At 36.4% G+C, this 72089-nt stretch overlaps 3 protein-coding genes and 1 non-coding gene across 4 annotated transcripts; all 4 read right to left on the minus strand.

Annotated features, from left to right (window-relative positions):
* Window positions 1-2551: 2551 nt before the first annotated feature.
* PDS3 (phytoene desaturase 3) lies at window positions 2552-6179 on the minus strand. The gene is made up of 12 exons (XM_078991235.1): window positions 5969-6179; window positions 5096-5381; window positions 4878-5010; window positions 4689-4777; window positions 4555-4612; window positions 4299-4454; window positions 4062-4210; window positions 3847-3966; window positions 3524-3737; window positions 3332-3434; window positions 2819-3263; window positions 2552-2745 (listed from the first exon to the last, which is right to left on the minus strand). Exons 2-12 carry the CDS (start codon window positions 5315-5317, stop codon window positions 2689-2691), a joined length of 1746 nt encoding a protein of 581 aa, XP_078847361.1. The 5' UTR covers window positions 5318-5381; window positions 5969-6179; the 3' UTR covers window positions 2552-2688.
* A 16317-nt stretch (window positions 6180-22496) lies between these two features.
* On the minus strand, window positions 22497-22603 carry LOC145044521 (small nucleolar RNA R71). Its single transcript, XR_013681468.1, has one exon. It is a non-coding gene; the product is annotated as a small nucleolar RNA R71 (small nucleolar RNA).
* Window positions 22604-44106: 21503 nt separating this feature from the next.
* Window positions 44107-46392, minus strand: LOC145042761 (alpha/beta-Hydrolases superfamily protein). The gene is made up of 5 exons (XM_078991236.1): window positions 45919-46392; window positions 45582-45796; window positions 45446-45479; window positions 44682-45355; window positions 44107-44582 (listed from the first exon to the last, which is right to left on the minus strand). The coding sequence occupies exons 1-5, from the start codon at window positions 46265-46267 to the stop codon at window positions 44325-44327; spliced, it is 1530 nt and encodes a 509-aa protein (XP_078847362.1). The 5' UTR covers window positions 46268-46392; the 3' UTR covers window positions 44107-44324.
* Window positions 46393-47466: 1074 nt separating this feature from the next.
* On the minus strand, window positions 47467-48443 carry LOC145040115 (uncharacterized). Its single transcript, XM_078988093.1, has 2 exons — window positions 47999-48443; window positions 47467-47930 (listed from the first exon to the last, which is right to left on the minus strand). The coding sequence occupies exons 1-2, from the start codon at window positions 48441-48443 to the stop codon at window positions 47467-47469; spliced, it is 909 nt and encodes a 302-aa protein (XP_078844219.1).
* Window positions 48444-72089: the final 23646 nt, after the last annotated feature.

Genomic DNA, 72089 nt, shown 5'->3' on the forward strand with positions numbered 1-72089 from the left:
CAACCTTACGATAGCTAGAGTCCTTCATGTCGGCCATGTCCGCCGTTTCCGGTCACTGTCAAAACCTCAAATTTTCCTCCGATCAAATGCCCAAAAAACTCAAATGGAAGCGCTCCATTTGTGTCAAAAAAGAGATAAAAAGGGCAAATAAAGAGAGGTCAACATGAACAAGACGAAACCAGGAAATCAGAAGATGTAGTGAGAGAACTGAGAAAGGGTTTTTTTTGTAGTCATAATACCAACAGTCTTTCCTTCCAATTCCAACTGTTGGTGCTAAAAAGGACGGGATTAGCACTTAATTTACCATATGCCAACGAAAAAAGAGACGTGGGAAAAAGGGGTTTGAGACATTGAGACATTGAGACATTGAGATTTGAGAGAGATTTTTAAGGATTATATGCATAGGACATCTGTTTGATAAGAACTAATCATCGCCCTGAATATACCAACAAAGCAACATGGTGGCGCAACGACGAAGGATGTAAATACGAGCGCGTTGTTTCTTCACCAAAGTAGCACACTTTCTTGTGATTCCATTACCTTTTCTTTTTGTTTCCATTTTTTGAGTGTTTTCGAAAGAAGATTTGGGGAAAAAAAAGCCACACAGAAGTGAAGCTGGACCCTGAGATGTAAAGTGTACGAGGGAAAGATGTATTTATAGATGGGTTATCATCGAAAACCGTTGGCTGATTTGCATGGAAAAGAGATGAGGAGTTTAAGTTCAGCATTGATTGTTTTTTGTTTTTTATGTTAAACAGGGAAGAAAACAAGGCGAAAGGGGGGTGAATCAGCGAATGCATTCATGCGGGCTTAATAGTTTAATCACTTTATTCAGACGCCGTGAAAGAGAGAAGAGATTGGAAGCTGTGATGGGTTGTACTGTACAAGTGAAATGAGAGAGATGTGGGGTTTTTGAGTAAAGTGGAAGGAAGTGAAATGGGAAGGATGTTGTGATGGAATTTGGGATGCGTAGTGGGAACATGGTGTCGGCTTATTTGCCTTCACAAGTTATTACTTTATATCTATTTCCATTTCCAAGGCCATCTGTCATCACAAACACAATCTTTGGATTGGTGAAACTAAAATCCCACAAAATGTTGCTACTAAAAGTAAAACACATACATTTTTTCTCTTATTTCCACTACATAAAAAAAGTTTGAAAGAAAATCCATAGTCCCACAAGCATATCCATCTAAAGTTTATTTAGCACCATGAAGAGTAAACTTAAATGAACCTCCATATCTTTCATATGGTGGTGGTTCCCCACACACATATGTTCCATCTATAGGGGTTCATTTAGCATCATCATTCACAAAAAGACGTGGGTTGGAGGGTGGTTAATTATAGTGTAAGAGTTTTTTTTTTTTTTTTTTTTTTCCTTTAATTGTAGTTTCTGAAGCTCATTGTTAACCAATTAGTTTTAGTATTTTAACAAACGCTTAAGCACCTATGTAATTAGATAATAGATTGTGGTTTAGTAGGAACCATAGGATATAACCTTTTGTGGTTTGGGATATCGGTGTTTATTGAAGAACTTTTTAAATGGTTTTTTGTATATAATAATGAATTACCTTATTCAAACTTGTTAAGTTTGTTTGTTTTATAATTTTTTCACTTTTTCTTATTTTTTCAGGAAAAAATAGATTCCAAGTTCGGACAATCTATTTTTTAATTCTCAAATGGCTACAACTAGATCATCTTGGTGGTAGTTATTATTTTTCTTTTAATTTATAAAAAGATTTAAATAAATTATAATAATATAATTGAAGTATGAACTCTAATATGACTTAAAACAATACAAAATAAAGATTTAGGTAAACCTAAATAAAAATATAAATTTTCTAATAGATAATGTAAATAAAATATAGATGTTAAACTAATAAATCATTGTTATTTCGGTTATTACAATCAAGTATTGTTTAGTACATATTAAATAGGTTTTGTTTTTTTGTATAATAAAACTTGTTTATAATATATAGTTGTTGTTAATAAATTAGTAGATATATTACTCAATGTGCTTAAACTTACAATATATATAATGCAACTAATAATACTTGTCGCTAGTATCCAATTATACATAGCTGTAATGTTTAACTTTAGTTTTAACTCAACTGAATAGAATAAAGGAAATTTGATTCTACTGGATTTTAAAAGATCCTCTAAAATTTTGACATGTAAACAATGAGATTTGCCTATTTGGTAAATCCAATTTTGACTTTTCAACACATTAGTCCTTCTGTCATAACTTCCAAAACCAAATCTTTTCTCAATATATAATCTTTACCACTTATCATCAAATACATTACTTTTTTCAAATATCCAAAAAAGACAACTGTATTTAAAAGGTCAAAACAAACACAACCCCATGCATTATGCAACTCTCAAGTATTGTTCAAATTCAATGAATCAAGAATCCATTGACAATCACCTAAACCTTACTCTTTAAGCATTCAACCTTACTTCCTATTATCACCAAAATCCCACACTTTTTCTCTATTTCACAAGCAATTAGACTTCTGTTACTTGATTAATCAATTGAATTAACACTGTATAAAGTAGAAAATAAAATTTATCATCTAAGCACATAACAATAATATGCATTTCTTCTTTTACAAATACAAGAAAAATCATGTAAACAAGTTTCACTTTGGAATCTTGAATTCCTATAAATGTTTTTTTTTTTTAATGTTAGACAAGGCTTGCCTCAGCAACCACTTCACCACGTGTAGCAAGCATCTCATAATCCTACAAAACATAATTGAGAAATCATTAAGTTTATAAAAAACAAGCTACTTTTATATATAGAATTGAAACTTACTTGTAAAATAGCTTGAGCACAAAATTTTCCAGATAAAACTGCTCCCTCCATTGAAGCCAAATACTTTTGTTTAGTATAATCACCAGATAAATAAAATCCTTGAATTGGAGATCTTTGTAGGGGTCGACATGGTTCACAATCTGGAACAGTTTTATAAACAGACCTTGGTGTTTTAACAACTTTATATTTCAAGATTTTTGCTTTACTTTGATCAGCTGCAATTTCATCAGGAAAAAGCCTTGAAAGTTCACTCATTGTTGCATCAATAATATCAGTGTCACTTCTTGAAATCCATTCCTCAGCTGGAGCAAAAACCAACTCCAACATTGACTTATTCGGATCATAATATTCCTTACATGTCACTGACATGTCAGCATACACACTCAGCAGAGGTGACCTACTGAAAAGTAAGTGATCATATGTGTTTTTCAGCTTTCTGTCAAACCTGAAAAATAGTTTCCAATTTTCATTACACAAACAGGTTATAACCAAAAGTCAAAGTCAAAAACTAACCATATATGAACGTTTATAACTGGAACACCGACTAACTTCTCCAATTTTTTGAAATATGGAATTGGTTTCCATTCTTCGGGTAAAAGAAGCTTGAGAATGTCAACTGTTTGATGCAAAATAATTAAATATAAGTGGACCCCACATTCGATCAAATACATATTATAAAGTGAAATATTTGGAAACGTATAATACCAGGGGTAGCGAAAACATAAGCATCAGCTTCTAGAACATTCCCATCACTCAATAGAAAGTTCCGGACAGTTCCATCTTTGTTTAACTCAATTTTTTTTATTCGTGAGTTGACTCTGACTTGGCCACCGAGTGACTCGATGTGGTCAACAATTGGCTTGCAAAGTCTTTCTGGTGGGCTCCCATCTAAAAATGCCATCTTGGAACCATGCTTTTCCTGTTGATTAATAATAATTAAAAAAAAAAAAAAAAAAAAAAAAGATTATTTTTTGTTTGAACTTTTAAATTACGTAATTGGTAAAGGTTTAAGATGATAATGAGTTTACCTGAAGAAAACGGTTTAGAGCAATGAGAATACATTGCATTGAAAGTTCATCTGGATTTATAAAGTTTAATGCTTTTGACATTGCAATAAACACTTCAGTAGTAACTCGATCTGGTATGCCCTAGAAAAAAAAAATCTTTCCATAAAAAAGCCTAATCTAAGGTTTAAGAACCTTAGATGTACAAAAAAAAAAAAATTACTTAAATATTTACATACTTGCTTTCTCATCCAGTCCTGAACACTAAGACCATCTTGGGCCTCAACATAAGCCTGTCCACCTAACATTGCAGGCAACAGCCCAATTGCAAACTTCACTTTCTCAGGCCACGTCAGCATTTCATTGTTCCTCAATATAGCAAAAATTCCTGAAATACCATATGTACAATTACATCTTTTAGGATCACGAAAAAAACAAAATTTGGCATTTGACTAAAATAAACACATCAAACTTACCATTCAATGGTGCAGGTAAAACATCTGGGAAGTCAAACCTACTAAATTCTCCAGGCTTATTTGGCATTGCAAATATCATAGAATGCTCCTTCCACTGTAATCTATCATTAATTCCTAGCTCTCCAAATAGATTTTGTACATTTGGGTAAGCTCCAACTTCAAGAAAATGAAGAACAAGAAAGTCACTGTGTATTAGGTATATAGTTACATATGTACAAAAATTGCTTCAAGGGTAATAAGAAAGGTTGAAACTTACAGAATATGTGTAAACCTGTTTCATACCAATCTCCATCATCATCTTTCCAAGCTGCCACCTATGTGGGAAGAAATATCAGATATGAAACATGAATTTGAGAAGAAAATGAAAATAAAGATGGGAACTTTATAGACCTTTCCACCAAGAACATCTCTTGCTTCTAGTAAAATTGGTTTGTGGCCTGCATCAGCTAAATACTTAGCAGTTGATAAACCAGCTAAACCTGTATATGCATAATGTGAAAAAGTTAGTTGGATAACAAATTACATGTTAGTAGAGATAATCATTTATAAATACATAATCTTTAGTATAAATTATATTACCTGCACCAGCAATTACAATCTTCAATGGCTTAGATGGGCGTGGGGATGTTCTGAAGGTTGAAGACAAGTAAGCAGCTTCCAAGAAATTAGATGTGTTATCAAGATCTGGTCTTGGATAATCAACACAAACTACCTATTATTGGATTATTAGAGATACATTTGTTGAGTAACTTGATGCTATGAAGAATAATGAAATTCATGTTGTTGAATAAAGGTACCTTTAGAGGGGAGGCATTCTTCTTTGATCTTGGTGTATAAGAACGAACACTTGGGAATTGCAATCTGTTACCCATAGCATCACAGCATCCAAATGACAAAACATCCTTTTGCCCTGAAGTAATCTTGAAACAATCTCTTGAAGTGATTTGTGTGCTTGAAAGATTCATTACTATACACTTTCCAGTTGAGTTAATGGCAGAGACATTTCCAAACAGAGACATATCACCTCACCAAGCACCCAATTTGGGTTCACCACAACAAGCTTTTAGGTCAACAGTAAAAGCCCTGTCATTATAAAACTTGTAAGCATCCTCAGCTTCATTTAGATAAGTATGCAGACAGGTTCTACTCTTTCGTTACTCCTTCTGATGAACTAAATAAGTATTGAAAAAGTTGAGAAAGAAGAAAAGGAATTCGGAATATTCACTTTCACTTTCAGTATCCCTACCTTTTGAATATCAATTAAGCTTCTTTCACTTCTTGAATTGAAAATAATCGTTTTTTAATAAAACTTAATAATCGGATCAGAAAGTAGAATAGGTATTACGAAAGAACTCGGTTTTAAAATACTAAAAAGGATAATGATAATTATATAATTCTGATAGCTGCAACTTTGACTTTGAAATTCGATGGATAATCAACTAATAGAGGACGAAAGGAGTGATAAAACTGCTCACCGACTTCTGATTATACAGTTTAGTTACAAAATTCGCAAACAATGGAACAAGAGATAATCCCCCTAAAATTTATGCCAACCACATACATAATTTATTACATCCTTTTAATTTGAACTAAAACACAGTAAGATTAAACGAATTTTTGGTGATGAAAACATGACAGAAGAAATGAAGATGAGCAATGAGCTACTTTACCTTTTGTTATAACCGAATGGATGTTATGGTGGGTGGGAGACTTGAGGTACAATCTGACTGTGTGGGCAAGCAGACGTGATGATTGAGACGAGAGTTGGAGGTGCTTCAATGGAAGAGAAGAAGATGGAAAGAGAGAGAATGGGGGATAAAAATAGGCGTTCAATTTTGGGATTGTTTTTGGCTTCTTTCGTTGTTGGAACTTCGTCAGCCATGGTTAGGAATATACCGTCTACAGCTTAACTGCAACGGATGTTTTAAAAACAATTTCTATGATAACAATAAATAGTAAATTACATGAATGGTCCCTAGAGTTTATGACAGTCAGTGCGTTTAGTCTATAATTATTTTCTTAACTCGGATCATTTGATTTTGTTACATCGTTTGGTTTCTACCGTGGGCGTGTTCGGCACAGAGCGTTTGGGAGCTTCTAGCTTCTAGCATTCGACAAAATGTTTCGTTTAAAACAAAAAGTCTTATTTGACACTACAAGCTTCTAGCGTTTAGTTTAATCAAAACGCTCCAAATCCAAAAGCTACTTCATGTAGAGTTTAACAAAACGCTACAAGCTACAAGCTACCCGTTACCTGCTACAAGTTACCCGCTAGGGGTGAGCAAAAACCGAACCGCAAACCAAAAAAACCGAAAAAACTGCATAAACCGAAACCGAAATGAAAACCGATGGTGCGGTTTTTAGTTTTTCAAAAACCGAAAATACTGGTGCGGTGCGGTTTCTAGTCTCGCAAAAACCGCAAAAAACCGCACCGCATATATATATATATATATATATATATATATATATATATATATATATATATATATATATATATATATATATATATATATATATATAAGTGTTGATATTTGTAAAAACAAGAACTTATGACAATTAAAATTTCTATAAATGTAAATATCTATCTAATCTATCGGATGATGATTGTATATTTTTAACCATACATTTAGTGGTATTTACAATAACAAATAATGTTTATGACATTTTTTTAACATTCAAATATAAAGAGTATTAGTGATATAGTATTATTTTTATGAATACATCAATTGATATTATCGTATGTATTTGTGAAACAAATATTATATTAAATTCATATTATATTGAAACATTGGAAATATGTTGGGTGAATGTTATGTAATTTGATTTCAAACCAAGAAGTGGTGGTATCGGTTTATCTTCAATTAATGATTAGCACTCCTCATCTGAGTCAAGGTAACTCGCTGGGTTACTTGAGTTTGAGTAAAATGGCAAAATGAAAAAAAAAAAAAAAAAAAAAAAAAAAACTAACAAAAAACCGCCAAAAAAACCGAACCGCATAAAACCGAACGGTGTGGTTTCTAAATTTCAAAAAACCGAAGTTGCGGTTTTCGGTTCGGTTTTGGCCAAAAACCGCACCGAACCGCACCATGCTCACCCCTATTACCCGCTATCAGCTAGTTTTACAGAACACGTTCCGTATCTAAAATAACTATATTCCCCGTTTATGATTATTTAAAGCTTGATTATTGTTTTGAGTTTATACCTAATATAGGGTCCACCCTTTTTATGAATCAATCTTACTCTTTTTTTCAAGTTGTGTTGTTAGAAAGACGACCAACCAATAGTCTTATGTCGTCGTTCTTTAATTCTCAACCATTTCATTGTGTCTCTCTTTACTCCGCTACCTTCTTCTATTCTAGCTTTGAAGAACCCACATAATCAAATATTTAAGTTTGATGTAAAAAAATCAATCAATAAGATTTTGTATCGATTTTGGTTAGGATAAAGGTGGAAGATTAAGGAATCAATTAGCCAAAATACAAGGAAAATCAATCAAGGAAGAACGAATCCTAGCCAATTTCTCTCATCTATGGGTACAATAGTAACCTTCACCGATATTTTTATTCTTCAACCTCCATGAATGTTTCTATGTTACAGTCTTAAGTATTGAGTTTTTATGGGTCTTATCTAAAAAAAAAACTTCCTCACAAAACAATTAGCAATGATTGCAAACAAATTTTGTTTTTTCATGACTACACAAATACAATTTCATACACATAAACCTACACTGCACATGATAGAGATACGTATTTGGGAGATAACCCTACGTTTTCTATGTTTTAGAGGGTCAGGCATTCCAATCGACTTAGTTTTCTACACCAAAATAGTGGAGATGAACGTGAACGACCAAAGCTTCAAAATAAAAAACACATTTCATATTAGATTTTATAGGGGTAGTCATTCGATAGGGGAGGCGACGGTTTTTGGTGATAAGTTTTTGGTGGTAGTCGCCATTAACATCTAGTTCCCGAGTTTAAACAAAGAAAGGAAAATAAAAAAATAAATAAATAAATAAATAAATAAAAGAGAGAAAGGAAAGTAAAAGAAAATTTTCTTTTGTGTTCCGAATTTAAGAAACATGGAATGAAATGTAATCATCTTGTTCTTTCTTTCAAAATCGGAATGAAAGTTGGGAGAGAAAGTGATCATTTCATTTCATTCCTTTATTGAAACTCGGGAACACCAATTTTTTTATTTTCTTCTCATTTCCTTTCTTTTCTCTCCTTAAGTGAAACTCGGGAAGGAGATGTAAGTGCATAAGAAATGACGATAAGGTAGGCGGTGAGTTCCGACTAGATGTAGTGGTTGCGGCGGTTTGCGAAAAATGGAGAGATGAATGAGGTACGTTGATTTATGTTTGTTTATGCCATTAGGAGTGGTAGAATCATGAAGGTGCCAAAGTGAGTGGCCACCTAATCACAACACCATACCACCAACACCAAGGATGATGTTTATGCATGAAGAATATATATATATATATATATATATATATATATATATATATATATATATATATATATATATATATATATATATATATATATATATATATATATAAATAAAAGGAGAAAGGGTTGTAAAGAAAGAGAGAAAGAGATACATTCTCTCTTTCTCTTTGTGATGGTTTGTAACCCACCTCACGCCACACCACAACTACAGGACCTTGGGATGGTGCTCACAAATAGGATTGGGTGTCGCATCAGATTTACAAAAGGTCCATAAAAATCATACTCAGCCGATGAGAGGATAACGGGTGGGACTCATAACTTTTATCAAACAATTATGTTACTAATAGTTAAATAATAAAGTGAATAGATAAAAGCAATATAGTAACTTTAGATACCATAGAGACGAAATGTATAACAAAATCAAATAACCAATTGAACCGAGTTAAAAAAAAGTTAGGGATCAAATAAACAAAGAACCCTAAATCATAAGGATCATTCGTATAATTTATTTAAGAAAAAATAAATACATCACACTATTTGTGTTGTCAAATATCATGTTAATGAATGCAACGTAATGGACAAAGTAGATTTTTTTAGTGTTACTCACAAAAATGACAAAGTATGGAACATGCAATAGTTCGTGATATTTTCAAATTTTAAGAAACGGTTTTCTATTGGTGAATCTAGACTATTGAGGTTATAGAGAATGTCACGTAAGATCATATTATTTCCCAAAAAAAATAGAGTTTTTGATTATATATTCAAGCATTTTGGGATAGGGTTATGCAAAATCTAACAAATTATCAATTTTGTTTTACTCTTCTTCAACCATATTGTTCTTTAAATAGAAAATGAATTAACAATTCATGATATTTAAAGTTTTTATTGGATCTGGATGAGTGGAATAAAGCTAATAACATTTTTGTAAGTATGTGATGATTTATTGGATTTTTGTGGTGGTGTAACCCAATATAAGTCGGCTAATTTAATGGCAAAAACAATTATGTTTAACATATCATGAGATCATTTATCTTTAGAATATCCTCAAGTCGAAAATATGCATCACGTTAGACATCGTATCGGTTGGAAATATGAAGAACATGACATTGGTGACGACATGCGTGTTACAGTGCAAGTTTGCATGGAGCTTGAAATGTATTAACCATCGTTGGCCTTGTTTTGACCAATAGGTTTTAATTACAAAAATCAAGTTTAAGATGTCATTATGTTCCAACAACACAATTAAGAGCCTTAGGTGCGATTTTCATCCCATGGGTCACCATGAAAGCATTTTTACACTAAAGGGATGTTTGAATAAATTAGATTATAGCTTATTAGTTTATTGCTTATTAGTTTATTTACGGTGAAAATAAACAATAAACAACAAGCAAGGGGTGAGAGGCTTATTAAAATCAAGTTATTTAGCTTATCTCAACCACAATATTTAAGGATTCCTATCTAAACACTTAAACTTAACTTATTATGGTGGAAATAAACAATAAACAATAAACATCATTTTTTTCTCTATCCAAACACCCCCTAAATACATGTAGAATCACAAACCAAAGCCACAATTCAATAAGTTTGTAGGTAGTATTTCATCTCTAACCTAATTTTTGGGTAAACTTGAATGAATTGGTTTGTGTAAGTTTAAAAATGCATGTTTGGTATTATTGTTCTAAGTATTACAATTATGCAATTTGATTCAAATACATGTAATTGTAGGTGTGTTTTAAGATCCTTTTACTTTGTTGACTTCGGGCCTAAGTCACAAATTTATTAGTAACTTCAAATTTCGAGCATGGAATATGTATTATATGGTGATTTGAGCTCAATGATGATATATTGCATCAATCGGTAAAAACTTACTTTAGTTGGTTTTGATGCAACTTTACAACGAGACTTAATGTTAGAAAAAGGGATGAATAGATTGCTTGGATTCTCTGAAAGTCGTGATTCACTATCAAATTGAAGTATTTCGATGGTACAGATCGAACACTCAATTGGATGAAATTCAGAGAATGAAATCTGAGAATGTATATGAAAAATGTTCTTCAACATGTACCAGAATATTGACCAAAAAACGGATATATCAATCCTGTCTGAAAACTGTCAACAGACAGTTAGAAACTGTCATAAAACTAACAAACTGTCATTAAACGGATGTCATGGAATAAAGGGTCAACTTTCTAAAATTGGATTTTTGATGCAATTTTTAATATAGCAACATAGTCCAAATAAAAAAATTTCGCGCTGACCTGGCAGCTCGATCCCAGCCAGGGGCTCTGCCCCTTGGATCCCGCTCCCAGGGGCGCTGCCCCCGGACCCCTGTTCGTTTAGGGGCTTCGCCTCTAAATAGCAATGTACTTTAAATCTTGAAAAACCTGAACAAGTGTGCACTCCTACACCATCCTAACTTGTTCAATATTCAACAAGATCACTTTTGGTCAACAAATTTAATCCTATTACACTTAAATAATATTTGATGATATAAAATCACCAACAAACCTCCCCCATTTAAGTGTAATCCTGATTAAACTTAAAAACAAAACATAAACAATAACAAACTGATGCATAAATGAAATGTCGTGACGATTGAATTTCATATTAGTATATTACTCAATCCAAATATTCGAATATCAGGGTGTCTCTAAGGATTGAACCCTTTCTATTCAAAATGAATACATGAAGATAATACACACACCAGTTTACATTCTCATAATTTCTAACTTGACACTATATTTAACTAGCTTATGTCCCATCCTTCAATAAGCATATCAAAGCCAAGTCCCAACTTTTTGAAGCAGCTAAACTTCATGCTTATATAGGTAGTTCTTTTATTCTTGCACCCGCAAATGCAATTTTTCAAAGAACTATTAAGAAATAAATTTTCAACCTCCTTAACTTGCAGTACTGAACACATACCTTGGGATGATCATAAAATGTGTTCCAATCTTCAAGTATTAAGCTTTCCACATTGAATTCAACATCTAATATTGCATTAGATGGGAATTGGGTATCTTAATATAAAAGATTTTAAGTGGACTTTAAACCCATCCCTATAGCCGCCTTGTGCACAAGATCTCTTGCTAACCCTTTGGTTAGATGATCGGCTAAATTCAACTGAGTTCTTACAAACTCCACAGATATCACACCAGTCATGATGAGCTCACGAATCATACTATGTCTAACACCTAAATGTCTAGACTTTCCATTGTACACTTGACTATAAGCCTTAGCCAAGGTTGCGGCACTATCACATCTGATAGAAATGGTAGATATCGGTTTGGGCCATAAAGGAATTTCATAAATCAAATTCCTTAACCACTCAGCTTCTTTACCAGCAGCAGACAATGCAACAAACTCAGACTCCATGGTTGAGTTAGTAATACAAGTTTGTTTCTTAGATGCCCAAGAAATGGCACCTCCTCCAAGAAGAAACACCCAACCACTTGTAGAGGAGTGATCCTCTAAGTTGTTAATCCAGCTGGCATCTGAATAACCTTCCAAAACAGAAGGATATCCACTATAAGTTAAACCATAATTAATGGTCCCTTTCAAGTACTTGAATACTCTACTCACAGCTTGCCAATGATGTGAACTAGGATTACTAGTATACCTACTAAGCCTTCCCACAACATATGCTATATCAGGCCTAGTACTAATCATGGCATACATTAAACAACCAATAGCCCTAGAATATTCAAGTTGAGACACTGGAGATCCTTTATTTGGCAAAAGCTTGAGACTAGGATCTATAGGAGTGCTAACAGGAGAACAATTCTCAAAGTTAAACTTTTTCAATATCTTCTCAATATAATGAGATTGAGAAATTGAAATCCCATTGTTTCCTTGTTTAATTCTTATACCAAGAATTACCTCAGCCTCCCCCAGGTCTTTCATTTCAAAACTGGATGATAAGAATTTCTTGGTTTTATTAACTTCTTCTAAATCAGTACCAAAAATTAACATATCATCCACATATAAACAAATCATGACTCCTTTTCCAGAAGTATCAAATTTGCTATATACACACTTGTCAGCTTGGTTTAATGCAAAACCATTAGACAAGACAACATCATCAAACTTTTGATGCCATTGTTTTGGTGCTTGTTTTAAACCATATAATGATTTCTTTAACTTGCACACTTTATGTTCATTTCCAGGCATCACAAACCCTTCAGGTTGTTTCATGTATATTTCCTCATCCAAGTCACCATTCAAGAATGCAGTTTTCACATCCATTTGGTGAATCACAAGATTATGTATAGCTGCAAGAGCTAATAATAATCTAATAGTAGAAATTCTGGCAACAGGAGCATAAGTATCAAAGAAATCAATACCTTCCTTTTGTCTAAAGCCTTGGATAACCAATCTGGCTTTATACTTATCAATTGTGCCATCCACCTTCATTTTTCTTTTGAGGATCCATTTACATCCTAATGCCTTGCAACCAGGAGGTAAATCAGCCAATACCCAAGTATTGTTATGCATAATAGAATCAATCTCATCATGAATTGCCTCTTTCCAGAAATGAACATCCCTAGAAGCCATAGCTTCATTGAAAGTCTTTGGATCCTCTTCAATATTAAAACAATATTGATGTTGAGAAATAGTTTCATTCCTTGTTCCTTCAACTAAATATAGTTGAAAATCAGATCCAAAAGACTTAGCTTTTCTAGCTCTGGTGCTTTTCCTAGGTTCAGGTACAGAAGTTGCACCACCAGAAACATCTTCAGCTTGAGTAATACTCTTGTTGGAAGATTGATGAATCATATCCCTTGGTCTAGGTATAGATGTAAATCTTTCTTCATCAAAGATAGCATCTCTTGACTCTATCACTGTGTTTATAGACACAGAGTCATTAGATTCTAAGACATAGAATCTATATGCTTTGGAATGCTCAACATATCCAATAAAGATACAATCTATACCTCTCTCACCCAATATTTTCCTTTTGGGTTCAGTGAGCCTTACAACTGCTCTAGAACCCCAAATTTTGAGATAACTCAAATTTGGTACCTTTTTACACCAAAGTTCATAAGGAGTATTCTTACTTCTTTTATTTGGAGTTCTATTCAAGATGTAACATGCAGTTAACATTGCCTCACCCCAAAACCCTTCACTTAAGCCAGAATATGACAACATGGAATTAACCATTTCTTTCAAAGTCCTATTCTTCTTTTCAGCTACACCATTTTGTTGTGGTGTATATGGAGCTGTGGTTTGATGTATTATTCCAGTTGATTCAAAATAAACTGGATCATAATACTCACCACCTCTATCAGTACGCAATACTTTTATTAATTCATTTTTATGAAGCTCAACTTGTTGTTTATAAATTTTAAATTTATCAAGTGCTTCATCCTTAGAATGTAGCAAATAGATATAACAATATCTAGATGCATCATCAATGAAAGTAACAACATACTTCTTGTTTCCAAGGGAAGGTGTTGCATGGAAATCACATAAATCACTATGTATAAGATCCAACACCTTGCTTTCCCTAACAACATCTTTGAAAGGTTGTCTAGTGATTTTAGTTAGCATGCATGTTTTACATTTTCCATTATTTTGCATATCAAAAGCAGGAATCAAACTCATTTTAGACATGTCTTTTAATCTCTTGTAATTAATGTGTCCTAGTTTAGCATGCCATAAATTAGATTTATGAAAATTATTGCTAGTACTACTAGAAGCCATGAAAATAGAATTACCACTAGAAGGATAATTAATATTAAGCCTAATCATTCCATTACATATATATCCAAATCCCATAAAAGAACCATGTCTTGACAAGATATACTTGTCACTTTCTAACACTTGTTTGTAACCAGAATTATTTAATACAATTTCAGACACGAGATTCTTACGAATCCCTGGAACATATAAAACATTGTTCAAACACAAACATTTCCCAGAAGTAAAAGTAAGTAAAACAGATCCTATGCCCTTGATTGGTTCAGTTGCAACATTTCCCATCTTAACAATAGATCCATCTTCAATTGGTTGAAAGTCCTTGAACCAATATAGATCTTTGCAAACATGACTTGTTGCTCCTGAATCAACCCACCATGCAACTTTATCATCCTGCACATAAAATGCTTCAGAAATCACAGAAATATAATTCTGAATATATTTAGAATTCTGCAATGAAACAGATATTTGACCTTGTTGCTTTTCTGGATCCTTGGATCCACTGGGTCCAGCACCATCCTTATTCACTTTGCGAAGATGACAATCTTTCTTGAAGTGACCCGGTTTGTTATAATTCCAACAAACCAACTTAGCCTTCTTGTTGGAAGACTTGTCATCCTTTCCTTTAAACTTCCTTTTTCCATTAGACTTCTTGGGATTCTTTGAACTTTCTCCCTCCACCATGTTCACAGAAGAGGAACCAACTTGGTTCTTGCCTTTAGGATTGTTATCAAGTTCTTGAGTCCTTAAGGACTCTTCAATCCGTAAATGACTTCCAAGTTGAGTCAAAGTTAATTCCTCTTTGTTATGTTTTAGATTATGTTTGAAATCTTTCCAGGAAGGGGGCAGTTTGTCAATTATCACAGCCACAACAATGGCTTCATCCATTTTCAGATTGTGTTGAACAAACTGTCCCAAGATCCTTAACATTTCATGGAATTGTTCCATAACAGGCCTGGAGTCAGTCATCTTGTAACCCATAAAATTACTGACAAGAAACTTCTTGCTAGAAGCATCTTCAGCCATGTATTTGGATTCAAGAGAATCCCAAAGTTCTTTTGCAGATTCGAAATTTTGATAGATATCAAAAAGAGAGTCAGACATACCATTGAGAATATGACCACGACATATGTAATCATCATTTTCCCACTTTGATCTCCTTCTTGTTGCCTCCAAAGGTTCATCTTCAACAGATTCTGGTAAGACTGGCATGGGTGTACTAAGAACATACACCACTTTCAGAGTGGTAAGGAGAAAGTGCATCTTCTTCTGCCATCTACGAAAATCTTGCCCTTCAAACTTGTTCAATTTGTTAAACTTGCTTGTCATATCCTTCACAGAATCACCACTTGCCATGATTACAGAATACTTCAATTTTTGTTAGAAAAAGGGATGAATAGATTGCTTGGATTCTCTGAAAGTCGTGATTCACTATCAAATTGAAGTATTTCGATGGTACAGATCGAACACTCAATTGGATGAAATTCAGAGAATGAAATCTGAGAATGTATATGAAAAATGTTCTTCAACATGTACCAGAATATTGACCAAAAAACGGATATATCAATCATGTCTGAAAACTGTCAACAGACAGTTAGAAACTGTCATAAAACTAACAAACTATCATTAAACGGATGTCATGGAATAAAGGGTCAACTTTCTAAAATTGGATTTTTGATGCAGCTCGATCCCAGCCAGGGGCTCTGCCCCTTGGACCCCGCCAGGGGCTGCCGCCCCTGGGACCCCGCTCCCAGGGGCGCTGCCCCCGGACCCCCGTTCGTTTAGGGGCTTCGCCCCTAAATAGCAATGTACTTTAAATCTTGAAAAACTTGAACAAGTGTGCACTCCTACACCATCCTAACTTGTTCAATATTCAACATGATCACTTTTGGTCAACAAATTTAATCCTATTACACTTAAATAATATTTGATGATATAAAATCACCAACACTTAATCTATAGATTTTGTCTCCAACGAGACTTGAACACTCAACCTTTGGTTGAGAGACCTTTTCATCAACTTTTGGCACCGCTAAGCTATAAACTCTTTGGTTGAATTTAATTTACTTAGTACTAATGTTATGTAATACTAAACTCTAAATTCATGATCTATGGTAGAATTGGATGAAAAATGGGTGATTTGAAAAGTACATTATGTTGTTTAGGTGTCTAAGGTAATAATTAAATTGACATATACTTAAATTATTAGCAAAGTTTTTTTTTATTACCCTCAAAACTAGAAATTAACTAGAATGAATTTTAGAGAGAGAGAGAGAGATTTATTATATGATTAATAAATGACAATAAATGATTCATTAGTATATTATGAGATAAATATATTAATTAGAAATATTATTATTTAATTAAGATTTAATCATAAATTAATTAGAATTAATTTTTAAATTAATTGGATTAATTGAAAGTGCAAAGACTAAAGTTGTAATTGTTCAATAGTTTGACAAAGAAGAATTCTAGAATATTCTAGGGTTGGGAGAATTTTTTAAAGGCTCCTAGGGTTTTTAGATTATTCCATATGGATAATTAGTAAGCTGGATAATTCCGGATTTGAAATGATAGTATTTTATTTCAAATTAAGGTTATCTAGGGTTTTCTATCAATTATAAATAGGGGTTCCTTAGACTCCCCATTTTTGTCCAACCATTCCTAAAAGAAAAAATAGTCGAAATTCAGCCTCCCTATATTCTCTCCTTAAATTTTTCTTAGTTGCTAAGGTTTTGGTATGAACCATCAGATACACGAGATTTTTGGAGCTAGCTTCCAAGTCGATTCAAGAAGGATTCATTTGATTATTTATTAAAATAATCAATAAGGTATGTAAACCCTAAACCTTTTATAATTTTCGATTTTACTAAGTGTGTATTAGGGTTCTTGATGTTCAATAGACTATAACATCCAATAGTGAAAACATAGATCCAATTAGGTTGCATGTGAACTTAAGAGTTAATTATTTTCCGCCTCATGAATTTTGTAACCTATAAAACCTATAAGTGGTATTAGAGTCCAATGTTTTAAATTGAATATGCATAATAGTTGAATAGATCAAATTAGGATTTATAGAAATTAAACCCTAAGGCTATGGTTCTTGAAACCCTAGCCTCCTCCCTTAACTTCGAAAATAATTAGGTTTTATTAAGGTTTCGTTATTTAATAATTATTGTTTTAATTGTCTTAAAATAGAATAATTAAAATTGGATAACCCAATATCCTTAATTTTCGAAACTTAGTAAGGATTGAATTAGGATTAAATTTATATTATTTGATTAATTGTTTAATAGTAAATAATTATTTAATCCTCATATGATTTAAATTAATTTAATTAATAGTTAATTAAAATATAAAGATTAAATCATAACTGGTTTAATTTTAAATTAAATTAATTTTTAATTAATTACAAAAAATTAATATTAAACCTAGTATTTTAAGAAAGTTTTAAAATACACATTATATGTATACTATTAAAAGTTTAATATAGTATATGTATAAGACAAGTCAATCAAATCGTTAGTATGCCTCATTCACGAAGTCATACTATAAGGGGGTATAAGGAAGCGACCTATAAAATGACCGTCATTGGATGTCCACTCTCACTCACTGCTCCCTTATATGGTAGAGGGTCGTTAGCCGAACGAATTTGATAGGATATAATCTCATTAAAAGTATAATTATATAAAAGTACTAGAACCTTCTTTTAAAAAGGTCACTCTTGTTACTTTAGGAAAAATGTGAAAACTATGATAATCCATGAAATTGCACATTATGCTTTATATGTAGTTAGTGGAGCGTGTGTGGTTAACCAGCACACTAATAGTGACTATAAAGATTAGTAATGGGCATCTCGAGAATTATCATTGTTTATGGAGCGTGTGTCGTTAACCAACACATCAATTAGAGATGATAAATAACATTGAGGTTGCCAAGCATATTTACATGGTTATGCACATCTTGTTTGTGATCCTCGGTATCCCAGTCACAAATAGGAGAACATAATCTAAGATTAAACATGTCATTGATAAGATTCAATGAATCTCGAAAGATCTATGAATTTCATTTTGATTGCAATTAGTAAATTTTTACCTACGTTTATAAAATTTACAATTAGATTATTGCATCCTCTTATAGATTGTGAATGGCATATGTTGGTCCTAGCCTTAAATATTAATTATGGGTTAAAATATTAAGGATTATTGTCATCTAACTAAAACTACCTTTTTCTTTATAGATGTCTACTCCTGGTGATGCTTCTACTCCTCAAACTTTCACTCACAACTCGAACTTCTCGCTACGTTCGATCGTATACAAGGTGACATTGGATGACACTAACTACAATGATTGGATGCGCAACATTAAGATGAATCTTTGATTTTATTACAAAGAGTATGTCCTTGAAAAACAACTTATTAAGATCGATAAGTCCAATGTTACTCTTGAATATATCATCTCCTACAATAAACATTATGACGACGCAACAAAGGTTGCCACCATTGTTCCTGAGTTGCAAAGGTTCTATGAGGACTGTTGGCCATATAAGATGAACTTGGATCTTGTGGAAAAGTTTCATAAGAGAGCTCTTCAAGAAAAGTATGAGGTCGTCAAAGCATTAATGGCTTGCAAGTTGAAGGAATGAGAGTAGATCTACAATCATGTGAAAAGAATGAAGAGATATGTGGAGTGCCTTGAGAGGCTAAATGTGAATTTCAACAAGGAGTTGGCTATTGACATGGTCCTTAACTCCTTGCCACCTATTATGATCATTTCATTTTGGCTTATCATTTGAACAATACTAAAACCATATTGGCCCAACTCCACAACTTATTATAGACAACAGATTCGGTTATGAAAAAAAATCAAACCCCTACTCCTACTAGTGCTCATATCCTTTTCATTGGGAAAAACAAAGGAAATAAGAGGAAAAGTTCTCCAAAGTCGAATTAGAAGGGAAAGGCTCATGTTGGGTCGTCTAGCAATGGCCCAAAAGCAAGGCCTAATTCTGACATTCCTTCTGTTAGTGATCCAAAAGAGGCCACTTGCTTCTATTTTTACTCTAATAACTACTTTTACTCTGACATACTTTTGAATGGTTGATAAGAATAAATGGTGTTTATGGGTTGAATTAAAAATGAATTTTTTACCTTATAATTTTAGGATGTTACATATGTGTTGTATGTGTTATTTTGGGGAACTCACTAAGCTTTGTGCTTAATGTTTATGTTTAAAATGTTTTTAGGTACTACTAGTTTCAAAAGGAATGGCCAAAATTGATTGCACTACATCCCCTAGAGGCTTATTATGCATTGACTATTTATTATTTTTCTCTGATGTTTTGAGACTACTTTTATTATGATCATCTTTTGGGATAATGGATGAATGGTTTTCACTTACTTAAAATGATATTTTTACTCGGAATTTTTGTGACGTTTCCAGTTGGTATGAGAGCCTTGGTTTGAGGGATTCGGGCACACTCTTGCGTGTATTTGAACTCAAAATGAGGAGTTAATAAAATCTTTTAAAAGAAAATGAGTTTCCTAAAAAGGTTTTTAAGAAAAAAGGGTGTGATGCATGCAATCAGTCGAGTTCAAGTAAGTATTTCCCAAAATACCCATACATGTGTTATGCTTATTGTTTTGGTATGAGTATATGATAATTGCATGCTAGATTAGGGCTAAGGATCTACTTAGGATTTGCATGACAGAATGCTAGGAGAGACACCTTTATATGTCTATTGGTTGAGCTTTTGGAACTGCATGCTAGTATGGATTTCAGATGTTAGATAGAATGGTCTGCTTTGTGATGCCTTGTATCCTAGGAGGAATTGGATGATATGTCAGATTTGGAATCTATTTTGGTGGAATTGATTTCTAAGTTTATTCTTTAAAAATTGTATACGATTAGCATCATATAGCCCTAGAAGGACTGATTTTGCCTTATTTCCTATTCATTGTCTGGTTGTGGGCTTAGGGTAGAATCACTCATTCAAAAGTCTATGTGATCCCGTTTTGTGTATAATTTTCATGCATAAGCCAACCGAAAGCGAAAATATATAGAACATTGGAGACTTGAAACACAAGAGATGAAGAAATACACGGAAATTGCTAAACTCACGACGTGGCATGGATAATCACGTCGTGGCATGAGTATTCTAGAAGATAAAGATCACGGGAAAAAGGATTTCTTGCCCGATACGGATTGCTTGGAAGTCACGTCGTAGCAGAGATAGCCACGACATGGTGCGAGATTTTTAAGTTTATATATATATATATATATATATATATATATATATATATATATATATATATATATATATATATATATATATATATATATATACTCTTGGTCATGACGAGAAGGGAATTTTTGGTCAGAGAAAAGGGGTTCTAGAAGGCGATTTTTAGCAGAAGAAAGATCCTAGAAAAAAGGTTTCAACACCAAAAGAGTGAAGGTCCATAATTTAGTTTACTTATTTGTTACCTAGGAACATGTTTCATTATACTTTGATTTATGTTAATGTGTTAGTTGCTATTATGAGCAGCTGAATCTAGCTACTCTTGTTTAGCTAGATGAAGCTTCCAACTTATGAATAGCTTAATTTTTATGGATTTATTTAGTTGGTGAATTGCTTGTGTTGGATTTATAGTTACCTAGCATGCTTGTGTTTGTTTCTCTAGTTGCGTGATTTCATGTTCTGTGTAGCTTAGTGACCATTAACTGCATGAACTTGTTTACCTAATGATTTAGTGAACGTTAAATTGTTAGAGCTAGGATTGACCAATCTTAGTTAGTAATTAGAGTAAATAAACTTAGCTGTGTTAGAGAACGTGGGTTGTGACTATAATTGTGTTTGCATAATAAATCTTACATAGCATATTCATATTCATAATTAGCTCTGTGTTTAATTATGTGTGACCATACATAATTTGAAATGAATTAATTAATTATTGGTAAAGTTAGACTTAAATTACTAATACAATTACAGCCAACTTGATAATCCATAATTATTAGCTAGCCATAAAGACGAAATGGATTCGAACTAGACAAGAGTGTTTTTACTTATTGATTGAATTTGAGTTAAGTTCGTCTGATCTTGTAAAATCAGATAAAACCCTTCCTAAACTTGTTAATAATTAGGTTAATTTGATAGCAAGTAGATTAATTAGTAACACTGTTCCCTGTGATCGACACCCGACTTACCTAAGCTATACTGTAATCTGACTAGGTACACTGCCTATAAGTGCATAGTTAGTTAAGTTTGTTAGGTTATAAATATTAAAATTAGTGGGTACGACGTGGTTACCTAGAATTTTAGATTTTTTTTAGTTTTTAGTTTATTTTTCTATTTTAGTTCAGTTTTACGTTTTTTTTTTATTTAGTTTATCTGCAGGAGTTCATGACCAGAGGCTCAAACACACCCTTGGTGCCACCACTTGAAGATCCCGAGTCTGCAATTCACAAGAAAAAGATGCCCTTACACGAATTCAAATCAGTGTTTTCAAAGAAATGAGGGAAGAAGACTGGGGAGTCAAGTTCACCCTTGAAGAACAAAAGCTAGCCTGAACACTTGGATCAAATACCCGTTCAAACTGAATCCGAGTACGATACCGAGCCCGAATTCGAAGAACATACGAGCGAACCCGCGAACGAGCCAAGGCACGAAATGGAAAATATTGAGGAAATGTCCATGGGAGCTTACAGAAAGAGAATTCGAGATGATGTTGGTCCAGGCTTAGTACAACCTGCCATCCCTGCCACTGCCACATTCGAGCTAAAGGGACATATCCTTTCCTCACTAAAGGATATCCCATTCTATAGAAAGGATCACAAGGATGCATTCAAACACTTAGATGAAGTAAATGACATTGCTGATTACTTCAAGGTCCCAAATATTAACAGAGACACCATTTTGCTAAGGATGCTCTCCGTTACCTTTAAAGTAGCTGCAAAGGATTGGTTAAAAGCACTTTCACCCGGTACCGTAACTACTTGGGCTCAAATGTGTGAGCAGTTTCTAGATCAATTATGTCCACCATCCAAGATTGCTAAACTCAAAAAGTCAATAGCCAATTTTGAGAAAAACCCGGGAGAGTCACTTTATGAAGCTTGGGACCGTTACAAAGGGTTGTTAAGAAATTATCCTCAACATGACCTTAACATTCAACAGGAGGTGTCAATATTTTATGATGGGGTAAACATGATGACAAGACAACTCCTTGATTCTCAAGGACCACTTACAAAGAAAAATCCGGGCGAAGTCAAGGAATTAATTGAAGAATTCGTGAAACACTCTCGCGAATACCACAACCCTAGGCAAGATGGAATCAAAGGCGGTGGAGGGGCCCAAACTGAAGAAATAGCAGCCATGATGGCTATGCTAAATAATATGGACCAGAGGTTGACACAAATGGACAACTCAATTCATGCAATTAGAGTTGGTTGCGAGGGGTGCAGTGGTCCACGCTTGACCAAGGACTGCAATTTAGATGAGTTTGGGAATAGAAAGGCTCAAGTGTGCTACTCGAGTGGGGACAAGTATGATGAAGATTGGAGGAAACCAAAGAAAGAGTGGCTGCCCTATGATGAATATAAGAAGCAAAAGGAAGAGAAATATAGACAAACTGGCATAGGCTTCTACCAAAAAGAACAACCACCTATCGAGAAGAAACCCGATTTAGAGACCATGTTGATGAAGTTTATGGAAGCCTCAGAAAAGAGACACGAGGCTACTGATTCTGCCATTAATGAACAAAGAACTTTGGTAAAAAAATCATCATGCATTGATTGTAGAACAACAAACTTTAATAAAGAATCAGCAAGCCTCCATTAATAGTCTTCAAGTACAACTTGGTCAACTAGCCACTCTGGTTCATGAGAAGTTATCCTCGAAAAATCCCAAAATAAATACCCAATCTCATGCAATGGCCATAGATACTGAAGAAGAGGCCGTCTTTGAGTTCCTGGAGGCATTAGAAGAAGAACCACAGAAGCCCGATCCAAAACCAAGGAAGCTAAAGTTCGAAAGTGAAGGGGTTGCTGAACCATCAGCGCCACGACGTGGAACTTGTCTGGCCACGTTGTGGTCCTTGCGTGAACAAAAAGTGCCTGAGCCCATGCCAGTCTATCAACCGCCTTTGCCATTTCCATCCCGAGTTGACCTTAGTCCACTGGAAAGAGAGCATCTAGAGTTTGTTAAGCACGCGAAGGGAATCCTGATTAATACCCCCTTTATCGAGTCCTTGTCCAAAATTCCCGAGTATCATGAATTACTGCAAGCCTTAATAGACACCCGTAAGCAATTAAAGAAGGAGTCTAAGGTGATTCTAAGTGAGCAAAGCTCAAAAGCTGTGTTGGGAGAGATACCAGAGAAGATGGGGGATCCTGGACGCCTCACTCTTCCGTGTGAATTTGGTAACAAAATGAGGGTTGATGCTTTAGCCGATTCTGGGGCTAGCATTAATTTGATGCCCTATTCATTTTATCAGAAGTTGGAAATTCAAAAGATGAAGGCTACAAGAATGACTATTCACATGGCGAACCGTTCAGTGACACAACCCCGGGTCATTGTGGAGGATATTTTAGTAAAAATTGGAAATTTTGTTTTTCCAATAGATTTTGTAGTGTTAGATATGAAAGAAGATCCCAATGTGCCAATTATACTTGGTCATCCATTGCTTAACACTGTTAGAGCTCTTGTTGATATTCGCGAGTCCAAGCTCACTTTGAGAGTGGGTGATGAAAAGGAAATTTTTAGGATAGAAGATGGCTTTCAAAGGAATCATGTTCAAGAAGAGGTGTTCACAATTAATGAAGACAATGAATTAGAAGAACTAGAGAAGCTTATGGAAGAAGAGATCAAGACAGCTCATCAATTCAAAAGAACAAAACCAAGAGCATTTGTCCCCTATTTAGTTGAAGTCATTGCTTACAAGAGTCAACCTTATTGGGTAAGCAAGGAAGATGATGAGATGACAAGTGATGAAGAAGAGGTTACTTCAAAGGTAACAATGCAAATGGTGAAAGAAGAGACAAGTAGTATGGAGCTGATGAGTGAAGAAAAATTAAAGACTCAAGGGAGTAAATGCAAGTTCGATTTAGATGAAGTCAAGGCTAAAAAGGAGAATTCGAAAAAGGCATATAAAAGACGTGTGCAAGCTTACAGGAGGCGATTCAAGGAACAAAAGATCCAGTTGGGGATGGACTCTTTAGAAGATTCGACGTAGGAGGTGCGGAGTCCAGCTCAAGACTCCAAGAAAAAGAAGTGCTTCTCGGGAGGCAACCTGAGATTGGTTTGCATTTTCTTTTCTTTTAATTTTTGAGTTTTAATTAGGAAAGATATCAACTCATCGTCTAATAACTAATACTTAGTAAGAATTAGCTGTGGGGAGCTTTAATTAATAAATGGAATACAGAGTAGTTAGTTAAAATTTGTTATTTAACTCATTTGTTTTTAGATCAGACGTAATCCACGTCGTGGCTTGTTAATGCCACGTCGTGGTTAAAGAGCAATTACAGGGTTAAGATGAAAAAAAATTTAACAGATTATGATCTTTCAAAGTCCACGACGTGGTAAAGCCTGCCACGACGTGGCCTTTAAAAAGTCAGGGGGGACCATTTCTTAAACCTTTTGACCACACATTTGTTCCCCATTTGCTTGATGCCTCACGAACGGAAACAAGGTCCCCACAACCGATTTCTTCAATTTGTCTTCCAAATTGTTTGCATTTTCTTGTCTTCTAACTCCATTTGGTATGTATTTTGTCCATTAATTACAATTTTTACATTTTCATGGTTAGGGTTTATGTCAATATTGAGATTTTCGAAATTTGTTGAAATTAGTTATTGATTTTAGGTTGCATGTCCTTTAAATAGCAATAGGAATAAACCCCAAGTATTGTTTTTGGTTAAAATTATGTATACAGTGACCGATCTAGACCCACGTCCCGATTGCGTTCCACGACGTGGCTTGCTTGGCCACATCGTGACTTCTGGGCAAACAGATTAATTTTTTTGCTTTGGGTGTTTTTTGCTTTGGTTTAATTTTGTTTGCAGAAATGGGACCTAGAAGGGTTGTTCCACAGGAGGAGAATCCAATTGATGTGGCGAGTATTCATCCTTTATATCGGTTTCCACAAAACATTCCCCGACCATTATTGACTACGTATGAAAATCGGTTGGGATGGTTATATAACATGAAATTTGCAATAGCTCCGATTGTCGATTGGGGATGGCTCGGTGGTGTGGGAATGGTTGCTGAGCTAGAACGATATTGGACAAAAACATACAAAGGGGATCATTTTTCTTTCACTTGTCACGGGTGGATGAATTTGTTCGCGATTCAACAACCCATGTACCGGGAGTTATCGGTGGAGTTTTCTCTACCATAGGCTTCGAAGAACGCACCATTGACTTTAAATTATAACCGCGCACTTGTGTTCCGGTTCGGTGGTGTTTATAGAGAATTGTAACGCCTGTGTTTCTGGACTTGCCATTTTTAGCAATGTGATAGTCTACGTTAACCTTTGTAACCCGTTTTGTAATAATAGAAGTGTGTTATTTGAGTATTATGTGTTTTGTGCTTAATTGCTTAATTATGTGGTTTGATTAATTAAGAATAAAAATAAGCGTCAAAATTTAAGTGTAAAATAAGCTTGATATCTTTAGACAATGTTGTAGTAGTTGAAACAAGGTTTCCGAAGATATAAAGAATGCCGAAATCCGAGTTATAACGAGGAAGTTATGACCTGTCGAAATTTCGCGACAGAACCGGCAACGCTGATTAATGTAAAAAGTGAAATTTACGTTAGAGCAATATTTAGCCTTAGTGATCTAAACGAGAATCGAAGATCTCGTTGTTAGTATCAAAGCGATAAAAAGTTAGGCGAGAACGGATGTCAAACGAAGAAGTTATGAATTTATAACAAAATTTTTTATCCCGGCCTATTAAAAATAAATAATAAAAATAAAGTCAAAATTAGCAGACGGAGTCTAAACGAAAGTTGAAGAGCGTAGTCTCACCTTCGCGTGGATATAAGGAACGTCGAAAACGAAGTTCGTATGAAGGAGATATGAAGAAGTTTATTAAATAATTAATAATTAAATTTAATTATTAAATACCGGCCTTATCCGAAGACGAGTCACCGGACTCATCCGGAGTACGCCCAGCGTACTCGAATACGCCCCGCATACAGCGAAGATGTCGACATTCGCACTCGAGGACTTTGGATGACGCATGCGCTTACGATTTCGGAGTTGTACGCCCCGCGTACTGCTGTACTCCCCGCGTACGAGGAGGTTCCAGCCTCCTATAAATAGGATGCGAGGCTGACGAGTTTCTTTGCTATTTTTCTCCATTTTCTCTCCCGTTTTGCCTCGATTTGTGTGCCAGAAATATCCTGAAGCCCCGGTAATATTCCCGAGTCCCGAAGCAAGTCCCGAGATCCCGAAGATCCCGAGAAGTGCGGTTTCCGAGCCGAAGCTCTACCCGCGAGAAGTTCGATTTTTGTAGAGATCTTCCAGATATGCTGAGGATTTCTACTTTTGCAAGTCGTAGTGCTGTCCGATCATCTTCTGATCAAGTGAGTGTATACTACCTTTCATAAACGCAATAATAATACAAGTATGGTTTGAGTGTATTAAGTATATTGTTGTTTATACGTGTGAATGCGTTATTACTTTCTCCTAACGTATAATTATGAAGTATTTTATGCGAGATACGTGTTATGTGTATATTTTGTTTTTACGTGTGTGAATGTATATTCACTTTCTTCTATCTTACAGATCTGATTATTTCTATATGAAATACGTGTTATGTGTGTGTGCCTCATCTGTTATATGGAAAATGTATTGATCAAGCATGCTATACAGGTTTTGAAAATATGTATAAAAATGTATGTTTTTATCTACTAATATGTTGGGTAGAACATGGGTAGATAATTGGTGCGTAATAAATAGATGAGAGGCCTCGTTGTTGTTTTGATCCAATCATCTAGCGGAATTTAGATGATGACCACGGACTTTTCTAGACAGTCTAGTGGAAGGCTAGCAGGCTCATAACCTGTAGGTTTTAATGAACTTGGGTGTTCATTCACTGTATTCCATCCCCCTTATGGTTGCCTTATTTGACTTATATTGCTGAGGAACCCCCGCAGCATGTGTTGTCACCCCGATGAAAATATTCTTTGATTAGGTCCCTTGTGTTAGTTATTTTAGGGACATAAAGTGAGAATAACGGGAATGGGTAACTAGGTTATTGTTGGTTGATAATAATTAATTTAATTATTTATTGTGGGTTGAAACCCCTATATGCTCACCAGGCTCCCAAGCCTGACCCACTCAGTTTTGTTTGTATTACAGGAAGTGGCGCAAGGGCATAAGATGGATGAACCATCTAGTTGTTTTGTTTACAAGTCTGTATATGTATATATTTGTTGAATGACTTGTAATGTTATCGTTTATGCTTATTGGTCTGTATCGGAACATGAAACCCCGAGTTTTGATTATATAATGAAAAATACATTTCTTTTATGAAATGCTTTGGTAAACATTGTTTTATCATGTTTTGTTTTTGGGAACAAATTCCACAACTCTTTCAAATCAAACGGATTTACTCTGAATTTCTTTTAAAAGCATAAATGAAAATCGGTCTTTTCTGGCCGAGATTTTGGGGATGTCACAGTTGGTATCAGAGCATTAGTTTAAGCGAACTAGGAATTTTTAGGATTTCTAGACTTAAACTTAGAATGCTAAGTGAAATTTTGAGATGTGTGTATGTTATATTTTAGACATGAGCACTAGTTTATTTTAGGAAAGTTGCCTAAAATGATTGATGTGCTAAATGTTATATGTTGCCATATATGATATTATTTGTTCGGATCTATGGTATGTTGCCGACCGGATCTAGAAACTTTATGTGTGTAGGATTCTAAGCGTACGTCTACGATATTAGAACTAGCATGTAAACGTTTCGGAGTGATAAGGATGATTTGAATATCTATCATGAATAAGGATCTAATTTCACCTTATTTGGCGTGTAGATCAAAAATGGTGAGAACAATAAGTGGAGTTGGAAATGCTGATGAAAACAGGAATCAACCACCAGTGATTGAACAAAGACCTGTTGTAGCAGCAGCACCTGAGCCAATTACAATGGCTGGTGTGCAAATGATGATTCAAACAATGTTGGATCGTCAGATGGATGAAACTAGACGGTTGCTTCAACAAAATCGTGAAGAACTGTCAATTCGTGTGGAAGAGCCTGAATTAAATTAAGGGCACTCGGAAGGTGGAAACTTCAGTGGGTCTGTTGGTCAAGCCAACCCACCGATAGTTAGGCGAGATAACCATGATGGAAGGAATGATGGAATGGGATGCAAGTAGAAGGACTTTCGAACTTGCAAACCATCAACCTTCAATGGAAAGGAGGATCCGATAGGAGTGATGGATTGGATCTCTGAAATGGAGTTAGCCTTCATGACTTGTGGCTGCAGAGGCAAGTTGCAGACTATCTATGCAGTGCGCCAATTCCGAGGTGGAGCCATTCGTTGGTGGAATACTCTAGGGAAGACTTTGAGCCCAAATGAGCCACTGCAATTGTCATGGACAGAATTCTTGGTACAGTTCAAGCGCAAGTTCTGCTCGGCTCAAAATCTATTGGAGCTAGAGGACAAGTTTCTGACACTAACAAAAGGCAGCATGTCAGTTGATGAATACACCAATAACTTCACTGATAAGATGGAGTTTGCCTTGCGTATTGTTCCAGACAAGCTGACAAAGGTGGACCGGTATGCGAAGGGACTCCCATGGGAGTACGAGGTGCCAGTACGTCACGCACATACTCTAGAGGCAGCTATCTGGGTTGCCAAGTCTGTTGAGAACATGATAAAGGGGAGAACCACCAACAAGGTTAAGGTTGGTGAGAAGAGGAAGTTTGAGGGAACATCTGGTTCCGGTAAGAAAAGCAAATTTTCGAAATCTGATTCGAAAAAGTTTGGTGGAGGAAAAGGAGGCGAAGCGAAGTGGTGTGAAAAGTGTAAGAAAAAGCACTTTGGGAAATGTAGCGAGGATGTGACCTGCTACAAGTGTGGGAAGGTTGGACATTTCGCCAATGAATGTCCGAACAACAAAAGGATGTGTTTTGGTTGTAATGAAGAGGGGCACATTTTGAAAGACTGTCCGAAGAAGAAGGAGGCAGCTAAGCCCAACATTCCACCAAAGCCAAAGGCGAGAGCATTCCAGATGACACTGGAAGCTGCTAAAGATGAAGCTGATGTCGCTTCAGGTACCTTTCTCATTAACAATTTGCCTGCCCAAATTTTATTTGATTCTGGAGCCAACTACTCCTTTATATCGCATGAATTTGGTAGAAAACTAGCCTTGCCTATTGATAGACTAGATAATGCTTTATTAGTCGAAGTTGCTAGTGGCAAGTTTGTACCTGTTAGCCATCGTATGAAAAACATCTTAATCGACCTTGATGGGAATAAGTTTCACGAGGAATTATTACCTATCGAACTTAATGGTTTCGACATCGTTTTGGGAATGGATTGGCTTAGCGCCAATGATGCTGAAATTTTATGCAAGAAGAAGATAGTTAAAGTGAACCCGCCTGGGAAGGAATCGTTTATGGTGTATGGGGACAAACGTCGAGTGAATTCTGGAATCATTTCCCTAATAAAAGCCAGAAAGTGCTTGACCAAGGGATGTACATCATATTTAGCATTCGTGATTGATGCTGAGAAGGAAAAGAAGGTGATGCATAGTATTCCAGTGGTGTGTGATTATCCGGAAGTATTTCCCGAAGATCTTCCTGGATTACCACCTGATAGACAAGTGGAGTTCAGAATCGACTTGTTACCAGGAACCACGCCAATTGCAAAAGCACCTTATCGATTAGCACCGACGGAGATGAAGGAGCTGATGATGCAACTTCAGGAGTTATTGGACAAAGGTTTCATTAGACCTAGTTCATCACCCTGGGGAGCTCCAGTGTTATTCGTGAAGAAGAAAGATGGAAGCACGAGGATGTGCATTGATTACCGAGAGCTGAACAAGGCAACAATAAAGAATAGATATCCGTTGCCGAGGATTGATGACCTATTTGATCAATTGCAAGGTTCGAGCTATTTCTCGAAGATCGATCTTAGGTCAGGATATCATCAGCTGAAAGTAAGAGAGCCGGATATAGAGAAGACTGCATTCAGAACTAGATATGGACACTACGAGTTTTTGGTTATGTCGTTTGGACTAACCAATGCTCCAGCAGCATTCATGGATTTAATGAACAGAGTTTGTAATCCGTTCCTTGATAAATCCGTGATAGTGTTCATAGACGACATTCTGATTTACTCAAAAAGCCAGGAGGAGCATGGCAGACACTTGCGAGAAGTGTTAGAAGTCTTGAAAAAGGAGAAGCTGTATGCTAAGTTCTCCAAATGTGATTTTTGGATTCGTGAAGTCCAATTCTTGGGTCACGTGGTCAACCAAGAAGGAATAATGGTTGATCCAGCAAAGATTGAAGCTGTAATGAAGTGGGAACAACCGAAAAGTCCCACGGAGATCCGAAGCTTTTTAGGGTTAGCCGGATATTACCGAAGGTTTATCCAAGGCTTTTCTTCGATCGCTACTCCGTTGACAGCTTTGACCCACAAAGGATCTACTTATGCTTGGAGTGAGAAGCATAAAGAAGCATTCGAAAAGCTAAAGAAGAAGCTATGTGAGGCACCGATACTTTCTCTACCCGATGGAGTTGAAGATTTCGCTGTTTATAGTGATGCGTCTGGGGTTGGATTGGGTTGTGTTTTAACCCAAAGAGAAAAGGTGATAGCATATGCATCTCGATAGCTGAAGGAGCATGAAAAGAATTACCCGAGTCATGATTTGGAGTTGGCAGCGGTACTTTTCGCTCTAAAAATATGGAGACATTACCTCTATGGCACGAAGTGCAAACTTTTCACTGATCATAAGAGTCTCCAATATCTCTTTAATCAGAAAGAATTGAATATGAGGCAACGACGCTGGCTAGAGTTACTCAAGGACTACGACTGTGAGATACTTTACCATCCCGGTAAAGCTAATGTTGTTGCTGATGCTCTCAGTCGGAAAGTCAATCTTGAAAGGAAAAGGCCAAGAGCGTTGAGAATTGAAGTTGTCTCGACCATTGTGGAAAGTATAAAGAAATCTCAAGAGGAAGCTTCTGAAAAGAATGACCGAAAGGAGGAACATTTGGGCAAAACGTTGGTGTTCGATGTAAACAGTCATGGACTGAAGGTGTTCCAGGATTAGATTTGGATACCTAAGACAGGAGGAGTCAGAGATCTTCTGATGGAAGAAGCTCACAAGACCATGTACTCGATTCATCCTGGTAGCACTAAAATGTATAGGGACCTGAAACCCTACTACTGGTGGCCGACGATGAAGTTTGATGTTGCAAGGTATGTGGCAGAGTGTGTGACTTGTGCGCGAGTCAAGACACAACATCAGAAACCGTATGGGAGTTTAGAACCTTTACCTGTGCCTATGGGTAAGTGGGAAGACATTGCTATGGATTTTGTCACTAAACTGCCCAGAACAAAGAATGGTCACGACATGATTTGGGTGGTCGTCGATCGATTCACTAAGAGTGCGCATTTCATAGCAGCCAAGGAGAAATGGTCTATGGAAAAGCTTGCGAATTCTTATGTGAAGGAAATTGTGAGACTTCACGGTGTTCCGCAAACCATTATGTCGGATCATGATAGTCGTTTCACCTCAAGGTTTTGGAAAAGTCTACAAGAGGAAATGGGTACCAAGTTGTGTTTAAGTACAACTTACCATCCGCAAACTGATGGTCAGAGCGAACGAACGATACAAACACTTGAAGATATGCTAAGAGCATGTACCTTGGAATTCCTAGGTAATTGGGATGAACATTTACCGTTGGTAGAATTTTCCTATAACAATAGTTTTCACTCGAGCATTAAGATGGCACCTTACCAAGCTTTGTATGGACAAAAGTGTCGTACGCTGTCTTGTTGGCTTGAGGCTGGGGAAAAGCAGTTTATGGGACCGGAGATGGTTCATCAAACTGCTGAAAAGTTGAAAATAATTAGGGAAAGAATGTTAGCAGCTCAAGATCGTCAAAAGAGTTATGCTGACGAAAAGCGAAGACCGATCACTTTTGAAGTTGGGGATTCGGTTTTGATTAAAGTCTTGCCGTGGAAGGGACTTATAAGATTTGGTAAAAGGGGAAAATTGAGTCTAAGGTTTATTGGACCGTTTAAAGTTCTTCAGAGGATTAGGAACCAAGCTTACAAGCTCGAACTACCAGAAGAACTGAATGGAATTCATAACACTTTTCATGTGTGTTATTTACGGAAGTTCACGGGGGAAGTTCCCGACATGATTCCACTTTCGGAGTTGAGAATCGATGAGAACAAAAGGTTGATTGAAGAACCAGAGGCAATTGTTGACCGAAAGACTAAGAAGTTGCGACGCAAGATGGTCGAGTTAGTGCTTGTCCGATGGAAACACACGAATGGGCCGAATCTCACCTGGGAGACGGAGAGTGACATGAGGGGTCGCTATCCGCATTTGTTTGTTGAGGTGTGATTCCGGGGACGGAATCATTCTAAGGTGGGGAGAATTGTAACGCCTGTGTTTCTGGGCTTGCCATTTTTAGCAATGTGATAGTCTAGGTTAACCTTTGTAACCCGTTTTGAAATAATAGAAGTGTATTATTTGAGTATTATGTGTTTTGTGCTTAATTGCTTAATTATGTGGTTTGATTAATTAAGAATAAAAATAAGCATCAAAATTTAAGTGTAAAATAAACTTGATATCTTTAGAGAATGTTGTAGTAGTTGAAACAAGGTTTCCAAAGATATAAAGAATGCCGAAATCCGAGTTATAACGAGGAAGTTATGACATGTCGAAGTTTCGCGACAGAACCGGCAACGCTGATTAACGTAAAAAATGAAATTTACGTTAGAGCGATATTTAGCCTTAGTGATCTAAACGAGAATCGAAGATCTCGTTGTTAGTATCAAAGCGATAAAAAGTTAGGTGAGAACGGACGTCAAACGAAGAAGTTATGAATTTATAACGAAATTTTATGTCCCGACCTATTAAAAATAAATAATAAAAATAAATCAAAATTAGCCGACGGAGTCTAAACGAAAGTTGTAGAGCATAGTCTCACCTTCGCGTGAATATAAAGAACGTCGAAAACGGAGTTCGTATGAAGGAGATATGAATTTTCGAAGTTTATTAAATAATTAATAATTAAATTTAATTATTAAATACCGGCCTTATCCGAAGACGAGTCACCGGACTCATCCGGAGTACGCCCAGCGTACTCGAGTACGCCCCGCGTACAGCGAAGATGTCGACATTCACACTCGAGGACTTCGGATGACGCATGCGCTTACGATTTCGGAGCAGTACGCCCCGCGTACGAGGAGGTTCCAGCCTCCTATAAATAGGATGCGAGGCTGCCGAGTTTCTTTGCTATTTTTCTCCATTCTCTCTCCCGTTTTGCCTTGATTTGCGTGCCAGAAATATCCCGAAGCCCCGGTAATATTCCCGAGTCCCGAAGGAAGTCCCGAGATCCCGAAGATCCCGAGAAGTGCGGTTTCCGAGCCGAAGCTCTGCCCGCGAGAAGTTCGATTTTTGTAGAGATCTTCCAGATCTGCTGAGGATTTCTGTTTTTGCAAGTCGTAGTGCTGTCCGATCATCTTCTGATCAAGTGAGTGTATACTACCTTTCATAAACGCAATAATAATACAAGTATGGTTTGAGTGTATTAAGTATATTGTTGTTTATACGTGTGAATGCGTTGTTACTTTCTCCTAACATATAATTATGAAGTATTTTATGCGAGATATGTGTTATGTGTATATTTTGTTGTTACGTGTGTGAATGTATATTCACTTTCTTCTATCTTACAGATCTGATTATTTCTATATGAAATACGTGTTATGTGTGTGCCTCATCTGTTATATGGAAAATGTATTGATCAAGCATGTTATACAGGTTTGGAAAATATGTATAAAAATGTATGTTTTTATCTACTAATATGTTGGGTAGAACATGGGTAGATAGTTGGTGCGTAATAAATAGATGAGAGGCCTCGTTGTTGTTTTGATCCAGTCATCTAGCGGAATTTAGATGACGACCACGGACTTTTCTAGATAGTCTAGTGGAACGCTAGCAGGCTCATAACCTGTATGTGTTAATGAACTTGGGTGTTCATTCGTTGTATTCCATCCCCCTCATGGTTGCCTTATTTGACTTATATTGCTGAGGAACCCCCGCAGCATGTGTTGTCACCCCGATGAAAATATTCTTAGATTAGGTCCCTTGTGTTAGTTATTTTAGGGACATAAAGTGAGAATAACGGGAATGGGTAACTAGGTTATTGTTGGTTGATAATAATTAATTTAATTATTTATTGTGGGTTGAAACCCCTATATGCTCACCAGGCTCCCAAGCCTGACCCACTCAGTTTTGTTTGTATTACAGGAAGTGGCGCAAGGGCGTAAGATGGATGAAACATCTAGTTGTTTTGTTTACAAGTCTGTATATGTATATATTTGTTGAATGACTTGTAATGTTATCGTTTATGCTTATTGGTCTGTATCGGAACATGACACCCCGAGTTTTGATTATATAATGAAAAATACATTTCTTTTATGAAATGCTTTGGTAAACATTGTTTTATCATGTTTTGTTTTTGGGAACAAATTCCGCAACTCTTTCAAATCAAAAGGATTTACTCTGAATTTCTTTTAAAAGCATAAATGAAAATCGGTCTTTTCTGGCCGAGATTTTGGGGATGTCACAGGAATGTAGTCTTCGGGAATTTTCTTGGCGAATGGGACTTTATACGAAGGTGGAGACTCAATCTCCGTTCTTCATACCATTTCTGCATGGGTATGTTCGGGATTTTAATCCCGGTATTATGGATGTCCAGTTCTGGCGGAGTATTTCCAACCACGAGTATAATACTCATGACTCTAGTGAGTCACAGATTCGGAACCCCGTTTACCGATTTCTACATCGCCTTATTACTTTTTCTATAAATCACAAGCATCATGGAGATAAAGTTCCTATTCAAAATTTGTTCTATTTGTGGAGTCTTATTACCCCTGGGGTTTGCTGTGATTTACTATATATGTTGGCGAGGTTCATGGGGAAGAAAGCGGCTAATTTTAGGCCTGGGAGTCCGATTACGGGAGGACATTTGGTTACTCGCCTTGCTCGGTCGTATCATATTTTGACTCACTACTTTGGGAGGAATCTTACCCGATTCCCGGACACTGATTTAACCATTCAAGTTTTGGGAGTTATGCGGGTAGTGGTGAATGTCGGGGGCAGTTTTGTTATACCGCCAGTAGATGATGAGCAGAGAGAGGCGCAACCGGAGCAACCACCGGCCAGACCGAGGCGAAGAAATGTTCGAGCTAGAGGAGAGATGGAGAGAGAGTGTGTGTTGCTCCACAACATGTACAAGGAGTACCCACCGACCCTTTTCAGAGTCGCGTGGGAACTTATTTGGATAACCTCCGGGGCATGCTATTTATCATACCCAACTTACTGAGGGTATTTATTCACATTTGGTTGTGACCCGGCCTCCTTCTATGCCACCACATTATCCTTATTTTCCAACGTGGGAGGAACTTTGGAATCCGCAGAATGATGGGGCAGGACCAAGTGGAGCACAGGGACAAGGAGATGATGATTGATTTTATTTTCTATTTAGTTTCTTTTCTTTTGTTTTAAGGAGTGCTCTTTTATGTTTGACTTTGGTTTGTGATGTAAGACTTTGTTAAATTATGATGTTACTCTTTTATTTCTTTTGGGCTGTTCCGTTTTTCAGATTAGCATTGGAATTTTCAGAAGCACATAAGGCTAAGTCAAGAGTCGTGTTTGTCTAGTCGAGTCAAGGAAGGTTAAAGTCATGAGTCGGGACCCACAACTAAAGAGAAGTGTGGGCTACGTTAGAGGGAGAGAGGTTACAGTAGGGAAGTATATTTACATAGAAGAATCTTAATCCATTTAGACACTGGTCAAGCTGCTAGGATGAATAAAGCAATGAGGCATTTTTTTTCCTGACGTTCAGTTTCCACGACGTGGGCTTCTTACACCACATCGTGGCATTCATCCAGTTTGAAGAATTGAAGATGCCTTCTGTTCACGTTTTGATCTAAGGTCACAACATGGTATTCTCTGCCACGACGTGAATCATTTCATACTTTCCCACATTTTTCTACATATTTGCACCCACTTTGAAGAATTGAAGTTTCGAGTCATGTTCGTGGTTTATTTACATACTCATCTAGTTCTACACCAACTTTATATTTTCGAGAGGTTTGTGTTCGAGATGCACGTTTTCCACACTTTTGGAGATGTTCACACCACTTTCCCAGGGGAGTCTGTTCCTTTTCCTCCATTTTTTCTTAATTTTGATTTATTCTATGCATACAATGAGGGCATTGTATGAAATAAGTGTGGGGTAGGGGTAGAAAAAGTAAATTACTAGAAAATTAAAAAATTGAAATATTTAATAGTTAAATCTACTAATAATAATTTGAACTATAGTTGCTGGTGTTATATGGGATGATCCGATAAAAGTTCAAATGTTTCGTTGAGCCAATACACGTTATAGTGCATTTTTGGTCTCCCTTATTTTAGTGAAATCATGGAACAAAAACATAACCCCGCTTGGTTTGAGGGATGCAATATGTTTAGCAGCCTAAACCTGAAATGTATCCAGGAAAGCTATGTCTTAACCAATAAAGGTTGAAGTTGAGCGCCCCTACTTAAGCATGTATGTTTTTAGTGAAAAAAGTGAGGTACATGTTAAAAAAAAGAGAGAGAATTGCAAGAAAAGTTTGAAGAATTTTGGAGCAACTAAAGTGAAGATCAAAAGATCAAAATTCCGAAGAAATTTAAAATGTTGAAGATACCAGAAATCAAATCAAACAAGGTGGTGAATTCAAAGAAATCAAAGATTAAATTATTAAGGAAGTGAAGAATTCAAAAGAGCTCCATAGTGGTATCATAAATTGTAATTCTAGATATTGTATGCTTGGGTTGCTCAACCAAAAATACTTTGATGTTAAGTGAGATTTCTGCGGATGGATTCGGAGGGTTGCATAAAATGAGCATTGTTCGAAAGAAGTAGGCGAGTGTTTATGAAGATTGTGAGTATTTAAAGTATGGGGGGGGTAGGGTACTTTAGGAGAATTTTAGACACAAATACACATGTTGAGGTCTTGGCATAATGGTTGAGTTGGAATCGGATTGTCCTATGTGATGTTAGTAATAAAGGGTTAAGTTTAGATTTGCTTGAGGGCAAGCAAAGCCTAAGTGTGGGGTATTTTGATATTGCCATATTTATACCTATTTTTAGGCAATATTTAGGTACATTTTTATTAATAAGTTGATAATATGTTTAGAATAATGATACTTATGACTTTAAATTGTTATTTGCAGTCAATTAGAAGTATTTTCGAAGAGAGGGACCAAAAGCGACAATATATAGAACATTGCAGACTTGAAACACAAGAGATGAAGAAATACACGGAAATTGCTAAACTCGCGACGTGGCATAGATAATCACGTCGTGGCATGAGTATTCTAGAAGATAAAGATCACGTGAAGAAGGATTCCTTGCCCGATACGGATTGCTTGGAAGTCACGTCGTGGCAGAGATAGCCACGACGTGGTGCAGAATTTTTAAGTTTTTATATATATACTCTTGTTCATGACGAGAAGGGAATTTTTGGCCAGAGAAAAGGGGTTCCAGAAGGCGATTTTTAGCAGAAGAATGATCCTGGAAAAAGGGTTTTAACACCAAAAGAGTGAAGGTCCATAATTTAGTTTACTTATTTGTTACCTAGGAACATGTTTCATTATACTTTGATTTGTGTTAATGTGTTAGTTGCTATTATGAGCAGCTGAATCTAGCTACTCTTGTTTAGCTAGATGAAGCTTCCAACTTATGAATAGCTTAATTTTTATGGATTTATTTAGTTGGTGAATTGCTTGTGTTGGATTTATAGTTACCTAGCATGCTTGTGTTTGTTTCTCTAGTTGCGTGATTTCATGTTCTGTGTAGCTTAGTGACCATTAACTGCATGAACTTGTTTACCTAATGATTTAGTGAACGTTAAATTGTTAGAGCTAGGATTGACCAATCTTAGTTAGTAATTAGAGTAAATAAACTTAGCTGTGTTAGAGAACGTAGGTTGTGACTATAATTGTGTTTGCATAATAAATCTTACATAGCATATTCATATTCATAATTAGCTCTGTGTTTAATTATGTGTGACCATACATAATTTGACATGAATTAATTAATTATTGGTAAAGTTAGACTTAAATTACTAATACAATTACAGCCAACTTGATAATCCATAATTATTAGCTAGCCATAAAGACGAAATGGATTCGAACTAGACAAGAGTGTTTTTACTTATTGATTGAATTTGAGTTAAGTTCGTCTGATCTTGTAAAATCAGATAAAACCCTTCCTAAACTTGTTAATAATTAGGTTAATTTGATAGCAAGTAGATTAATTAGTAACACTGTTCCCTGTGATCGACACCCGACTTACCTAAGCTATACTGTAATCTGACTAGGTACACTGCCTATAAGTGCATAGTTAGTTAAGTTTGTTAGGTTATAAATATTAAAATTAGTGGGACTTTCGTGCACATCACGGATGTAGGGAAGGAGGACATATTTCTAGGGACTCCCCGAAGAAAATGAAGTAGCAAGGACGAGCGCACCGCCAACGCCAAGGGAATTTCAAAATATCATCGACGAAGCAAATAACAACACTAGGAATTAGAAGTGAAGACTTGATGCCCGAAGATCAAGTTATGAAGTAGCAATGTGAATAGTAGCATGTGGTGCAACCTATTAGAGGCATAGTATAGGGTAAACTTGAACCTCTGTGTAATCGTTTCAAGAAATAATATAAACCCTGGTTTTGTTATCTGATGTATTGAATGACACCTATCAGAAGATATCGTAAGTGGTATCCTGCATTTAGAATTTGTCTGATAAAATAATAGTAAGTTTAAAGGAGTACGGTACATCTGAAGTACACCTTCGATTGGCAGGATGATGGAACGGTTGGCGTAATTCTTGAAGTTGTCCCATCGTCTAGTATTTCCATCACCAATCGAGTTGAAGCATGATTGATGATTGAAGATACGCATGAAAGAAGTCCTAGTAGAGCCTAGAGAAATTTTTATGATTATTTGTACACATCCGTATGTGTTAAATTGTTTTGTGATTTTAGGAGATAAGAACATAAGGATTACGAGACAATACTTGGGACGAGTATGAGTAGGTGTGAATGGTAGTAGAGGCCTATACTACCAGAAGCACAGGACTCACACTTGGATTAGGGAAAGTCACAAGGTTACCAAGAAGCTAGTAATTGATTTCGTTTTTATTCAAGTACGTCGTTACCATTGTTTCGGTAATGACTAAGAAGATGATTGATATTCTGACCCTAGCGGTCATATCAAATTGAGCCCGACTACGATGAGTTTGTTACGTGGTTCGGAGAACCAAGTTTGATGTAGCATCTGACTTAAGTTGGAAGATTGAAATCAAAGCGATCAATTGTATCACGCTCGTTATTAAAGAAATTAGTAGCTAGAAATGCTACATGCTAAAAATGTGATTATATCACATTATAATATGAAGGAAGGTATATTCCATTCTGGAATTTGACTCTAAGAGACTTGAGTCTAAGCGTTGCATCATACGATGAGAGGTCATTAGAACATGACCCATCGGTCTGTTACATTAATTGAAGGAAAGTACTTATTCTAAGAAAAATAAGGAGTCCTCAATAAGGATTTATTTTTGTAACTCAAACGTTACGATTGAAAGTCCAACATAGTACAAAGAGCAGATGCAAGATTGAGCATCGCCTGCAGTCAAGAAGCCCAAGAGTTAGATACTCATTCAAAGAAACATATATATTATGGTTATTACTTAGGATGGAAGGATAATGTATGGAATCATTATACAAGCCCTATTTTCGTTGATGATTCCGGGACATAATCATCCTAAGGGGGAGATATTTGTAATGTCCGTAGATCCGAACAAGTCAATTTAAAGATGATAAGTGTCAAAAATGACTTTTTGATAGAAGAGTGTTTAGAATCAATAATCTTAACCAAGTTGTAGTATATGTCACAAGGTTTCCGTACATATAAAGAACACTAAAATCTGAGTTATAACGAAGAAGCTATGACATCTAGAAGTTTCGCGACAGATTCGGCACGACGCCGTACGACGTAAATAATGAATTTACGATAGAGCAATTTTTAGCCTTAGAAATCTAAAAAAAAATTTGTAGAATACGTTAAACTGAGAGCGTGCATAAAAGAAACGTCCAAATCTGAATTCGTATGGGGAAGTTATGATTTTTCTAAGTTTCAGCTTAGCAGTATGTAACCCAAAACTCGATATTTAGATTGAGTGATTTTTAGCCGAAGCAATCTAAACGAGAATTGAAGATCTCGTTAATAGTAGTGCAACGTTAAAAAGACAGACAAAAACGGATGTCGGATGAAGAAGTTATGAATTTATAACGGACTTTTCCTGTCTCGGCCTACTAAAAATAATATAATAAAAATAAATCAAAACTAGCCGACGGAGTCTAAATGAAAGTTGTAGAGAATAATCTCACCTATGCGTGGATATAAATAACTTCAAAAACGGAGCTTGTATGCGAGAGATATGAATTTTTGAAGTTTGGGGCACGAACTTCCACCACTGCCAGAGTTCACGACGTGAACAGGGTGTTCACGACATGAACAGGTGATTGATACCTTCCAGAGCAAGTGGACTGATGACGAACGCCATGACCTGAGCAGGACCAAACTTATGACGTGAACATTTGAGGTTCACGACGTGAATCCAGAAATTTGGCCCTATAAATAGAAATCGAAGGTCAGCCAAATATGGTTGGTAATTCATCACTCCCTCACTCTTTATACCTTCTCTAGCCATCTTGAAGCACCCCCGAAGTCCCGATATCATCCCGACACCCGAAGTAAGTCCCGAAGCTCCGAAGATCCCGAGAAAAAGAGTTTTCAAGCTGAAGCTCTGCCCACGAGTAGTTCGGTTTCTGAGAAAACATTCCAGTTTCATCGAAGAATATTACTTTAAGAGTCGTAGTGTTGTAAGATCATCGTCTTATCAAGTGACTGTATAGTCACTTTCATCTTAAACATTGATATGAATTATTTTTTATGAAATATGTGCTATGTGAATATATATTGTTTGTTTATTGAATGTTGAATGAATGATTTATACAGGTTTTAAATGATTTAAACTGCTTACATATTTTATATCTACAGAAAAGTTGGGTAAAACATGGGTAGATAAAATAGTGGGGTATATGTTGAAAGATGAGTGGGATAAATGAAATGATCGGTGATATAGATCATGAAATAAGGGCGAGGGATGAAATATGAGAGAAGCGCTTACCCAGGCTTGGGTTGGATGTTTTGTTGCTGAGGTAGCTGTTGGGCTTCTGTTGAATAGTTCATGCGAGTCTCTTCATTGTACTCGTAGGTCGAAGGCACCAATATCAGCCCACATGATTATGTTTGTAGCATGATAGTAGCCTTCGTGACACTTGATGATATGTTTGTATGTGCTTGTTGTCTTTGTGACTCTTACTGATATGACTGTATGTTTTATGTATGTAGGGTTGATACGGACTCGACACAGCTACATGTTGTTATATGGATTCATTATGAACTCAAGGTTGATACAGACTCAACACAACTATGTGTTGTTATATAGATTCATTATGGACTCGGGGTTGATATGGACCCGGGGGTTGTTACGGACCCGATACAACTACATGTTGTTATATACATATGTGTTGTATGTCGTATTTTGGGGAAGTCACTAAGCTTTGTGCTTATCATTTATGTTTTAAATGTTTCCAAGTACTACTGGTTTCAAAAGGAAGGATCCGTCTTGATCGCACTGCATCCCCTAGAAACTTATTCCACATTGACTATTTATGATTTTACTCTGATGTTTTGAGAATACTTTTATTATGATCGTCTTTTGGTATAATGAATGAATGATTTTGACTAATTTAAAATGAAATTTTTACTCAGAAATTTTGGGACGTTTCATATGGTTTTACAAAAACCTTCCATTTATTTATCAGAGTTACAAATGTTTGGTGTTACAACAATATCATCAACAACCATAGTAAAAAATAAGGGATCGTACAACCTAAAGACTTCACTAAGTCTTTTATAAGGCTTCTCTAGCAGCATCACTCTAAGCTTTACTTTGATATCTAAGTACATAGAACATTTAAAAATAACACATATGTCAAAAAGACTTGTGAGCTACGTAGGTTTTAACCTAGCAAAAAAAAAATATAGACATGCTTGTAATATCATAATTAAAACACATTGGCAACCTTTTAAAATTTAAACATGTCACAAAAGAAAAATATAGGGATTTCTTGCTAAAACAAGAGGAAATCTAATATTGAGACCAGATCTTCTGCAAAGAATGAAGAAATGATGAAAAAAGAATACCTCCCAAACAAGAATTTGTTCTTGAAGAGAAATAGGGATAGGGAGAAAGAAGCATTCATGAATCTTTATATCGACAAAGTGAAAGCATACCTTAAGGTTGTCAGTGAAGTAAGGTAGATATGGAGTAAGGTAGACGACATGGAACCGAGATGCAGTCGTCGGCACGGTGAGGTTGAAGAGTCTTAGTTGTCGATGAAGTTAGGTGAGCTTGGTTAGGTCGCCGATGAGATGAGGTGAGTCTGAGCTCGCCGACGATGCAATCAAGAATGAAGTTGTTCTTGATTGTGTGGAATGAAGTGAAAAAAGCCCCAACAACTAGTCTCGATATGTTTAGACTTAAGTGCATAAGAATGGATGTGCGTTATTGAAAAAAAAAATTATAAAACGATGACATATTTTATGACACGTAAAAATACATGTTGTAAATCTTTAAATTTTATAATGGATGATTATTTTAGAACATGCACTTCTGCGTGTCATAAATCCAGTATGTGTCATAATTTGCATGTCATTAAAGCCTTTATTCTAATAATTCTAATAATGTATATACGTATTCACATTTCACAATTTGCCTTCATACTCTCAGTATGAATGACTCTTATAGGCACTTTGAACACATTCATCAATACCAAGGCTTTGATCATTACAAACTATTTTGCAAATGAAGAGCATATTGATTGCCAATGCAATCACTAAGATTTGAAAAAAATCTCAAAATAAACACCAAGTGTGAGATAATTCATTATCAAATAGAATATTAATGGAGAATCCTGAATAGCTACAACCAATATCTAACATACTAATGTTCTTCGTGACATTAGATTCAAGGGACAACCACATATATCAGAGATCATATTTAACTATAATAATTGATTGAATTTGTTTCCCTAATACAACTATAGCCCGCCCTAACGAAGACAAAGTAAAAGTATAACTATAATAAATGATTGAATTAGTTCACTAATAAATATAAAAGAAGACTATGTGATCTATTTATAGCCAGCCCTACAAAGATAAAGTAAAAATAAGCCAAAGATTATAAAAGTAATACCAAACTAAATTACCAGGATAACATATAGTAACAAATAAAATACCTTCCCTGGATGCAATAATTTATTGAATGAACTACAAAGGTTGAAAAGTCGAAGTCCATAAAACAAGTTTTATTACAAAAAACAACTAAGAAGGAAAAAGGATTGAGGGGAATGGGTTGAACAGTTCCATACTTCCACATCAACTGTTCAATCTATCAGTGATTTGAACTCCTACTTTAACCTTCTACAGCTCCATTTTTACAAAGTCGACATCTGGATATGTTTCTCCGTTCCCAATCTTATCGAATTGACGTAATTGGGAGGACCATGAGCCGAAAGCCCCGGAATTGCCAAACCAATCAACCGCATCACAATCCCTTCCCAACTCTCCTTGTATTCCGGCCCGTATGCCATTCCCATCGTCATTCCTCTCGCCAATTCCCACACAGCATTCAGATGCTCCGGAATCAGGTACCACAATCCATAGTCGTTCCTATTTGGTTCTTCTTCCACTTTCTTCATTCAACACAAAACCAAATCAATACTCAAAAGTCAAAACAAAATACCATTACACAAAGAGAATATTGAGTGTCTCGAATACGAAATTGAACTCACTTGCTTCACAAAAAGACTGTCGTAGTAAAGGCACACCCCGAAATGCTTATACAAGAAGGTTTTGTTGTCATATGGCAACCTTGGAACTACGTCGTTACAGTAAACAACCCTAAAATATCTGGGATTTGGGTGTTGTAATTTCGATTCCATATACTTCCCTAATTCCCTGTTTCCGACTCTTGGTTGTCCGAATGTGTGTACACCTATCATCCTTTGTAAAACCTCGTCTTCTTCATGAAACACGAGCACAATTGGGAACAATATCGCAAGAGCACCTCCTAGGCTATGTCCAGTCACCATAAACTTTGCATTTTTATGCTCGTTCAGTAAGCTCTTGAGCTTGCTCCTCACAGCAAGATACGCGCTCAACTCCCCCATTTCAGGAAGAAGCTTCTTGGGTTCTCCTTCGTTTGTAAATTGAAGCTTTGTGTTTGTTGCTTGAAGAAGTTGTTGGAAGGAAGATGTGTTTATTCTGTTTCCTAAACCCATGGCTTCCAAGAATCCCATGTGGACTTTTCCTAGTTTTGGAATCTCGTACCAAGAGTAGTCAAAATCAGTAATCCAATCGTCTGCGTCGAAAGGCTCTGTTCCTCTGAAACTGATCATTATCAAGTTTGCATCTTTTGGCTTGTCACAGAATATGAAAACTTGGGTGGATCGCTCCTTTTGATAATCTGTCAATCATATCAAGAATGTTAATAGGAAAGGATTCGAAAAGGGTTCTTCTCAAATCTCAAGGACGTTTAATACATGTAATTTCGTACCATTCCAGCAGTTGTAGAAGTCGATAAAGTGCATCTGTGATAAATGACACAATGGTTAGCGATTTAGCATCTAGTAAGCATTTGGATTCTGGAATGAGGAAATAGGAAAGATGAGGAAGAGGAAGAGGAAACATGCCTTCCAATGTTGATTCACCACGTTCTTGATAACGATAGCATTCTCGTAAGCCAATTTGGAAGCCATCATACAGAGATCCATTAGAGACCTATTCCCGGCATCTAGTTGAATGGCCGGAGTTCCATCATTTCCGACCATAAGGTCTATCCGGCCATCAATATGCCCGATTGTACTGATATATGTTGCTGATCCTCTCACTGGAATTACCATCTTTCCTGTTTATCGATTATTATTTCCGAGGTTTCGAAAACACTATTGCCACTCGTCATTGAAATCGAGCAATATGAAGCATGAAAAATATAAATTCGATTGAAGGGGAAGGGAAATTTGACTTTACCTTGTAGAAGATTGAAGAACAAACCAAGGATGCCGCCATTGAGGGACAGCAAGTTTAGTATAAGGTCGACAACGTAACCGGTCCATTCCATTGGCTTACCAAAAAACTTAATCAACTTCCTCATTACTATCGATACTATGATCACCCACCTATGGGCCGGCGTCTCTCCGCCTCCTCTGTCGCCGCCCACCGACAGCTCCTCATGGAGGGTATGTTCGTCGGAAGTCTCGAAGAACTTTGCCCCGCTAGCTTTGTTGCCCAAGATTCCGTATCTGAAAAGGTCGGTAATTCCGCCATTTTCAGGCTGCACAATCAAGTAGCTAAAATTGTCGCCATCTTCGGTAGCCATTGTTGCCTTGCTTCTCTGCGAAGGAAATGATGTGGGTCTGGTTTTTTATAGTTTGTAGAGTAGTAAGCAACAAGACTCAAGATAGTCAAGTGAACAAGCGGTGGTGATGGGGATGGAGTCATGGAAGAAATACGCGGCCCAATCAACAGAATTTGTCAGGATTCCATGGCTGGTTTCGTCATTAGTGGACCACCTAGTAACAGAGTATGCAAATGGGCCAACTTACTTATCGGATAACATGATGGACCCGGATATATCCATATTATCCAAATATATTCTTTATCGTCGAACTTCATTAATTATCAAATTATATTTTTGGATCATAAAAAAAATCCAAGTTGTTTCCTGTTCTCATATGATACAATGTTATTTAAAATTGATATAGAACACAACAAAATTCTAAACGGGTTAGTTATTCATTTTTAATAAGCATGGAGTTTAACAAATAAAGTGGAGAGTGGATCCGGAACTGGTTTGAATGAAAACTGGTTTTTGCAAATCCCAGGTTTGACCCAATTCGACCAGACATTACTGTGAGGTATTCTAGTTGTTGAACCATATTGAGATCGGTTCTTAGAAAGCGGTTTGAAAAACTTTTGTAAACTAGCTATAATTATAATGGACCTTTTCAATTTGTTTATATTTGAAAGGCTATGTAGACATTTATGACATCTATGCCTAAAATGGCTTTTTCGTCTTTATGCGCATGTTAATTGTGTTAATTTCATAACGCCAATCAAAACACTCGAAACGCTCTCTAGTATCACAATATCGACTATTGTTGCAATCTCGGTAACTTGTTATTTAGTTCTCTTCTTAAATCTCATACTCTCGTGTATAATTGTCTTGTGTTCCCATAATGTCTCATATTATATACTCTTAGGTTCCGTTTGATTGTTGCTGATTGAGAAAGTGCTGACTAGAAAAGGTCTGTCTGGGTAAGAAATCCTGACTGAGTAAAAAATGTTATTGTTTGATTGTACATCTGACTTAATGTGCTGAGTGATGAAAAATAACTATTTTACCCTTCTGTTATATATACTGATGGATTAAGTTGCTGAATAATTATAAAAACATACACATTGTCATACAAAATGTAAATTACACATAAATAAAAAATATCATACAAAATGTAAATTAAACATAAATCATTTAATATCCAAATAAAAACTTAATGAAATTTAAAATAATATAATAATTTAACGTAAAGTAGGTGAAAATAGTTGATTTGCAATCTGATCACGCAAAACACGTATATATTCAACGGTTTCTGGACCCCATTTTATGCCTTGTATGTTTTCTCTATCAATTCTCCCACCTTGGACGTCAGGAGTAACCATAGTGTCCTCAAAATTTCTAAACAAGTCATCTTCTATATTGTATTTCCTTATTAAATTATGGACCGCGACACAAGCAATGACTATGTCTCTTTGCACTGTAAAAGGATAAGGAGCCATTTGTTTTAAGATTGGGAATCTCGCCTTCAAAACACCATAAACACGCTCAATAACATTTCTAAGTTGTGCATGAGCATAGTTGAACCTTTCTTCTCTAGTTAAAGGTCCGCCTCTTCGAAAATCGGCTAACCAATACCTAGTATTGTGGTATGGAGCCATAAACCCACGAGTGTTTGTATATGCGGCATCACAAAGGTAATACTTCTCTGCAAATGAATGTGACACATATTATATAAAGAAGATAGATAATAAAAGTTATATAAATATTACAAACCCGCTGGAGGAAATGGAAATCCAGAAGTCGAATTGAATGCAACTTCTTTCAAAACTCTTGAATCATGTGTTATACCCTCCCATCCAGCCCAAACAAAGGTAAATACCATATCAAAATCGCAAATTCCTATAACATTTTGAAAACATTCTCCTTTTCCTCGTCCCCTATAACGAGTTTGTTGATCAACGAGTACAACCGCATGTACAAGAGTTCCATCTAATGCACCTATTGCTCCGGAAAAAATATTTTTTAACCGTCTATGTCGTTCTGAGTTATGTCTTGTTGGATTAGGAGTTGTTGGTACTATAATTTCTTTTGCAAAACACATCATTGCAGTTAGGACCTCATGAAAACATTGATGAATCGTTTGTGTGGAGTGATGAAATCTTCCCTTAACCGCGCGAAAACGTTCATTATGTCCTATAACATGTAAGAATATAGCCATTTTCTCTTCAATGCTTATTGTCCTGCTAGCTTGCAACCAATTTTTTTTTTGGGTAAAATGGTTGCATTATAAAGAAAATGCCTCTTGTGTAAGACGCATCATATCGTAACATTGTGTAGGGTCTCCGTACATCAAGTCTTGCGTATACGCATGCCCGCTTGAATCGTTATCTCTAATTCTATGAATTCTTATTAGTCTGCGTCGATTTGACCTCAACCAATAAAACACAAGTAAAAGAAAAGCTACAACTTCACCATCAGAAACCATACTTGACATGTTACAAACACTTAGGTAACATGTTAAAGTAAAAAATAGGATCCAAAAGTGATATTCAATATCCAATAACATCCAAAAGTCATAAAACAAAAAACTAGTAAATACCAAAAGTCATATTTAACATCCAATAACAGCCAAAAGTCATGCAAATAACATCATCCAAAGTAACATCCAAAGTATCAAACATAGGATCCAAAAGTGATGCAACAAAAAACTAATAACCAAACTTTTCTACCCGCACCCATCAAATGTAACCATACTTCCTACCCGCACCCATCACCCACGACTCACAACTAGTATGTGAAAGTCGTAACCAAACTTTTCTAACATCACCACTTTCACCAAATAGCAAAAGAGCGGTCTTGTGTCTTTCATCTTCTTCTCCCCATTCCATTTTGTTTAATTTCTCCATACACACATCAACATCCTTATCCATTTCACTTTTTTCAATTCTTTCATTTTTTTCCACTAACGACCTTGCAAGCTTGACAATCTCCTCTTCAACTTCTAATGCCCTTGCATCTCTCTTTTTTCCACCAACTCTTTTGTTTCCACCACCTTCCGTATTTTTTGAACGCCCCGAAGATTCTTCACTTGCACCTACGTGTTGTGTTGAGGTTTCCATTGGAACATCATCATCAAAATCATGGACACTAAACTCTTCTACATGACGAGGGAGTGTAGAAGATGGCCCCCAACTTTGAAAGCCGGTTGAGGTCGACCCTTCAAATAGTTGGGTGCAAAGATCAGGAAACAACAGGGGTTTAGTTTTCAATTACAACACGAACTTGTTCAACTGCTTACAATTTTTATGAATATTAGTATTTTTTATAAAAATAATTATAATAGTATTTGTTATAAAAATATTACCTTCCCCTCTTCCTTCCATTGTTCATCCGTCAGGTTAAATTTATTTTTATAGGGTCATATATATTGCCGGTTTTGTTTTTCAGTTTCACCCAAGCAACATACTTTGATTTGTAGTAGTCAAAGTGGTTTCTCATTTGCTTTTGATCAACCTCTTTACCGTGTTCGTTCATCAATTTTTCGCGTACTATCTTCCATGAACTAGCCTTAAGCCCAGAACCCTCACGACCATTAGTGGTTAGTTAATGGAGACATGCATCAAGAAAAGTTTTGTCCTCACTTTCGTTCCAAACCAACATCCTAAAACATTAATATTTAAAGTAATTTATCATAAGTTTTATTAAGATAAACAAAAAAAATCAACTTTTATAGCTTATAAACAACCAAGTTTGTACACAAACCAATATTGCCATCATAACTTTTATATTTCATAGCTTATAAACAAAAAAAAATTGTGATTTTTGATCACATATCTTATACACAACCAAGTTTCAGATTTCATAACATTATAGCAACATGAATTTCTGATTTCATAACCAATTTAAGATTTCATAACATTAGACCAAGAACAAATTTTGATTTCAAAACCAATTTTTGATTTCTGATTTCACAAAAAGGGCAACAACTCAAAAAAATAATAGCAATCTTCTCATCATTTATTATGCATATAATGTTATGAATGAGTCATTTGATGCATCATCAACACTGTACACATGATTCTTTTTCAGTTGTTTCTATGCAATTTGATACAGGAAAGCTGCAACTTTGTGAACAACAATGGCATACAAGAAAGAAAAGTCTACCTGTAATTTGATACAGGTAATTTCATAGATTATACAATGAAAAAAATTATGGTTTCATAATTTATACATACATTATACACAATTAAGATTTAAGAGATTATACATATTTTTTTTTTCTGATTTCATACACTATATGATTTCAGAGATTATACAAGCAGGAGAAGATGTTATACCCTAGCATTTTCGGATTTCATAAACTATTTAAGAGATTTTCGGAATTTCCTTACCTGTTTTGAAGATTATAGATGGAGCAAATGGGGCGATTATGGCAGGAGAAGGAGAAGACAGGCAGAGCTTGGATGGAAGGAGGGCAGCTTTCCGGCTGAAGGAAGAAGACACCAATTGAAGAAGATGCCGATTGAAGAAGACACCGATTGAAGAAGAAGAATCGCTGCCGCTTTTCTTTTTAGGTCACGAAGGGAACAGGGGTAAGGAAGTCTTTTTTTCCAGTCAGATGCATAAACCAAGCTGACCTATTCAGCCGATTGACCCAGACCTGCTGACCGAAACAACACATTTCAAACACCATCCGGCTGACCGAGTCAGCCAAAATCGCTGACTCAGACGGGTCAGACGTGTTTCAAACAGCCCCTTAGTTATTTAGTTTTTTCGTATTTCAAAGATGATATCCGATTGTGGCACATCGCAACAATCTCTTGCAGTGGATCGGTGATCGGTTTTGCATCATGTTAATTGTCATCGATTTTATTACGAAATGGCTGATTATGTTTTAAAATGGTTCTACATTTATGTTTCTTTGACTAATTTTGTAGGTGCGAAAAAATGCACAAATGACTGAAAATGTGGGCGAAAATGGACAAAATGACTTTATTCGGCATCTTAACCGGATCTCAATGTTTAAATCATATCTCAAACATGGTAAATCCGATTAATTTGATTCAAACTGTCATGGAAAGAAAACATAATTATCTTCAACTTTTGTGCTTTGCATTTTAGCAGTTGTTGTATGGGTTAGAATCAACATGAAAATTGGAGTTAATAAGCTGACGTTGAAAATCTAAAAGTATTGAAAGGTTGTATGGAGATCAAAACTTAAAACATGAATGTCACAGTCAAAAGGTATCAAGATTGCAAATAGAGAGTCTATGCCCTAAACATAGAGATATTGATATTTTTTTTAGAACGACTAAGTTACACACTCATCTAAAATACTCATAAATTTCCACTTTTTTTCATCATGAAACTTGAAATCTTTAACCCTCAACCACTTAGGGATGGACACCTACTCTAGTACACCTCATATCCTTAGGCCCAAACACATGTTGGTTATGGATATCTACATGGGACTGTATGAGAAACAAAAGCTTGAAAACTTAACAACAAAAAAAATATACAAATTCAATGCACATACGCATGGCTGACCCAAGGCATGGGCGACCACCCAGGGCAACACACAATTGAGGTGCATGTCTTTTCGTGATCATGCTCAAAGCAATCATTAATATTAGGTAGATTCCTCTTCCCCCCTCTCCCCTCTCTATTTTGCATGTCTTTTTGTGATCTCTGACTCATTGTCTTATATGATATTAGTTCTCTTAGCAAGGTAAAAAAAATTAGATATTAAACTAAAGTATTACAAAAATGTATTTTTTTATGTCTATTTTATCACCACATGTTAATGGAGGAGCTTGCATTATATGGTAAATTAGGGCTGGCCAATCTTTGGGAGTTGATGGAAGAATGCTTGAGAGAATGTCATTTTCGGTGTGTGCTTTTGATTCATATAAACTAAAACATTAAAACTTCACATTTTTTATGTATTTATCCATAATATTTTGTCCCACTATTGTTTGGAAATCTCCCTGAAGATCCATAGTCTGCTTTCGACTCATATATTGTTGATGTTGTCAATTTAAGATTAGTCATGGAAGATCCAACGTTGATGTTTGGTTGTGTTTTCTGGTTGTCGTGTGTAACCAGGATATGTTGTTTGTTACTATTTCTTGAAGATTTAGGTTTAATTATTATGGTTCTTTATCTTGTTTTATCATCCTATATCTTTGTATTATTTGATCTGCTTATATATCTATTGTACTTACGTTCTCATTTAGTGGTTTTTATTTAATAAAATTTTGTTTTCGTTCAAAAGAATTTTGAATATGCTTATCCTAGTAATATACTCATATGTCTATTTTTGCTAAAACATCTTAATAGTTGTTGTTAACAAGCATAAAGCTCTAGTCAATTGGGCACATTTTTTACAATCTGGTTATATTTTTGAATTGAAGTGCTTAACTTTGGACCATCTAATGTGTTTAGTAATTTATATGCTATAAACATAGGGGCATATTTAAGTCTCTTTGCCCGGGGCAAAAAAAACCGTTGGACCGGCCCTGCACATACGATATCCATCGACCCATTATTAATCGTAGACTAAAAACAAAACCATTTGAAGATCCTACACAAACTATTATTTGGTCCCTATGTTCCATAAATCCCCGTTATCCGTTCCTAATCCCAATAAACCCTTCGACCATATCCTTATTAAATGGAATTTCATTGCAATACCATCACCCTATATTTTATATAAATCCCCAACTCATAACATTTTAGAGGCATTTTGATTTACAACTTCACTATTCTTCTTGGTCGTCTATGGGGGCAATTCTCTAGGGTTATAACTTATAAATCACTGGAATTTCCCTAGGAACATGGTTTGAGAATCCAATGTTGTTTGATCATGGTTAGGTGAGTGATCTTTTTTGGTCTAAATTTGTTACTTATAATCAATTTTTCATTAATCATGATGCTAATAAGGATTCATATTTGGTGAACTTTGATAGTAATGGAATATCAATAGGAAGTGAAATGTCATGTGAAATATAAAATGTGAGAGTGGAAAATTTTCTTGTGTGGAACTCAACATGTGCTGTTAGATTTCAAGATTGTTATAGGTAGGGGGCATAGATTATGATATATGACCATGTTTTGGACTTTTAGTGGGTTCCTTCAAGTTTTAGGGACTTTCTGATGTTTTTTTCTTTTTACCATACCGATATGTTGATTTGGAATAAGGTTTGGTAATTTGATGTTGTTCTTTCGTTGTTTTTATTTCCAATACCTATTTATATAAAGGAATGTTATTCAAAACACCAAAAGAGATGCACCTTTTTGGTATTATCATGTTCAAAACACATGTTCTCTCTGTGTATGTGTGTGTCATGGTCTTCCTTTGCTTCATTCATCGATGATTCAAAACTATATATAAGGATTTTCTATCTCAACTTCTCAACACCATCTTAAGTGGAGAAATAAATCACTCATGCAAAACTCGAAACATTTATAATATGATAATATTGATTAAGCTTACTTCAAATCAAGATATAATATAAAGCAAAGTAAGTGGAGTTTAGTAGTTGAAATGTGTAAGAACATGAAATCAAAACTAATTTGGTTGTATGAATTTTATTTCAATGTTGTAATATTATAATTACTAAAGATTTGGTGTTGAAAAACTATTTTAAGTTTGTAAAATTAGTTTATTTATATTTCAGTTTATTGCAGCATCCTGCAAGCGTTAAAAAACAAATAGACTTATTATTACAGGTTGCAACCATTTGGTTAACCTCTTATGCTGTAGGGGGCTGCAGAAGTGGTTTGCAGACTTCAGAAGTTTTTGCTTCAGAAAACAAACGACGCCTAAGTCTAACACCAAAAGAGAGATTCCTTGTGTAACATCCTAGGTTTCAGGTATTTTCAAATCCTTCCTTTGGTTTTAAGTATTTCATTTTTGGGTCCTTGGATTATAAAGATGTAGCCCTAGGGAGTCCTAGTGGCAAAATGGTAATTTTGGGAGCAGGAGTAGTATGTTGGGCGTACACATATGTACGCTGGGCGTACTAATGTCTGGGTAAAACCCTAATTTATAGGGTTTGAGGAGTATTTAAACATTTTTATGGACCATTTGCCCTTATCCTTTTAGCCTCCAAGTCCTTGAGTCATTCTTGGAAAACCCTAGCCCCCTTGTGTGAGAGTGAGAGCCCTAAAGTGTATTCTTGATGATTTAGAGGCAAATGAATAGCATCAAGAAGCTTGGAAACTTGAAGCAAGGTTTGGATCTGGGAGTTTGGCTTCCTTCTCCATCATCTAAAGGTATAAAGTTCATATATTTATGGTTTCATTGATAGATCTCTTGTTGGGTTCTTTTTATGCTTCTTTTTGGTCCTAAACACTCCATCTTGAGCATGGCATGTTGTAGATGTTTTTAGTCGTCCTTTCAGACCCTTAGAAGGGTCCTTAATCATAAAAATGAGGACCCAATGGCTAGAAGTGTCTCATGCATTTGGTAGAAGGTTCTTAATGGATTAATACCTTGTATGAAGAACTTTTAGACGTGTAAAGTCATAAAGTTGGCGACTTTATGACTCTAGGGTGCATTTGGACCATAGATATGAAGTTTGGGCTTAAGTTCTTAAGCCATTAAGCATAAAATGGGATTTTTGGATCTGTGAGGGTACTCCCTGCATAAGGAGGAGTACGCCCTGTGTACTCGGTCAGCCACCCCGATGTGGGTCAATGCGAGGTTCAGAGTACACCCTATGTACAAAAGGAGTGCGTTTTGCGTACGCCTTTTATTGGATTTAGGACTTTGGGTTTCGAGCTTTGGGCCAGCTTTTGGGCTTGCATGCTTGGACCCTTTTTGGCCTATTTAAGTATGAGTGTTTTTGCGCCAAGTGAAGATTTGGACCTTAGGATAAGGCCCAATAAGGAGTTTGGGCCTAATTTGGAAAATTGGGCCAATGATGGGCCTTGTATAACTTTGGGCTTTTTGGATCAAGAATTAGGCCTGGGTCTTGGCCCAATTATGGATAAGATAAAGTGGTTATTTACCCTAAGTTTGGGTTATTAGTGAGGGATGGTAATCCCATTATTAATTGGATGTCTATTTGTTTTGATAGTTTAGGATTTTAGTGGGCCAGCAGCCAGAGACTTTATGTGCGGTTCGTCAGTGTGAGGTGTATTGTCCTCACAATACTCTCGGGTCGAAGGCACCAAGGCCAACCCTTTGGATATTTATCCTGGTCATTATATGCTTGCTATGCTATAGTGATCTGTTAGATTGACATTCTGGTAGATAGGATGTGTTATACTATAGTGATCTGTTATACTTGTATGAATGTCTATATATGCTAACTATGGTTGATTATGTTATATGTGCATATGTGAGTATGGTAGGGTTGAGGCGGTCCTGCTGTGTGCAGAAGGCCAACAAACCCAGTGAGTCCTGGAAAGACTGAAGGCCTGTGACGCAGACCAGTCAGGCCAAAGGCCCGAAGAACGGTCCAGACAGGCTGAAGGCCTGGTGTGGCGTTCCAAACATGTTGAAGGTTTTGTATGCATGTTGTTGCTGTTGATATATATGATTATGTGTTGTGGTGGTATTTTGGGGAAACTCACTAAGCATTAGGCTTACAGTTTTGGGGTTATGTTTCAGGTACCTTAGGTGATCGTGGGAAGGCAAAGTCTTGATCGTGCACCTCCTCATGTTATGTTTTTATGATTTTGGGAATAACTTTGATGATGAACATGTTTTGAAAACTACAATGTAAACAATTATGATTTTGGTTGGTTTGGAAAAGTTTAGATTTCCTTGAAATTTTATGAATGCTACAAGTTGGTATTAGAGCCTTGGTTTGAGTGAATTGGAGGAACAGTCATATGAATCCAATCTCAAACTGAGGAAAATGATTTTTAAAATGGTTTTCAAAAATAATAAAGGAGGATGCAAGGTGTACGATCAACCAGAGCCAGTAAATGACCCCAAATTACCACACAAATTATTTGAGATTATCTTATGCTATGATTAGAACAACATGCTAGTGTCAGGATAGGGATCCTCAGGAATCGTTATATAGAATTGCTTGATATTTGATGTCTTATATTATGTAGAGTACCCTATTGATTGTTGTATAACTCTTTCGTGTGTGAAATAGCTATTGAATGAATGGACTAAGTTGCATACTGCATAACTTTTTCGTTTGTACCCGATTTGGCATGGTCCATTTGGGTTGCATGTCATCAGAACAATTTGGATAAACTTTTGTGAGAAGATGATATTTATGGTTTATTAATATAGTATAAGTTCTAATATATTAGTATGAATTATTTAATTAGTATTGATCAATATTAGTTTGGAATTAATTGTGTGATCAAAAGAGACTAATTAAATAAATGGGGATTGATTTGGTAAATCATTCATTCTTATATAGTGAGCTTATGATCCATAGTTCTTCATGATGGGCTAAACCCATGTGGTTACCCATGGATACTCCATGGAGGTTTGAACCCACGGATCATGAGGAATATGGAAAGACATGATTACATGGTGTAACCTTAATGTTTACACTATATAAAGAAGCCTCATCCTTTTAAAATCGACACTTAAGTGATACAAGTGAGGGCTAGCCGATTTTGGTGCATAAGAATCTTCTCTCAAGTTATTCCAAGTTGTTGGTGGTGTTGTGTAAAGCATTTGAGGCATCACATTTGGGGTGCTAGGATCACAAGGTCTTAAGGAATTAAAGCTACAAGAAAGGTATGTCATTCTACTAGTTTTTATATTACATATACCCCATGATATGCTAGTTAGGATGAAACCTTGGAAAAATGAAAGTTTGCATGTATAATTGATAAAACATAGATCCAAGGTTTCTAGGGTTGCATGTACACCATAGGAGTGTTAGAATACTTAAAACCCTTAAGTGGTATCAGAGCCTAGACTTGTTTTGAATTATACTTGATGCTACATGTTTTTGCAAAGTTGAAATTCTGCCATTTTTTCATCTGACTACTCACCACGATGTGGCAGTCTCTACCACGACGTGGTGATGCATCTGTGTGCAAAATTTCAAGTTTTTGCTTTAAGTTGTTGAGGACCATTACCCTAAAGTGTTTTTTGAACCTAGAAAAATGTTTTTTCTAAAGGGTAATGTTCTTGCTTGTCCAATTGATAGATAATTGTCAAAGTTTCAAGTTTTATATTAAGTTCATATGATTCTTGAAAATTATTGATATGAATTATGCATGCTTATGAGTTTTGTTAGACCATAGAAATTATTTGACATGCTTGTTAGTTTAATTGTTAATCTAAATTCTTTTTAATGGACTACATAACTTGTCCTCAAGTTATGGAATTCCAAGAGTCTTTTCCATTAAAATCATTAAAACTCATAAGTTATAGAAATGAAAGGTTTTGAATAGTTTCAAAACTTTCCCTCAAGTTTTGAAATTTGTAAAGTCACTTTAGAAATCTTTAATTCCAAACCCTAGAGTTTTAAAAGATTAATATTAAACCCTTATACTTTATAGTATTAAAAGTTAATAATATATATATATATATATATATATATATATATATATATATATATATATATATATATATATAAAAGAACATGTCAGTCTTACCATTAGTAGGCCTCATTCACGAAGCCGGTCTATAAGGGGGTATAAGGTAGTTGCCTATAAAATGGCAGCTTAATGGGTGTCCACTCTCACCCATCGCTTCCTTGACTGGTGGATGGTTGTTAGCCGAATGGGTAGGACAAAGACTATAATTTTCATTAAAAGTATAATGATAAATATAAAGTAACTAAACCTTTTATAAATTCCCAATCTTAGTTACTTTAGGAAAATGTGAAAATTGATGCTAACCCATGAAATTACACTTTGCACCTTGCTTAAGTCATTAGTGGAGCGTGTGTGATTAACTGGCACACTAACTTGGAATTAACAAGGGTGGCAAAGGGTGGCTTAAGGTTTATCATAGATCAGTGGAGCGTGTGTGGTTAACCGACCCATTGATTAGGTGATAAAATTAAGAGTACCAAGTTAATTTGCATGGTTATTCACACCTTATTTGTGATCCTCGGTATCCCAGTCACAAACTTGAAGGGCATAATCGAGATCTAAACATGCCATTCAATTGTTCAATGAATCTCAAAAGATCTAGAAGTTTCAATACAATTAAAACCTAATAATCTATTTCGTTTTTCAAGGTGGAAATTGGTAAATCATCATTTACTTACCTTCAAATATTTTTTTAGCTTGGATTACGGCATCCCTGTTCCAAGTTATAAAATATTGTGTTTGGTCCTAGCCTTAATATTTCATTTGGGTGTCTTATTGAGGACTCTTTATCTAATCTAAACTTGTCTTTCATCCTTTTCAGATGTCTTCCAACAATGCTTCTGGCTCAAACCCTAATCGCTCCTTCTCTCTCATGAACCTTTGTGGGAGAGTCATCTTTGATGGAACTAATTTCAATGATTGGATTAGGAACATAAGGATGGTCACACGTTATGAGGACAAGGAATATGTCCTCGACAAAGAGCCTAAGGTCATCGATGAGTCGTCTGCTACTCCCAAGGAGATTGTTAAGTACACTACCCATTAGAAGGATGCCACTAAGGTATCTTGTATCATGTTGGCTACCATGATAGCAGAACTCCAGAAATCCTATGAAGATTTCTACCCTTATGAGATGCACCTGGACCTGATGGAAAGATACCATCAGAGTGCTCGTCAGGAAAGGTATGAAATCATCACCTCCATGATAACAACAAAAATGAAGGATGGAGAGTCTATCACCGGCCACCTGCAGAAAATGCAAAGATTTTTGGACCGTTTGTTAAAGTTAAATGTGAACTTTAATGAGGAGTTAGCAATAGATATTATTCTACACTCCTTACCCACCTGTTATGATCAGTTCTGCATGACCTATCATATGAACAATGAGGAAGTCACACTTAGCAAACTTCAAGGACTTTTGAGGACCGTTGAAAGTAGTCTCAAAGGTAAGAATGTTGTTACCACTCCTACCGTCGCCCCTATTTTGGAAATTAGGAAAGGGAAAGGGAAAGGGAAAAAGAGGAATTCCCCTTCGAAGGGTACCAAGGGAAAGTCTCTTGATGGCTCCTCTTCGAGTGGAACCAAATGGGGTTTTGCCACTCCCTCTTCGAACCCGAAGGATGCTTAATGCTTCTACTATCCAGAAAAAGTGCACTGGAATCGAAGCTGCCGTAAGTATTTCCAGGATGTCAAGGATGGAAAAGTTAAACCCACCCTGCAGGTATTTACACTATATTGTCTAATAACTCACCCCATACTAATTTTTGGGTCCTTGATACAGGGTGTGGAATTCACATTTGTTCTGATTTGTAGGGCCTAAAAAGAAGTGAGGATGTGGAGCATGAGAAGATAAACTTCATCATGGGGAATAGGAAAGCTTCACATGTCACCAAGATTGGAGTTTATTCTTTATTTATTAGTAGTGGGTTAATATTAGATTTGAATAAATGTTGTTACTCGTCTGAAATGGCGAAAAATATTATTTCCTTTCATGGTTTGTACAAACAAGGATTTACTTTTTCATTTGATAATGAACGTGGTGGTATTAATGCTTTCTCTAATGGTGTTATTTATTTTAAATCATTACCTTGTGATGGTGTATATGAAATTGTGTCGGTTGTAGACAACTTAGGAAATAATGTATTGCACATTGATTCTTCCACAAGTTTGTATAAGGCATCCTTGTGGCATTGTCGTCTTGGACATGTCAATTAGAAGCGTATAGGCCAACTCCAAAAGGCTGGAGTCTTGGAGTCATTTGACTTAAAGTCAGATGATAGTTGAGAAACTTGTTTACTTGGAAAAATAACTAAGTCACCCTTCACTGGTACTTATGCTAGGGGTGAAGGTTTGTTGGACCTCATACTTATAGATGTGTGTGGACCCTTCAGAACTGCCACAAGGGATGCTAACCGCTTCTATGTGACTTTTACTGATGATTATAGTAGATATGGTTATGTCTACTTAATCAAGCATAAGTTAGAAACCTTTGAGAAATTCAAAGTGTTTAAACAAGAAGTGGAGAATCAGTTGGGCAGGACGATAAGGATGCTACGATCTGATCGGGGTGGTGAGTATCATAGTATCAAGTTCCTCAACCATCTTAAGGAATGTGAAATTGTTTCGCAATTGACCTCCTAGGACACCACAGTTGAATGGTGTGGCCGAGAGGCATAATCGGACCTTGTTGGACATGGTTCGTTCCATGATGAGTCAAGCTTCGTTACCAATCTTATTTTGGAGGTATGCCTTAGATAATGTCGCCCATATCCTTAATCTAGTCCCTACCAAGAAGGTTGCCAAAACACCTCATAATATGTGGACTGGTAAACTTCCCACTTTAGACCATATCAAGATTTGGGGTTGCGAGGCTTTCGTGAGGTGCGAGTCTCACGACAAGCTCAAACCTTGAAGTGAGCAGTGTATTTTCATCGGCTACCCATATAAATCCTTTGGTTATCTCTTCTACAGATCGAGTGACAATGTTGTCTTCGTGGCACGGAGAGGAGTCTTTCGTGAGAGAGAATTCATAAGCCAAGGATACAGTTGTAGGCAAATTGACCTTGAAGAACTTCAAGAGTCAAGCGGTGAAGGAACCTCAAACACTAGCAATCAACTTGAGGAGGAAACTCATGTTGAACTGATTGATGATTCTGTACCTCTGAGGCGTTCCACAAGAGTTAGGAGCACAATTGGTTTTTATTATGGTTTCCATATTACAAAAGAAGGTGATGCATTTATCAGTGATAGTACACTGATAAATTTGCATTTATCAGTGATATTATGGTTTTTATTATGGTTTCCATACTACTCCTAGGAAATGACATCCCAACCTTGCAGGAGGTCAAGTCCTGGCTTGGGAAAGTTTCTCTATGAAGGACCTTGGAGAAGCTACCAATATCCTAGGGATAAGGATATTGAGAGACAGGAGTAAGAGACTAATTGGACTTAGTCAAAGTACATACTTGGATAATGTGCTGAAAAGATTCAGCATGAAGGATTCCAAGAAAGGTGACTTACCGATCTAGAGTAACGCCAAACTGAGTAAGACTCAGAGCCCGAGTACAGAGGCTGAGATAGTTGAGATGAGTCGAGTACCTTATGCTTCCGTTGTAGGCTCGATCATGTATGTTATGACTTGTACTCGCCCTGCTGTAACCTTTGCTTTGAGCATGGTCAACAGATATCAAGGGAATCCTGGTAAGGCTCACTGGACTACGGTAAAGAATATTCTCAAGTACCTACGGAGGACTAAGGACTGGGTCCTTACCCTTGGTGGGAGTGATGACTTGAGAGTAGTGGGGTATAGTGATGCTGGCTTCCAGACTGATAGGGATAATTTCCGCTCTCAGTCGGGCTGGGTTTTTACCCTAAATGGAGGAGCAATTACTTGGAAAAGTTCCAAGCAAGAGATAGTGGCTGATTCAACTTGCGAATTAGAGTACATAGCAGCAAGCGAGGCGGAAAATAAGGCAATATGGCTGAAGAACTTCATTGGAGACCTTGGAGTTGTACCATCTATAAAGGAGCCTATGGAGATTTTATGTGATAACGAGAGTGCAGTTGCCTTAGCTAAGGAACCAAGGGATAACGATAGATCCAGGCACATCAACAGAAAAATACCACTGCATTAGACATCGAATAGAAGAAGGAATCCTCATGGAAAAGAGGGTATCATCAGATGAGAACCCAGCAGATCCCCTCACGAAGGGACTATGTAGGGTTAAGCATTTACAGCATGTGAGGCGTATTGGGCTAAAGGATGATATTAGTTTTAGTAATTAGATAGCTTTCGAAACTTGTAATAGTTGAAATGTAATTGACATTTGATGTTTAAATAAAATGTGTTTTTATTTACTAGTATGGTGCTGTCTTGTTTCAATCATTTACTATTGTTTCATTTTGCATGTAGAATAGTTATATTGTTCAAACTATCCACAGTCGATCATACTTTAGAAGTAGGTATTGAAATAAGACTGTCATGAACTGGTTTGTAGATTTATCTGAATTATATTAGACATAGCAATTGTTGCTGCAACATTCATGAGTGCTCATAAGTTCTGAGTATTGGATTCAACCCACGCTCACTTGTATCACTTCATGGAATTTATCTCGAGTGATCATGATACGGTAATATCGTATAAGTCTTCAAACCAAGAGATATGAGTTGTTGACTATGAGTTGTTTAAACATTGATAGGACGAAAATACATTAGTAACTTGATGTTATAAAACGTGCTGTTGTGTACAATTTGATGATTAGTTAGTACAAGCATATGATTCGAAGTTTATCTGTTCCTTTTAGTTCTTGGAGGATTAAAAGCGATATCTTGGGCCCCTTGACGATTTTGTTTTGACTTATGTGTCGGGCCTGGTCAGAAATGAATTGATGTGTTTGATTAAGTTCTATGTCAAACAAATCAGAAATCGGGAAACAAACTGCTGGACAATTAGGAAGACGTTGTTCCATGTATTTGTCCGGATGATATTTTGAATAGAGGATTATATGATCACTTATCTTAAATGGCACAACTTAGTTCCACAAGATTTGAAATAGCTACGATTGCTTGTCGGATACTGAAGTCATACTTGCAGCTATAGTTATTAGACTTATCCAAGTGGGAGACTGTTGTATAAGGTGTCCAAGTCCATAACTATATTTGGAATGTACTTTAACCGATTTGGCATGGTCCATTTGGGTTGCATGGCATCGAAACAATTTGGATAAACTTTTGTGAGATCAGGATATTTATGGTTTATTAATATATTATAAGTTCTAATATATTAGTATGAATTATTTAATTAGTATTGATCAAGAATTAGTTTGGAATTAATTTTGTGATCAAAAGAGACTAATTAAATAAATGTGGATTGACTTGGTAAATCATTCATTCTTATATAGTGGGTTATGATCCATAGTTCTTCATGATGGGCTAAGCCCATGTGGTTACCCATGGATACTCCATCGAGGTTTGAACCCATGGATCATGAGTAATATGGAAAGGCATGAGTTACATGGTGTAACCCTAATGTGCACACTATATAAAGAAGCCTCATCCTTGTAAAATCGGCACTTAAGTGATACAAGTGAGGGCTAGCCGATTTTGGTGCATATGAATATTCTCTCAAGTTATTCCAAGTTGTTGGTGGTGTTGCGTGAAGCATTTGACGCATCACATTTGGGGTGCTAGGATCACAAGGTCTTAAGGAATCAAAGCTACAAGAAAGGTATGTCATTCTACTAGTTTTTATATTACATATACCCCATGATATGCTAGTTAGGATGAAACCTTGGAAAAATGAAAGTTTGCATGTATAATAGAAAAACATAGATCCAAGTTTTCTAGGGTTGCATGTACACCATAGGAGTGTTAGAATGCTCAAAACCCTTCAAAATGGTCTTGGGGTAAGGGAATTCATCATGTTGCACTGCTCTTGTTTGAGTCCAACCATTGTAGGATTGAAACCTTTAGCTTAATATTGTTTAAGTCATGTAGTATGTGATAGTATTCATGCAATAGTTATCTGGAACCAATGGAGGGTCGTGTGGCAGTTAGTGGTAGGATAAGTTATGTGGGGTCAGCTGGCGTGTCGATATGCGTAGCCTTCCTCTAGTAAGTGAGGGTAGAGTGCAAGTGTATGTTAGAGGGAAGTTTATTGTTAGGGTTGTTTTGATGATCCTCTGAGACAACTACAAGTAGGTGTGGAAGGTAGTATGGGCCCGTACTACTGAAAGCACAGGACCCGTACCGATAGCAAAGAAGTCAAAACCCTTATGTCTTTGTTGGGAGTTGGTTCCCCATTTTGGTTATATGTGTTATCTGATATCTCCCTGGTGTATTTTAGTATGGTGACTACGAGGCAACTTGAGACCAGATCCGAATTGGGATCAGGAGCTGGCAGGCTGATTGGAGCTGATGAGTTGGATGCCAGGATTAGGGAGATTCTTCGTGAGGAGGTTGTGGCTATCATTCGGCATCAGATATCGGAGTTATTTAGGTCTATTAAGACTGCGATGATGGATTTCTTCGATGACAGATGCATAGTCTTTTCTGAGACTGCTGCTACTGTAGCCTCCTTAGCCATGGCAACTGTAGGTGTTGGACCAGGTCAGGTTTTTCAGTATCAGGATTTTGATAATATGAAACCCCCGACTTTTGATGGGTTTCAGGACCCGATAGTAGCTATGAGGTGGCTATTTGATGTTGAGGGATGCTTTTTCACTTGCTCTTGCCTAGTTGACCTGAAGGTCAGGTCCACACTAAACCTCTTGAGGTCCGGAGCGATGGATTGGTTGAGACTTGTTATGGGGTTGTATTCTGCTGAGTAGGGGGCTCAGGTATCTTGGGATCAGTTCATGGAGATGTTTCGTACTCGTTATGTGACACGAGTTGAGCGTGAGAGGTTGGACCAGGAGTTCTTGGATCTGAGATAAGGATCAGAGTCGGTGACGGAGATCACCTGGATGTTTATTGAGAGGGCTATGTTTTTCCCTGAGTTTGTTTCTGAGGAGGCCCAGATGTCCAATTACTTGAGCATGCTTAAGACGGATATGAGGCAGTTTGTTTCCACCCAGCGGTATGGTTCTTTGTTGGAGTCGTAGGATCCCACCAGGTGGTGTGAGCTTGAGATAGTTCTTCAGTTGAGAGAGAAGAGATCGGCCCCGACATAGTCACAGCCGGCGCCGAAGCAGTTCAAGTCCGTTGAGTCTAGATCTGAGGGACAATGAGGCCGCACTTGTGGGAAGTGCGGTAGGGTTCATGACGGAGCGTGCCAATCTAGTAGTTTGTGCCACAAGTGTGGCAGGGAAGGGCATTATGAGATAGATTGGCGCCAGTTAGCCCCAGTCCAGAGTACGAGGATTTTCTATTATTGTGATCAGGTTGTCCATGTGAAGGCCAAATTTCCCCTGTTCGCCGCCCAGCCGACGCAGGCCCCCATTCTAGCTACATTGAGGATCACTTATGGATGTTAGGGGAGGGCGGAGCCCCCGAGGGCTCGAGGCCGCACTTCTCAACTCACTGTCGAGGAGGCCATAGTAGCACCAGATGTGGTGACTGGTATGTTTCTGTCCCTTATCTTGATAATTATGGTTTATGTTATGCTTATTTGTGTACCTTTGTTAGGTACGTTCCTAGTTAACTCTTTGCCTGCTTTAGTGCTGTTTAAATCGGATACGAGTTGGTCTTTTATATCTCGATCGTTCAGTAGGGAGTTTGATATGCCCTTAGGGGAGTTGGAGTGTTCGTTGCGAGTTTCCATCGCCAAAGAACACAAGGTTTCTGCTTCTTCAGTGTATCCGAGTTGTGTGTTGGAGATCTTCAAAGTGTCCTTTCCGATTGATTTGATCCCTATCCCCATGGGGGATATATGTATGATTTGTGGGTATGGATTGGCTGAGCCGTTTTGGTGTGATAATTGCTTGTGAGGGTCAGTGCATGGTAGTTCGAACCCCCAGTGGGGGAGAATTGGTTATCTATGGAGAGGGCACCAGGATGGGTTTAGGGTTTTGTTCCGCAGCCAAGGCTCGATAGTATATTCATCACGGATGTGCGGGTTATTTGGCTTATGTGGTGGATACGTGAGTTGGGGAACAAGTTTCAGTTTTAGAGGTCCCGGTGGTCAGGGAGTTTGCTGATGTCTTTACGGAGGAGTTACCCGGTGTGCCTCTTGAGAGACAAGTCGAGTTCAGGATTGACCTCGTGCCAGGTGCGGCCCCAATTGCCAAGGATTTGTACCATTTGGTACCGCCTGAGATGCAGGAGTTTGCATCTCAGCTGCAGGAGCTGCTAGGAAAGCAAGTCATCAGACTGAGTAGCTCTCCGTGGGGAGCGTCGATTTTATTCTTCAAGAAGAACGATGGTTCACAATGGACGTGTACTGATTACTGGGAGTTGAACAAGTTAACAGTGAAGAACCGTTATCCCCTTCTGCAGATTCATGACCTATTTGATCAGTTGCAGGGTGCATCTTGGTTCTCCAATATAGATCTGAGGTCTGAGTATCATCTAGTCAGGGTGAGAGAGGAGGACGTGGAAAATACCGCGTTCTGAACTCGTTATGGGCATTATGAGTTCGTGGTGATGCCATTCGGGCTCACTAATGCGCCTACGGTATTTATGGATTTCATGAATCGGGTATGCAGTCCGATGCTCGATCGTTCAGTTATCGTGTTTATTGATGATATCTTGGTATATTCCAAGACCAAAGAGCAGCATGAGGAGCATCTTTGTTAGCTTCTGGGGGTTTTGAGGCGAGAACGACTTTATGCTAAGTTCTCGAAGTACGAGTTTTGGTTACGAGAGGTTTAGTTCCATGGAAACCTCGTTAACCTGGACAGGATTTTGGTCGCTCCGACCAAGATCGATACGGAGATGCTGTGGGAGGTTCTGAAATCTCCCTCGGATATTAGGAGTTTCTTGGGGTTGGCAGGGTACTACCAGAGATTTATTCAGGATTTTTCCAAGATTGCGATACCCCTCACTCGTCTAATGAGGAAGGGGGTCGATTTCTGCTGGGGCCTTGAGCAACAGTCAACATTCGAGACCCTTTGACAGAGATTATGTGAGGCCCCAATCTTGACCCTTCCCAAGTGAATTGAGGATTTCGTGGTTTTCTGTGATGCTTCCATCTGTGGTTTGGGGGTGGTACTCATGTATATAGGACGAGTGATAGTGTATGTTGTGTGGCTGTTGAAGCCGCATGAGACGATATTGATGGGCTCTAAGCATTAAAACATTCATATGGTGTACATGCAACCATAATTGCTTTGGATCTAAGTTTATCTCTATTAAACATACAAATATTAACTACAAAGTTATAACCCTATGACTAGCATACAATTTTCAAAATTGACATATAAACTAGGGTTAGATGATTACCTCACTTGTTATATTGTGATAACAAGAACAATCATTTGACTTATGAAAGCCTAGTGTCCCAAGTGTTGCACCTCTAATGGAGTCACAAACACCTAACGCAAAGAATGACCTGGAAAGGGAGGATTTTCCGCTAGGGTTCTCATAGAATCTCATAGGGCTGGAATCCTATAGTAACGGGTTCTATATATAGTTGTAGCTTATAGGATTTTCAGGTGGAAACCCTAATACCTTGCTTAGGCAACAAGCAGCCCATAAACTCCTTCCTTAAAGCCCTTGGAAGAAATCTATTGGGCTTACCAATATGATTTCGTCCACTCCACTCTAAGGAATACATCATCCCAATTCTACAACTATCAATGATTTGCAAAATAGTCCGTCAATTATTAATTAGTTCCTTTAAACCCAAAATTAATATCAAATTAATTTCTTATTAATAACCAATTAATAATATGATTTCCAGATAATATATTAATCTTATAATATATTAATAAAATAATTTTGAGTACCAATTTATTATTCATATAATAAATCCTACTGTCTCTCCACTTGTCATCCTATCAAGTTACATGAGTGAAGGCAACCGAATAGGACCATGCTCATAATCAAATCAAGTACATACCAAAAATAGTTATGGGCTTAGACACCTAATCCAACAGATATATCCCATGCATGATCTTGAGTTAGGGACTATGGTTTTTGCCCTCAAGATTTAGAGGCATTATCTTTATGGGGTCCGATGTACTATCTACACAGATCACAAGAGCTTAAGGCACGTTATGGATTGGCCGAACATGAACATGAGGCAGCGAAGGTGGCTGGATGTATTCAAGGATTATGATTGCGAGGTCCTTTACCATTTGGGTAAAGCAATGTGGTGGCGGATGCTTTGAGACACAAGTCGGCTGCGCCTTCGGGTGGGGTGTCATGTCTGAGGATATCAGTGGACTCCCCGATTTCAGGATTGATTAGGGATGCTTAGGCCGGGGGTGTTCGGGAAGAGAGTTGGAAGTTAGTGGTGATTCCATTGGAGGTTGTTACAAGACAATTCCCTAGAAATGAAATCTCACATTCAAATAGCATTCCTTGAACATCCTTCTTGCATTAAAATTTCTAACTCACACATATACTTTCCACATCCGCTCCTATTATGGAAACATTTCCATAATTGCCATATGAAAATCTATTCTTAATAGAACCCTATCTATTCATAATTATATGAATATGGTCCATCAATTACTATACTTCCAACTGTCCACAAGCAACCAATCTTCGGTAAACCTCATATTGTCCTTGACAGTTTAACAACTTTAGTCATATCTAATTCTAGTCCTTTTTCTCTTTTAATGTGTTAGGCATTTGGAAAAATCTATACAAGCGAATATTATAGCATATGCAATCGATCCTATACCCGAAGTATATGGGATACAATTCATAATGTCTTACATAAAGACATTATACTTGACCAGTCTTTTGCTAAAATATTCCCATATATACAATTTCATATGTTGAAACATTTCAACATGAAATTCATATATGACCATGACTAAGTTTGATTACAATTTCAATCTAAACTTTTACATTCGAAATGAAGTATAAGTATCCTCTCCCTTACAACTTTCCATAGCGAAACATTTTTAAAATTCTGCAACTTCGTAGATTTAGAACATTGTTTCCTATAAATAGTATTACTAACTTGCAATACTTAACATAATAATCGTGCTACCACTAGCATAATACTTATGTTCTTACCAACATAACAATTATGCTCCCACTAGCTTTGACATGTACTCATAGATTAGCTTGACTTCTAGAAATCAATACTTATTGACTTTCTTACCAAAGTTCCGATTTCTAATACAAGGTGCTTCGATAAGTCTTTATCTAGACTTCTCAAGCTCATACACCTTTCATTAGATGGCTTATGTGTGTGTCTAAACGGTTATCAGAACTTATAGCAATAAGTCTTGAATGTTCAAACTAATTGCCATTTCTCACAATTCGAACGATGAAAAGGGATGTCATAAACATACTCAAATTTGAGAACGCAATTATCACAACTACTAACTATAATACTTTAAAATCTACTAGTGAAAGTATTTCCTCATAATCATTTTCATGAAGTAGAGAGAAACTTCTTACCATTTAGATTTTATAGTATATGTGTTCCTATCCATGTTAATTTATCATTTCCAACCACTATCATAAAGACAAGGTTTATGACAAATTCAAACTCATATGGACTGAACTTGCTTATTCTCAATTTCTTGTCATTTGGCAGCACATGGGCCTACCATTGCTTCCAAGTTATTGACCAACTCACCTACATTTATCAATGTACTTTCACTTATCAAGGTGCTTTGCCTTATGCAATCAATTGAGAACTCATAGAACTCACATGCATAGTTAACTTAACTGGAATAGGCATAGAAATAAGAATATGTCAACACGATAGGTTATCAACCTAAAATCGTGTGCTAGTGATTACTAAAAGGTTTATTCGTGATTAGTTCAAGAAATTATTCAAGTCCATTTAAGACTTATAAGATTCTCTGTCAAGCAACATTCCTTGACAAACAAATATTTAAGAGTTGGTGCGGATTCTTATCAAGATAACACTTCATGTAATTGGTCTTAATTGGTCTTTGTTTTTAGCCAAAACATCACAACTAAAAATTTCAAATGTGCAAGAGTAAGAAACATTTCTACTCCACATTTCATGAGGTGTTATAAACCTATTTAAAACATGTCACTCAAGGTACAACTTGGAGTAACTAGAGTATTACTCTAAGACTTGATTTTGGAACGAAGTATGATTCATCTTCTTGATTTAACCATTTCAACAATTCCTGATTCCTATTGTTAGTCATATAAATGCACTAAGGTGTCCTTATAGGATCAATTGTGACACGGTTCCATAATCATTAGGATGATCATAAAACACGATACTAAAGTACTCTACTTTCCTTTCGGCTTGGATAAACTTTTATCTTTCTGCCTAATTTATTCTTCTTATTCGTTCTACTATACTTTAAAACTTTTCAAGGTATTAGAATTACACTTAATTTTGTGAGCATAACCATATTTACTGAATTATCACTAAATCATGATGAATAGACTTTATCGTCCTTTGTGGTGGATCTGATCAGTACACATCAATATGTACTAGATCTTTTAGCCTTTCATTTGACTCACATACATATGTGAACAAGGAATCAGTCCCAATTTCCCAATGATCAAGATTCTCATACATCACACAATTCAAATCATATGATTCCAAGTTTTTATTCAATTGAAACTTGGGTGATGAGAATCTTTCCTCACTTGGTAAATTATGACACTATCAATAAATGATACAACTAAGAATCAAATCTATTTTTTAATATTCCTAATAATAGAAATATAAACACCAATTTTCATAAACTCCATTGCAGGTTACCTAGAATAAGATACAATCAAATTTTACTTTATTTTAAAAATTGCGGAAAAACTTGTCCTTACAACGCAAATATAAATGAAAACCATGTTTCTAAATATTCCTAAGAAATCTATCATAACTCCTAGCAGCTCAAAAATCTGATCATCAAATCATGTGATTAAAATCCATCTCTTCACGATCAGACTCAGCTTACTCTTCTTTTAAGCTTCATTCTTTCTCTTTAGATTTTGCAAAACATCAAAATGTAACTTTACATCATGTAATAAGAATCTATAAATATGAAATTAATAGATTTAGATAGTGAATGTACCTAAAGTAGAGCCATATAATTTTACTTTACCATCTCTTAGATCTCTCTGGTAGCCACGCCAGCTTCGCTTCCAATGCCCCTTCAATTGGCAGTAGAAACAAATGGACTCTTTCAGAGTGACACATGGAACTATCTTAGAGTCAGCCTTTCTCTTATGATCAAACTTTTCAACCATGGTCGATTTCTCTCCGTTAGGAGGAGAAACCATTTCTAGACTATCACCTTTACCAGTGCGCCAAATCATTGCTGATTCAGCAACAATTAGAAAATATGCCAGATCAATAAGGGTCACGTCATGGTTTGTTATATAGTAGTCCTTAACGAACTGACTATACGACTCAGGAAGTGATTGAAGAACCAAGTCAACATCCAACTTCCTCGGGAAAATTACACCCAACATTCCTAGTATATCAATGTGTGACTTCATATTCAAGACATGTGCACACATAGACCTTCCATCTTCGAGTTTGCTTGCTAATAGGGCTTGAGTGACCTTGAACTTTTTAAGTCGACAAAAATGTGGATCAGGGAGAATTATTGGAGGAGGTGGAGGAAGAGAATTATGATTTCCAGTTCCACCTTTGCATGAAGAAAGGAATGATCTTTCACCTTGATCGACTTGTGGAATATCATATTCGAATGGAAAGCTTTTTCCGAAGGAGTGAGGAAGACCATAGTTGTAAGAACTAGACATCTACAAGAGGGAGAAATTCAAGTTAGTTGATTAATCCTTAATACAATACCTAAATGAAATATTAAGGCAATGACCCAATACAATAATTCACAATTCGGAAGAGGGATGCCGTAATCTAATTGTAAATTATTTGAAGGTAGGTAAATGATGATTTACCAATACCACCATGAAAATGAAATTTTAAACGAATTAGGTTTTAAATGAAATTCCTAGATCTTTTGAGATTCATTGAAATTTTCAATGACATGTTTAATCTCGACAATTGTGACAACCCGAAAAATTTTCCGTCACGATAACCCGTTCCCGTCAGCAAAACCCGTCTATCTTTCAATTTTCCGTTAACATTTTGGATTAGGTCATTTAATTTAAGACTTTTATAATGACCTCGTGAGTGTCCAAACCCATTAGAAACACATGAAAACACCCCAAATTATTAATTGGAAAACTTTTAGTTTCGACCGCATCGGGTTACGACAACTTAATCGAGTACGACCAAAAGCCCTGTTCAACGTC

The sequence above is a fragment of the Lactuca saligna genome, chromosome 4 (assembly GCF_052625555.1).
Source record: "Lactuca saligna cultivar CGN05327 chromosome 4, ASM5262555v1, whole genome shotgun sequence".
Lineage (NCBI taxonomy): Eukaryota > Viridiplantae > Streptophyta > Magnoliopsida > Asterales > Asteraceae > Lactuca > Lactuca saligna.

Bases quoted from the DNA above. Each gene is read 5' to 3' on its own strand.
- LOC145042761 (XM_078991236.1), bottom strand. From the start codon at position 46,267: ATGGCTACCGAAGATGGCGACAATTTTAGCTACTTGATTGTGCAGCCT. The intron at 45,356-45,445 runs GTACGAAATTAC...TATGATTGACAG, and splicing joins CTTCTACAACTGCTGGAATG to ATTATCAAAAGGAGCGATCC. The intron at 44,583-44,681 runs GTGAGTTCAATT...TGTTGAATGAAG, and splicing joins ACAGTCTTTTTGTGAAGCAA to AAAGTGGAAGAAGAACCAAA.
- LOC145040115 (XM_078988093.1), bottom strand. From the start codon at position 48,443: ATGGCTATATTCTTACATGTTATAGGACATAATGAACGTTTTCGCGCG. The intron at 47,931-47,998 runs GTTTGTAATATT...ATTCATTTGCAG, and splicing joins ATTTCCATTTCCTCCAGCGG to AGAAGTATTACCTTTGTGAT.
- PDS3 (XM_078991235.1), bottom strand. From the start codon at position 5,317: ATGTCTCTGTTTGGAAATGTCTCTGCCATTAACTCAACTGGAAAGTGT. The intron at 4,778-4,877 runs GTAATATAATTT...ATGCATATACAG, and splicing joins GATTGTAATTGCTGGTGCAG to GTTTAGCTGGTTTATCAACT. The intron at 4,211-4,298 runs GTAAGTTTGATG...ATGGTATTTCAG, and splicing joins TTTACCTGCACCATTGAATG to GAATTTTTGCTATATTGAGG.